The sequence below is a fragment of the Equus asinus genome, chromosome 14, assembly GCF_041296235.1.
Source record: "Equus asinus isolate D_3611 breed Donkey chromosome 14, EquAss-T2T_v2, whole genome shotgun sequence".
NCBI classification, from domain to species: Eukaryota; Metazoa; Chordata; class Mammalia; order Perissodactyla; family Equidae; genus Equus; species Equus asinus.
In genome coordinates, this window is record NC_091803.1 from 29,010,282 (window position 1) to 29,082,370 (window position 72,089).

Below are 72,089 nucleotides of genomic sequence, written 5' to 3' on the forward strand. Positions count from 1 at the left end.
GACTTTGTTAGAAATACAATTAAAAATTTTACAAGCCTGCAGATTGAGAATGTGTATCATGATCTGGGCAAACTTAGTGAAGAAACTGAGCACCAGAGACAAATCCCGGCAGAAACGTTAAGGTGGTGGAGGATGGAGACTCAGCTTAGTTTTGGACTTGTAGGAAACTCTAAGTGCCTGAAAGCAAGAGAACTTTGTTTTATTGGCATTTTTATTACCAGTGACATTTAACTTTTTCAAATGTTAATTGGCCATTTGTATTTCTAATAGTTGAGTTTGTAATTTTTAAAAGTTGTACAGGGAAAAAGAGAGTTCCTATTTTAAAGAACTAACTGCGGCTTCTTCTGCCCTCTAATGGCGTAATTCATCACAGGGGAATTGCTTCTTGGTTCAGAAAAATATCTTAATGACTAATTTCAGTTTAAAAGATGAAGAGCCTACGGTGTAGGACAGAAGAGAAAGGGTGACATTGTGCACAGTAAATGAGAGGGTGTAATGTGTTCTGGGAGAAATGTCATAAAACTTACGAAGATTGAAACTCTAGTGGGATCAGAAGAGAAGAATCAGCACCAGGAACACACTTCAGGAAACCAAAAAGGAGCAAACCAAGATAAACCAAATCTCACAAGCATCATCAGAAATACTGGGGAAGATCCTGATTTTCCAGTTGACTGGCCAATTGGAAAAATAAAGACCTAAACTATTAAAGAGAAGGTGATCCTAGAAGGCTGCAGGAAAACTGATCAACACTTGGATTATTCAATAAAATTTTGGATAAAAAATATTTAATCCATCTAGAATTTAAAGATGTGAAAAAAATTTACTCTAAATGGTTATCCAGTTCTCTCAAAGCTACTTACTGAAAAATCTATCCTTTTCACATTTGCCGAAACTGTTGTTATATACTTTTATATTGGGTCAGTTTCTGGAGTTTTATTCAATTCCACTGATTTGTCCACCTATTCTAGTACAAATACCATAATGACTTGAAAACTGTTAAGCTTTGAGCACTTTTTCCCCCTTACCTGTAACAGCCAAGGGCCTGAGGCCCATGTGGCCTGGTCTCCTTCCTGGCAATGAGAACAGGTATAGCAAATCTATTTTTTTTTTTTTTAAAGATTGGCACCTGAGCTAACAACTGTTGCCAATCCGTTTTTTGTTTTCTGCTTTACCTCCTCAAACCCCGCCGTACATAGCTGTATGTCTTAGTTGCAGGTCCTTCTAGTTGCGGGATGTGGGACACCGCCTCAACGTGGCCTGACGAGCGGCACCATGTCTGCGCCCAGGATCCGAACCCTGGGCCGCTGCAGCGGAGCGCGCGAACTTAACCACTTGGCCATGGAGCCAGCCCCCAAATCTATTTTTGGATAGAATCTCCCCCTATCCCACCAACATTACAGCCTATGCTTCGCGTTTCCTTTGTACTGTTTCTATCATATTGAAAGTGATCTCAAAAGGAATATTCCTCATGTGCTCCATAATCTGCCCTTGTCCTTCCAGATTATGAGGCGTTCATCACGCCCAAGGTGATCTATTCACACTTCCAAAGAGGCCATCTGTTTTCTCAAGGAAGAGAATTCTGGGTGTCTGTCTTTACTTCTCCTCTTTAAAAAAACTTTGAAAATGTGGTATTGTGGCAGAAATTTTTGGCTATGTCTGCCTCTTTCATCCTTTCCCTATTTTTCTAGCACTGATATATAGTTTACCCCTTGTTTATTTTTCATTAATTAGTTTTTCTAGGCCAAGGGAAAGAAGAAGTCTACCAGCTTTATTTAAATATTATTAAGCCCAGGTTAAAACACACTTATAAACAATGATCAAAATTTTAAGGTGCCAATGTCTCTACAAAAGAATATTTTATTTTGAATCCTAAATGTATGTCCACTACTGTATTAGTATCTTTTACCACTAAAGACTTTAAAAACGGAAAACTAAACTGAAAGACTCACATTGGCCAAGGCAACTTCACAGCAAATCACTAAATAGCCACATTTCAAAGTGGAAAAGCAACGTTCATGCTGGGGTTGGCTTTAATATGTGATCACTGTTGGCCCTCCATTGTTTTTAAGTGGGTAATGAAATTATCAACAACTATTTTTTAAAAGTCCTTTTAACATGATCTTAAAAATAATCTCAAAGACGTAAAAAAGAGAAGCCTTGAAAAATTGTTTATATTACTGAAAGAACTCACACGGAATCTTTGAATATTGCTGTTAATCCCATTTATTTCATATTAGTGTGCTGAATTGTTAACCACATATGGCAGCTCCACATCACCCTTTATCAAGGATTTAAGTGGCTTTATTCAATTCTCTTCTTTCATGATCCTTCTCAATTCTTAAAAATGTTTGTGAAAAATGTTAGTGTTAAAAAGACGTGTCTGGGGGCCGGCCCAGTAGCACAGTGGTTAAGTTCGCACATTCTGCTTTGGCGACCTGGGGTTTGCCAGTTCGGATGCCGGGTGCAGACCTATGCACTGCTCATTAAGCCATGCTGTGGCAGGCCTCCTACATATAAAGCAGAGGAAGATGGGCAAGGATGTTAGCCCAGGGCCAGTCTTCCTCAGCAAAAAAGAGGAGGATTGGTGGCATATGTTAGCTCAAGGGCTAACCTTCCTCAAAAAAAAAAAAAAAAAGGTGTTTGTGATATATAGGAAAAAAAAGCAGGGTACATTATATACATATATATGTATTAGTAAGGTTTTTTTTGATGCTAAAATAAGAGACCCGCTGAAGCTAGCTTAAGTAAATGGCAGTAGTGTAGAAGGACTCAGAGAAGATGATGTTCCAAATCAGAGGTTTTGTTCTATATAGTTTTGTACAATAAGAGCAGCTTTCATTAAAGGAGTTAAAGACAGTAAAAAGTAGACAAGATACAGATGGGGACATTTGCACCAACTGGGGTGAATAAACCATTAACTAGCTGCCACCTCCCTGAAATCCCTGGTGTCGACACTTTGGAGGGGATTTAGCTCCTGGCATTCGGCTTGCTGAGACTACAGAGGAGCTATTTTCAGGCTCCTCATTGCAAGGCTTGGGAATATCCTTGGCACAGTGAAGTGGCTAGTTTTTGGAAGAATACTATCCCTCAAACGTATAGTACTCAAAGCTTATTTTCCTCCCTTGAAAAAGTTAACATACTGCTGGTTTCCACGAAGTTTGCAAAACATAACTTCAAAGCTAAAAAAAAACAGTTGCTTCATCTTATCGATTCAAACATTATGTCCAAGGCACGGTTTGGCTTCTGGAATATAAATCAGACACATTCCTTCTGAGGAGCTCACACTCAGTCCAGAAGGGGAGACAAGTAAAAAGAGCCCATAGAAAACAATTTGGCACGTTACATAGCCTGGTCAGTGATGCTACTGCATCTTGGGTGTGTCTGGGGGTGGGCCGGCAGGCACTGTGCGAGAATAATTCCAAAAAAGCAAGCTAAATCTCGAACAATGAGCAGGACAATTGAGACAGGCAAAGGAGGTGGGAAACTCCAGCCAGATGAAACAGCCAAGTGCAAAAGATATGGAGACATAACATGGCCTTTTTGGAGACTAGCAAAAATAGGTGGGTCTTACATGTTGTCCAGCTCCTCCATAGGCGGAGTCCTCAATAGCTGGGTGAGTTGGACTAGTGAGGCACTAGCTTGAGTATCCAAGGTTGGACTGAACCTTCATAGGCAGTGGATTTCTTGCCCAAAGTAGCATTAGACATTATAAAACACTAGAATTTTTAAGGATTAGAAACATACAAGCACCTAGCACAGGGCCTGGCAAACTTATTTTTTAAATTTTCTTTAAGGCCTTTAAATTTTGTTAGTGTTCTGCAGGGCTCAGCACCCTTATCTAGGTGCAGGGGTTAAGCTGTTTAGGTACAGCAAGACGGATAAGGGGAGGAGGCTTTGGGAGTGTTAGCATATGGTTGACATGACGGGGTATAGGCAACTATAGAAAGAACAGCAGAAAGAAGAGTGACTAAGGGCTGAGTTAAAACCTCAGGCCTAAATAAGGCCAATAGGGGATGGAGCTGGAAGACCAGGTTGTGGACGAAATACTGGAGTTTAAATTTAAGAGGGCAATGGTCACAGATGATGATTAACTCCAGAAAATTGTCATCGGAGTGGACTGCTGTTAAACTGAAGGTCAGTTGAGCTTAAAATTAAAGAACAATTAGCCTAGGTAATGAAACCGACCTCACATGATGAAATTTATGATAAAAGGTGAGTTCTGGTTGCCCAAATCCTCAGTAAATGTGGAAGATATAATTGAGATTTTGGGTCTAGATTAGTAAGAATTAAGAGTGTACAGGGCTGGCCATGTGGCGGAGTGGTTAACACACTCCACTTCGGTGGCCCAGGGTTTCACTGGTTTGGATGCTGGGCATGGCCATGGCACCTCTCATCAAGCCATGATGAGGTGGCATCCCACCCACAAACAGAAGGACCCCCAACTAAAATATACAACTATGTACTGGGGGGATTTGAGGAGAAAAAGGAAAAAAAAAAAAAAAAAGAGCAGATTGGCAAGTTGTTAGCCCAGGTGCCAATCTTTAAAGAAAAAAAAAAAAAAGAATTAAGAGTGCAGCCTAGCTGGAGCATCTGAAAGTAGAAGTGGCAGTTGCGTGTTGTGTGGGGGGCAGGACGGGGCCGGGAGTGGGTAGAACAGACATTCCATATTGTGACAGACGTAGGGAATAAACAAATGTGATTAAAAATCACAGCAAAAGCAGAGCCTTTTAAGGGAACGTTGGTTTCTTTTTTTCTTCTTTCTTTAAGGATTGGCACCTAGGCTAACAACTGTTGCCAATCTTTTTTTTTTCCCTGCTTTATATCCCCAACCCCCCCCCCGTACACAGTTGTATATCTTAGTTGCAGGTCCTTCTAGTTGTGGGATGCCGCCTCAACGTGGCCTGACAAGCAGCGCCATGTGCGCGCCCAGGATCCGAACCCTGGGCCGCCGCAGCGGAGAGCGCGAACTTAACCACTCGGCCACGGAGCCAGCCCAAGAAAGTTGGTTTCATCTAAAGGCATTTCCCAAATTTAAGTCAGTCCTGAATAGCCTTCATGATGTCAACAGTATTCACGTCACTTATATATTTTTCTCTAAATTACTTAATATTTTTCTTTAAATGTTAAATGTTGCATTAAAAACACACATATTCAAGAAAGCGTCTTTGTATATCCTCTAAAATTGAGTACCAACAATGGTATACAGTACTATAAACATAGCACACTCTGGAAATACTGAATCAAGGCAGGGAGAGTTAACAGAAGCAAGCTGCTGCCAATATAAACCCTCTTCACTTCTTCCACCAGTCCAATGCCCCCTGCCAAAATACTCCTGGATCACCAGCTCGGACTGGACTGGTCTCTTTTCCTCCTTCTAGCCACTGTCTCTTAATCCTTATTTATACCACCATGTTTCTCAAGTAACATTCTTACCCTAATTCCCCAAACCCTTACAATAGCTTTTCATTGCCGACAATATAGTTCCTTCAGCCTTTAAGGAAAACCCATTACAGTCTTACCCAGTGCTCCTGGACCTATTACTGCTTGCTTCTGTCATCTGAGCACAGACTGGGTAGGCCACAGATGCTCACTGGTATGTGTTCTTCAGCTGCCACTTTATCAAAGAATTTGATATTCATTTGTCAGGGTTTCAAGAAAAACACATGGCCATAAACAAACCATAATTCCTCATCTATGAAATTCAAGTTCAAATTTCTAATTGCTGTATTCAAGACCCTTCTAGATTTATTCAAGCAGATCTCCAATTAATCCTGATTTCTCATTTCTGGCCACCTACTATCAGCCCACTGACAAAGTATATCGTCCATGTTTACTTTAGAATTTGGTATATTGGGTTCAGCTTATATTAAAGGCTCAAAGGATATTATAAATAGGGAAATAGAAAGGGGAAGAAATATGACACTATTTTCTTCAAATAATGCAAATATTCAACATTTGAAAGTTTACTGAAAACTTTTATTGTAATCAAAAAGTGACATAACGGGGTTGTAATGAATTCAGCAAATCATTCTGCTGATATTTTAGAACTGATATCAGCTTTTGCCAGGCAATTAAAAAAATTCAAATGTGAAAATTTCACAGTACAGTAAACTCCACCCCAACTAATTAATGGTGGTTAAAAATAATAGGCCCTAGCAAAACCTCTCATGTTACATGGTCACAACTCACAATTCTGTACAAAAGTTCGTGTTATAAAGCTCTGATGTAAAAATCAAATAATCAAGCAGCAATATTTTAAGTGCAGCACAGGGTCTCCCATATCACTATTTACAAGGCTTCAATCTCTTTACATTATAACAAAATTTAATACAGATGACTTAGTAATTAAGTCAATTTTTTAAAATCTGTCCTTCTACACGGTGACAGATTTCACTTTTTGGTCATCTTTCTCCTTCTCTTTTTCTTTATCTTTGCTCTTCTTTGACTTCTTTTTCTTGTGTTTGTGTTTTTGGCTTTTTTCCAATTCTGCTTCAGTGCCTGCATGCTTCTTATGCTTCTTATGTTTTTTATGTTTCTTGTGTTTTTTCTTTTCCTTCTTCTTCTTCTTCTTCTTGCTGTCCTGACTTTCTGCAGAGCTGGCACTGCTACTGTGGCTTCGGGTTTGGCTTCCAGAAGGGCTATGACTTCTACTTGGGCTAACACTGGGACTACTTTGACTCTGGCTCCTGTTCACGCCTATTTGACTGACTGCTGCAGTATCCAGGCTCTCTTTTGGTTTTTCCATTACTTTATCTTTCAGTTCCTTAGAAATTTTTCCTGAAGTTTCTTCCTCTTTTACAGATACATTGCTTTCACTGTCACTTTCATTATAGTCTGGTTCAAAAGCAGCTTCATCAGTTTCTCTAGTCAAATCAGAAGAAAGTCGAGAGGAGTGACTTAACTGGGGTTTAGGCTTGATAGCATTCTTGTCAATTTGTCCAGCAACTTGCTCTTTTTCAATCTGTGGATCTGGTGGGTTAAGTATATAAAGTAATTTATTGCCACTTGACTCTTTATTGTTCCTTGCTTCTAATATATGTTTCTCACGATCCTTACAAGGATTTTTATCTACAGGTTTTGTCTCTTCACTTGAGCGTTTAGTATCATAAGTAGCTTTGTGATCATGCGGTGGTTTTTTGTCTCTTGAAGGACTAGAATTACTTTTTTTGGAATCTCCTGCTCCTTTTTTAGGCAAATCTCTCTCCTCCCTTGGCTTACTTTTCTGTCCAGATGTAGAATCTTTACTCCGAGGAGGAGAGTCTTTTCTTCTTGTTAATTCATTCCTTTCATCTCTACGTTTGGAACTTGAATACTCTCTGTTGTCATAGTCGGTTTTTTTGTCTCTATTGGGAGTGAAGTCTTTATTTGAGGAACCTCGAGTGGACTCATGCTTATCTGAAGTTCTGGTCTCTTTGGAAGATTGAGACAGACTTTTAAAATTTCCTTGTTCATTCAGACGGTCCAAATTAGTATCTTTCTCTGGCTGAGTGCTGTTCTTCCTCTTTTCAGGGTTTTCCTTTTCCAACACTGAATGATCTCGATCTTTGGTTTTCCCTTTTTCACTAGATGCAGAGTTTTTTGAACTTTTGACCTCATGCTGTATAATTTCATGACTCACTTCCTTGGTGAGTTTCTGAATTTTCTCTGACGGCTCACTTTCTTTTTCAGTATACTTGACAGTATTTGACGGTTTAGTGCTAACATTTTTTATAACACTGGTGGGTTTTCCTACACTTGCTATAGGTTGTGTGGATTTAACATCTTCTTCTTCAGATTCAAAGTCATCTTTATCCCATTTGGATTGAGGAACCTGAATCATAATGATAACATCTTCAGCAGGAGCTGTATTGTCATTATTATATTCTTCCATAGTTTTAATGACAGTACGCTTTGTATCTGTTTTTTCCTCAGATTTCCGCACAGGACTGCCTCCAGTAGAGCTCGTACTAAAAAAGAATTAAAATATTTCTAATTAATGAAAAATTTACTAATATTAAACCAATAAATATAAAAAGGCTACCTTAAACATGATAAACGTCCCTTTAACTTTGAAAAGACAATTATTCTGCTCCAATAGAGATATAAATGATTTAAGTAAATGACTGCATAAAAACAAATGTGGTTCACTCCCAAAATCTACTTTCAACCTTATCTTTAACAATTCCTTTCTTTAAAGATTAAGAGTAAACCAGCCTAACCCCCAACATCAGTACATTCTTAATTAAACATATTCCACTTTAATAAAAAGTGCAAGCATGGATAAAATTAAAGGAAATTCTTTCCCAAAACAAACATCCACATCCACCACCCCCCATAACCAGATACCTGGTATAATCCACAAGAGTTGAGCTGGATCCTTCAGTTCCAGTTACTTTTCGTCTGACCTTTCCTTTGACTTTTTCTTGTTTCACTTTGCTAGATGTTGACTCCAATTTTTCAGAGGGTTCTTTTGTATTAGATATATTTTCTGTACTTCCAATTTTTTTACCAGTTTCTCTGTTGAGCTTGATTTTTTTGGCTGGGGCAGTTGATGACGAAATTTTGTCTTTCTCAGGGGTCCTATCCATCTTTTCAATATCAGGTTCCATTTTGCGCTTTGGTGATGGTTTCACCATTTCAGTTACTTCTAGTTTAGAGATTTTCATTGAAGATGACTCAAAATCTTTATCTACACCTTTTTCTTCAGTTTTTCGTTTTCTTTTTTCTCCTTTGCTATCGAGTGGCTTACTTTTCTCACTAGTCTTCTTGGCCTTTTCTTCCTTACTAGTTGGCTTTTCTGATTTGATGTCTTTGGAATAGTCCTTCTTCACTTTTTCCTCTTTGACTGGTTTTGTCTCTTGGTGTTCTTTTGCTGACTTTGAGTGAGCTTTTCTGGGGGTACCAATGACCTTTTCGTCTTTTTGAGAGGAAGATGATGATTTAGCGTTGTCAGTCTTTGGAGTCTCCTCTTTGGCTTTTTTAAGCGGAGGTTCAGATCGAGGAGATTTTTCACGCTCTCCATCTAGTTTTTCTGGGGGACCTTTAGCAGGTTTTACAACATTTTCTTTTTTGGATACAGCAGATCCATCATTTTTCCGTTTGGTCTTGTCACCTTTTGCTTTTGGTTTATCTTTTTCTCTCTTGTCTTTTTCAGACACTGATTTAAAAGTGATGGATTCTGCATCCATCGGTTCATCTCTAACAGGTGTAGCATCATCTCTACTTGGGAGAACAAACAATGAGTCTGTTTTATTTTCTTCACCACTTGTAGGTTCTCTGGATTTCCTAGAAGTTTCTAATAACTCTGGGTTCAGAAAGCCTTCACTTTCTTCCCCTTTTCTTCTTTTTCTATGTTTCTTATGTTTATTTCCTTTACCATCTCCTGGAGCATTTTCACTCTCCTTCTCTTTTGACTTTGTGTTATCCTTCTGATTGTGACTGTCTCTTGTTGAAAGCTTTTCTGGATAGCTGCTGCCTATGTTTCGACTTCTATGACTTTGTCCACCAGAATAATCTTCTCTGCGGCCTCTTGTGAAGGGAGAATTCCTGATATTAAGTGGTAAAAATCTCTCTGGAGAAAAGTTCTCTCTATTTGCTGATGGTCTAGGCTGTGCTCCAGCAGCAAGACCTTTGTAATATTTTTCATACCACTCTCTGTATTTTCTCTCCCATTCTCGGTAACGCTCTTTTTCAAATGGGTCTCTAAAGTCAACACTCCTCCCATAATAAGCTTTCATGTCATAAGGTGGTGGAACTTCTCTGTATCTATTGAAATATTCACGTTCTGTTTCCCCTTGAGGTACAGTACGTTTACTGGGAGACTGCCCCCTAAATGCTTGAGGAGATCTTGAGCGTGAATGATATCGTCTATATGGGGGTGACCTTGACCTAGATCGATGATATCCATGAGATCTAGACCGTGAACGGTAATTTCGACTCTTGCCTCTGCCTCTTCTGGGGTACGGAGGTGATCGTGAATAGGAGCGAGAGTGTGAGCGGCTAAATGATCGAGAATAAGAACGTGAACGTGTTGAACCAGATCTTGATTTAGAATAGGTATATGAACTTCTTGAATATGATGAACCACTATAGGGAGATTTAGACCTAAAAACAAAAACAAAACAATAGTTGATATTTGAGAAATATATATAAAAGAAAATACAAACTCTCAGATTCTATCTTGCTCTCCTCACGGTTACTTCCTTATATCAAGCTTCATCTTAGATGATTAAAGAGGCACAGTGACCTCTATTGGGATGGAATAAAGTACACAGAGATCAGAGGAATCACTTCTCACAAAACAAAACTGAAATCTTAACAATCAGAGTGAAGTGCATTAATGTACCGTGAGTTATATGAGCTAATTAACTTAACATTAAACGAAATGCCAATTAAATTTAAATTTTACTTCCTATCTGATTATTTAAGTAGGAGTATTTTTTTTTCTTCTATATTGGCCATTATCTAGCTTTAAAAGGAACCACATTTCAAGTGTAAGCTTAAAAAATAAGTCTTTTAAACAAACTTCCAGGGAATTTTTATAATTTAGTTTTTCTATGAATAAAGTAATTTGTATTCTACTACTACTTCATAATTACACAGGTTAATGTTCCAGCAAGAAGCTGTAGCCTTGGGTAAAATGGTCCTCAGAAATGTTCTTTGGCTATTCTCCTACTTCTTTCCTGCCAGAAACATTTCCCAATTATTTCACATTATAAATAACTTGGAGGGACAAGGGCAATTTAATCCCCATAACTGCTAATTCTACAATAGAATTTACATTGAGATATTATTTCAATAAACAGATACTGGGAAATAAGCTACGTCTCCAGTTCTATAAACCTAGACCGAATCAGAAAATTCCGTAAGTGCAATGTTATTTATATCCATAGCTAATCCCTGGATATTCAAAGTCCCGTTTGTAATTCTGTTGTGAAGGCTTGCAAAACACTAACCTGGAAAATGAGCGCCTACGCTCCTTTTGAATCTTTTTGTATTCCATCAATTCCTTAGCAAAATCATTTGTAAACTCATCTAGCTTGGACTTTTTCTTTTCCCTAGTAAAATAAAGTTAAAGAGTGAAAGTTAACAAAAACCATTTAAGAAAACTAACAAGACAAATGTAATTAGATCATGAATGAAATGAATGAAATTGCCATTTAGTTTTCCACTTTAAAACTACAAATAACTAGGAATCCCTCAGGAAGCTGCTTGTATGGCTTTGGTTTAATTTTTAGGTGGTTTTTCTTTTACTAACTGGAAACAGTGAAAAACGTTTCCAAAGACACCTATTTAATGTTACATCAGAAAATGAAAGTGTACAGTAATTTCAAATTAAAACACTTACTCTTCTTTTAGTCGCCGTTGCTCTCTATAGAATTCTTCCCTGGACAAAGGTGGTGCTTGTGTTGTTGGGATGGTATTTGAATGAGCTGTCTGCACTCCTGATGATACCCAAGATGTTGATAAATTGGCCGGAGCTGGAGGAAACCCTGGAGGAGGGACACTATACCCAGCAGGTGGTGGCTGGCCAGGAGGAAACTGGGGAGAAAACTGTGGTGGAGGAACACCTGGAGGGAGAGGAAGTGTATGGGGAGGAGGCGGATACAAAGGAGGGGGTGGGACAGGTACAAAAACTGGAGTTGCTGGTAGTGATGGGCCTTGAGTTCTCTGTGATCTTTCGCTGTGGTGCCGTCCACGGTTTATACTTCTGGAGAAATAAATTCCAAGATATTATTCCTTCAAACTAAAATCATCTGAGACAAGTAAGCTTGGCTTTTCTATCCATAACTATTTTCAAACTTACAAACAGCAGAATAACATCAATTATTCAAATAAGTATAAGAACACATGAAATTTATATGTAAAAGTAACTCCAAAACAAAACTAATTTTTAAGGCCTCTTAGGGACTGGGATGATATGTTTACAGGGCCTTTCAAATATGGAGATGCCATATTTTAAAGTTTTCTTTTGTGAAGTTCAGACTTACTATCATTCCACAGTTATCTACTACTTCCGAATCTGGTGATTAAAGGAACTGACAGGTTAATGCCTCTGTGACTTACTTCTTCCCAAAATGCGTTCTGAGACCAAAAGTTTAGATGAAGAAAAACCACTGCCTGTAATCTCCTTTCTGAGGGAGAAAGTCAGTAAAGATCCTTCAAAGTAGAATAAATACTAGGTTTTTGTTTTTGTTTTTAAAGATTTTATTTTTCCTTCTTTTTCCCCAAAGCCCCCCAGTACATAGTTGTATTTTTAGTTGTGGGTCCTTCTAGTTGTGGCATGTGGGAAACCACCTCAGTGTGGCCTGATGAGCGGTGTTATGTCCGTGCCCAGGATCTGAACCAGTGAAACTCAGGGCTGCTGAAGCAGAGCACGTGAACTTAACCACATGGCCACGGGGCCAGCCCCTATAAATACTAGTTTTAACATTTGTAATTAACGATTGAGAATCTCAATGGTTTCTCTCAAAGCGTTACATAAATATAACAAAACTGGCCAAAGTTTCTGAGTTGTGCCTAATCAAAGAAATAATGGCTTCTTTGAAAGAGTGGGCTTATTTCTTTTAAGCTAAAGGTTCTTTAAATTATAGGTAACTAATAAAAAACAGCAGTAGAGGGGTTTAGATTTTAAGCCTCTTTTCAGAAAGCCTGAATTAGTAAATATTATCTTCTACTAACACATGATCTAATAACAAAGTAGTAACTAACTTTCATAAGCTTAGCAATTCTCAGTGGAGCACTAGAAGATACCCTTAATATTCTCGATATAACAAAAGTTAATTTGCAGGCCGGCCCCTTCATTCTGATGGCAAGGATAACCTACATAGCAAGACCTATGGCTTACTTCTTAGATTAACATGGCTTGTGTCTGTCCAGAGCAAGAGACCCTAACAATCTCGTCTCTTCTTTTGAAAAAGAGAAGGTCAGAGAAAATTGGGAGAATTGAGTCTAGAAGAGAAATAAATGCAATTCTTTACACTTGGGAGCCGAGCTGGTTAACTTTCATTTTAAACCAACACCTTAAATATTGTCTGGGCCTTAATCACTTCCTTCTGCCTTCAAGAGTCAGTGTAAGCCAATATATCCTGCTGTGTACTGACAGGGAGAAAGTAGTCACTGGGAAGGAATATTAAAGATGCAGCCTTAAAAACCATTATTTAAAATACTAAACGTTATCTATCGTTTTCTAGGCCTCTTAAGGGCAACTACCAAGGACCTAAGTGAGATAAGCATAAACTAAATGATCGGCCCCACCACTGCTGTATTTTAATTTTTAATCTGCTGTGTTATATTTTTCAGTGTGTCATCAGATTACTGTTTTGCAAAATTTTTAGCAAGCCTACCTGTAGCAGCTCCTCTCTCCTCTTCTAATTTGCTGTGGTGGAGAAACAAGATATCCAAGCTTGTTGGAACTGTGTGGAAAGAAAGGTAAAACAGGATTGAGTATAATACATGACCTTTTAGTGTGCAGACTTTAAGACACCTATTTTCACCATTCTGAAAACTTCTCCCAACTCCCTGATCCTAATTCTGAAACTTGTTCCAGATAGAGGAGATATGAGAAAGCATTACATTTACTTAAAAGGAGTTATTTTTTCTGATTAACTGTATTGTAACAATAACTAAACCTCAATATAGATTATTTTCTGTAATATGTTTTAATTAGCATTCTGTTAAGTTACTCTGTGAACTGACTGTTCTGGAAAAGGAAAAGAGCCCTTTCATCTGCAGGGCACTATGAAGGCCTTCTACATGTGAGGCAGGTAGCACCATTCCAATTTGACAGATGAGGAAATGGAGGCTGAGAAGGAAAACCACGTGCCTACTCTCAGGTAGCTAGCAAATAGAGGAGCTGGTATTCAAACCCAGGTCTACCTGTTTCCAAATCCTGTGTTCTTTCTGACATATTCTGCTAGTCTTTCATTAACACACTTTTTCAATAAGAAATTTGGTTTATCTTTCAAACAAAAACATCAAAGTTTTAGAATAGAAGCCAGTTTACATAATTATATAAGCCTATTTATATGCATTATATAAACAGTAATGATTATATAAACAGAAAGATAATAAATCAATAAATCTACTGTTTTTAATGCCATGAAACATCCTATAGAGAAGATCAAACTTCTCTGTATTTTGGGGCAGAAAATCATACCCTATAGATTATAATATACAATAAAATTTCATTAATACACTCTTCAAAATGAGAAATTTTGTGTTTGGTAGACTTTAATCTCAATACATGTTTATTTACTCAAATCAAATTTTGAACATCCAAATTAAGGACAGGAAAAAGCTTAATATATTAGGAATAATAAGTAGTTCAGTATTTAAAATAAACTTTCAAGTAATTCTTATCTATTCATTAGCTGAGATCCTGTCAAGATCACCATTTGTTAAGACACAAATGTAAAAAGAATTTACAAAATTTTACATTTTACTATTTTAGAAAAGAATCACTCATTCTTTTAGAAAATGTTCATATAATCTTAAATTTGTGACTTTTACATAAAAACTATGTTAATATGGCATATAAAAGAGGGGTTTACAATAAAAAACATTCAGCAACACACTACCTAGTGTTTGCCTAGTGTTTGTAATTCCCATTATCTAGTTTGAAAGCAAACATCTTAAGATTACTTTGAACATATACTTACTGTTCCCAACCTGGTCGACCACCACCTGGACGAGCCGTATTTATTCTTACTGGACCTTAGAAACAAAAAACAAAAACAGTAAGAAAACATAAAATTCCACATTAAATAAAGTTAAAACTATTTTATAAAAGAAAAAAAGTGCAAACCAAAATGATTTTACTCACCAGTTGTAGGGATCAATTGTCCATGCAATAATGACTGCCCAAGCAAAGAAGGGGTTCCAAGTACAGGCACCTGGTAACCCTTGAGGAAAAAACAAGAACAAAAAGAATAGTTTAAGAAAGTTAAAAGAAATTAAAACGCCAAAAACTCTACTATAAAAGAAATCTCCAAATTTACAAGTCAGCAAAACTTACCTTCTCTTCCATAAGAGCAGTAATTGCAATTGAAGAGGTTCCCTTTGAATGTTCTGATGCAAGGGCTGCAGCTGGCAATAATTTATTATCAGAATCCCTAGAAAACAATGTAATTGACAATGCATTAAAGTCATCAGAAATAGAGGATTAAGAGTAAAAATTACATCTTGTTACTAACTCTGCTTATCCATCACCCGCATTAAGGTGAATTAAATCAATGAGGATGATGAAAACTTTTGAGGAAAGTGAGAGAGGATGGACTTTTAGAGAGTTCTTCATATTTCAGTGAAAAGTAAGAAGAAACCTATCTAAGAAGTACTATCTACCACAAATACGATAGAAATTGGTTCAGTTGTGAGAAGAGTAAAGTTCAAAAAAAGAAGAAAATCAAAGTATGGGACAAAAAAAACACAAGACTAAGAGTAAATTCTACTTCCAGCCCTACCACTAAATCAAAGGGGTAATCTTAGATAAGCTAATGAACTCTCCGAGCATTATTGCCGCCATTAATCAAACAAATTAATCAGTGAGATTACTTAAACATACACGTGAAGGTCCTAATCCTAAAGATTTTGCTTCAGTACATTTGGAACAGACCCCTGGCATCTATCTTTAAAAAGCTGGTTGATTTTTTTAGGAATTTATGAGCCACTGGATTTCACGGTAAAAGGTCTCTTTCATTTCTGAAGTAGTAGGATTTAAGTGAGTTTTCACTACTCTCCTACATAATTATGCTCCCAATTATTATTCCTGTCCTCTCTACCTCTACCCATGTTTTATCCCCTCTTCTCCATCTGTCCAAATTGTTCTTAATTCTGCTCAAATCTGCTCTTTTCCAATATCATCATTATGACCACAAGCAAACTCTTCCTCCTCTGAACTGCAGAGCTGTTATAGTATATAATTCATTAACAGGGGTTTGTCGGCAACTTGTATAGTTTTCGACCTTGGGATGCTTAACCATTTGGCAAATGAATCTCCTTCATTTGCCTGTTCCTCCAGTAAGACTAAGTCATTTTTTTCAAGTCACCTAGCTTACTGAGCACAGCAGTCCACAAGGATGATACATATTGCAGGTCACTAAAATGACTGTTGAACAGACTATAATAAAAAACTACATCAATCACCTTGTTTCCTAACCAAGAGAAATATATACTTACCGGAAAGGTCCATCTGATTTTTCGGAGTGGACTGATATGGAGACTGTTGCAGTTATATCAGGTACAGGAGCTGGGGTAGAAGATGGATTTCCAGGCCCAGGAGGGGCCAAGGCAGACTGAGTAGAAGTTAATGAAGATAAAGGAGGAGCTGGGTGAGTTGAGGAAGATGTCACTGGAATCATCAGAGGATCCTGTTGTCTTGATATTGGAGATCTCATCAGAGGTTGTAGGTTCCGCTGAATGAGTGGTCTTGGAGGTGGTATTGGGGGTGGTGGTGGGGGTAACTGTTTTCGTAGTCTTTTCGTGTAACCAGTTTCATTTTTGAAATTATTAACAGCCTACAGACACCAAACATAAAAAAGCAGAAAATGTAATATAGTATTTTATTTACAGAAGTACAGTTAAATCAATTAAAATATCACAAGGACTTTTTCCATAAAAGGGATACAAAGATAGCTACCTGTCGTAAGAATTTATTGGCGATTAAAGCATCAGGAGAGACATCATTTTGATGACATGTTGGACATGTATGTTCATCTGATTCCAAGAGTGCTGTTCTTATACCTATGTATGAAATTTTAAATATTAATAAAAGCATCGTGAAAACTCAGTGTTTAGGGAATGAATTAAAAAGATAGCTCACATCTGTTCACTTACATTACTGTTTTTCAAACACTTATCACTAATTATTTCTATTCTTAGATTAAGAAACTTAAAAGTAAAATCTCTCGCCGATAACACTCTTCCCTAACGTCTCTACCTTAAGAAGTTATGGATATAATTTAAAACCACCATGTAAATTGGGAGAAAAAATCACTCTTTCCCAGATACTATTTTCTTCACGTAGCTAGCAGTTAGAATATTAAAGGAAAAAAAACAAAACAAAACCAGAAATAAGAGACAGTCTAGAAAGAGAGAGAAACTCTATACAGCTAACAGGGTTTTAAAAAAAAGCATCATAAGAAAAAGGCATGAAAAAAAACGGAAGCATTATTCAGCTAAGGAAATCAGAGACATAACACAGTAGGTAAGAATAACACTCAATTATAGATTCACTGATTATACTTCAGTGCAGTAAAAAATCCAGTAATAAGAAATGGTTTGTTAAACCAAGGTCTTAAGTGATCTCTTCTTGACTCTGGTCTTCACTGAAGAAGCCCCAAAATAAAGACTTATACTCCAAAACTATCTTTAGAAATGAAAAAGGTCAGAGCAGGATTGAGCAGTGAAATTTTCAGATGATTCCACTGTAATCTAGGTAAAAAGGGATAAATTTAGGTAAGTGGCAGAAAAAAACCAAGTGGTAATATAAATAATTAGGAAAAAAAGCCACAAGTAATCACATAGCAAATGTTTACAGAGAACAGTTCTCATTACATTTAGGAATTACAGAATAAGCTATTTTTCACAATCCAGGAAAGGGATTTAGGTACCATTTAAAAATACTTTCAGAATATGTGAGGACCGAAAGGTTTTTAAAATTTTTTGTATCATTTAAAACATACAGGAAACAAAAGTTCTACATTTTATAAAACCTCAGTGCAGTCACCCCAATGAACGTACAGAAGGTGGTCAATTCTAACATTTAAAAGGACAAAGAGGCTGTTGTTTAAAAAAAAGTGTAGCAACAGAAATAGTTATTGCTATTAAATGCTCATTGATAAAGTTATCAATTACCTACATTTCATATTTTATTATAAAACAAACAATGTCACTAAGAGCCTTTCCCAGTAAATACACACATTCTAAAATATACGTGGTCTGGCCAGCCCTGGTGGTCTAGTGGTTAAGTCTGGTGTGCTCTGCTTCAGCAGCCCAGGTTTGGTTCCCAGGCATGGACCTACACCATTTATCTGTTAATGGCCATGCTGTGGTGGAGGCCCACATACAAAAAGGGAGGAAGATTGGCAGTGGATGTTAGCTCAGGACAAATCTTCCTCAGCATTAATAAATACATAAATTAAAATAAAATATATATCTTCAAAAGTTCAATATATTTCTTACATTCATCACAATAACTGTTTCCACAGCAGGGAATGACAACGGCATCAGTCATAATATCTTTGCAGATGAGACACAACAATTCATCTGGGATAGGATCATCTTCTTCTGAAGACGACGATGGTTCCTCTGGTAAGAAAGGTGGTTTTTCTTTCTTCCCAATTGCATATGCTTCTCTGTAAAAGAAAGTTTTAGTATTTTAACATTGTTAAGAAGGCAAAGTATCTCCAAGACATTTGTTTTCTACTATACCGTAATGAGAACTTATAATTCAGTAAAATGCCAAATTAGTTTATATAAGTGTAATACCTTCCAGAACAAGGTAGTTATTATGAACATCCTCCCCCGAAACAGGACATAAAACAAAATCCTCAATAAGTGTAACAAAAGAAACAAAGAAATGCTATAAAAGAGGCTAAAAGGATCTTAGAATCCATAACTCTAAGAACTGAGGGCCAAAGAGGTCAAGTTCAGTGCCACACATTCAGTCCCACAAAGTTACACTTAAGTGGCAGGAATTTGAACTTAGATATCACAACACTCAAATCACAATATTCTCTACCTTACTATGTTTTTTGGGGATGAGGGGGGAATATTTCCCATCCACAGCCTAACAGTTCCCAAAATCTGTGAAGGTACTAGAGTGAATGCCATAACATGGGAAACTAAAATTGGTACTGATACTACACTATTAAGGCAGATAGTTCTAGAGAAATATGTCACCAACCACGCAAATAATTAATAGCCAGAATTAGACTTCAAATCCAGTGATCTACTTATAATTAGTATTTTAAAAGAGAGATTAATCTATTTATAGTCAATTAAGAAATATTAATGGCTTAAATGATTAGAATCTGTGTTACAAAAATATAAAGTAACATCTCATTAGACATTTTGGGTCCATTTTTTGTGGAAATGCACTTTGTAGAAATGTTGGATATTAAATATATTAAAAATCAAAAAGCAAAAATATGCTATTCTCAGACTCATCACCAGTGCCTCCAACACTCCCACCTTCTCTGTAATCAGGCAAATTTGTAAACAGGAATTCCTAGGGAAATCCTTTCTATTTCCTTTAGGAACAGGGTGTGTCTATCTCAAGGCTGAAAATGGAAGACTCTCAGCTGGACAGAGGAGGGTACCTTAGGTGTGTTATTTGTGTTGCAGTTGCTCCATAGACATCACCACGATTCCAGAAATAAGTATCAATTTGCTTATGCCCCATTGTTCCCAATTTGTGAAAGAGGAGTCTCCCACTGCCCAAAAGAGAGAAAAGAAAAAAAAAAAAAAAGAGGAGAACAGAGGATAGAAAAAGAAACAGAAGAAGAGTCTGAGTTGCTTATCAGTGGTGTTAGTGGAGAGGGTGAAAGTTTCATTTAAAATATTTGGGCTCCCATTTTCCCCAGTATTTGCTGAGTGTTTGGCACAAATGCGCTTTTGTATTTCAGCATTCAAAAGCAATGAAGTTAATTATTAGTTAGGGTTCACAGCTGATGTTAACTTTTCCAACACAAATTTCTATTTAAATACTTTTACTTCCATACATTTTTATATTATATGATGATGAAGCGGTCTGCTCTTAAATTGTGTCCGTAAAAATCATTAATTTCAACCTAAAGTTGTTTGGAAGCATGTATGAAATGTCTGAATTAGAAACAGTATAACAAAAGACTATCTAAGATGAACCACAAAAACAGGATGGTGACTGATAAAAAACAGATGGGGGTGAAGTTGAGAAAGTGAACAGGGTTAGGAGTTTAGGAAACATTAATTGTTATCTGAAAATAAAACACTGTATCTACTAAAGTCCACACCCCAAAACACTAGATCTCTTCAATATCATTCCGTAACACAGCCATTTTCATTGTCCTCATCTGCTCACTACGTGACATTTCAACAATATAGCATGAAGCTGAGGAAAACTGTGTTCTTATATATGATTTTTTTGTCATTGAGAATATGGACATCTATTCTCTAAATTGATGTTTCTCAAGGTTATGTCCTGAGGATCCCCTAACCTCATAATCTTCCGGAGGTCTTGTTAAAAATGCAGAATCAGAGTCCTATCACATAAGCTCTAAATCAAAAAATGGGAGCAGGGGACCCAGATCACTGAACATACTCTTGCAAGAGATTCTTATAAACAATAAAGTTAGAGAACCACAGTCCAAAGGAACACAATATCGTGTGGTATATTGTGAGTTCACAACTGTTGATGGTATTCAGAAAGGTAATTAAATATATTAGTAAGAGCAGATAAAATTGCAAGTTATCTAGTTGAACTATGCCACTAGGTTTTCATGTCTATCCACTTAATTAAAAAACAAACTCATAAATTAAAATCTGAAAATACATTATAAATAAGCATTAAGCTATAGCTTGCATAACTATAGCTGATCTGAACTAACGGTTTACAAAATAAACCATACTTTAGATTCTTAAGACTCACACAGTATATCTAAACTTATTCAAGATACCTCAGTATTCATTTATTCTTGGCACTTAAATTTGCCTTGACATCTTGCAGAACTTTTATTCTTAAGCCTCTTGTTTCTCAAAATGATTAAGATATTTGTCTTGTTCACTTAAAAAATGCAAATAGCATATAACATTATGTGAGAGTATGTACGTGAATGAGGAAGAAAGCAGGGAATGACAGAAAAAGAAAAAATTAGAAGACTACAAGGGAAGTGGCACTAGGTGATAACAAAAATCCCCAAATCCATTTTAAATTTGCTTTAAATGGAGCAGACTGCAGCCTCATTCTTAACACAGAAATGCAGCACATGGAGACTAATAGTCTTGGTATACAATGTTCACAAGGAATCCTAGTAGCCAAGATACAAGCCCAAGATTAAATAAAACACTATAACCTGGACTGACTGTAGTCTCCACAGGCGGTACCTAATTTGAATACTTACGCATCTATAGTTGGTATTGCGTATTTTCCAGTGTTGGTAAGCATTGCACCTTTCATGTTAGGATCTTTCACTTCCATCATAAAACTTCTGGGAATTCCAGTGCTCTTTTTAATTCTAGGACCAGATTCAAAATTCTTATCCTATTTGGAAGGGAAAGGAGAGAAGAGGAAGACAGAAAGCAGTTACTTTTATTTAATGTTAGCTAACATGCAGTGCTTACTGCCTATACTACTTGTAGTGCTTTACACATATGATCTCATTTAATCCTCACAACAGCCATGTGAGTTAAGTACTACTATTATCTCTCTTTCACAGAGAACAAGTAACAGGCTTGGAGAAATCAAGTAACTTGCCCAAGTTCACTCTGCTATTAACTGGCAGAGCCAGGCTCTGAAGCCTAGCAATTTGGCTCCAAGGGCTGTGCTCACTTGCCATTCTAATAGAGAAGGCAGTATTTACCAAGAAAAATAAGATGGCTAAGAAGTAACTGTAAGAAAAATAAGGTATACTTTGCGCTTTGCACTTACCCCATTTGTTGGGCAATTCTTAATATAATGGCCAGGTTTACCACAACGAAAACAGGTATAAGATGGAGGCGGTGGACCTAGAGGTTTCTTCATGTAACTGCAAGAGAAAAAAAATTACATGTACACAAAGACTTGAACAAATAATGCTTTTGACTGGGGGGGAGGGAACCCACCCCAAGGTACCTATTAGTGTAAAGTATTTATGGACTTACTTGATTGGGTCGTATTCATGGCCAGATTGCGACATCATTGCTTTAATTTTATCTTCTTCAGAAGCATTGGCTTCAGCCAGATTGGCAGTCTGTTTAACAGGTAATTATTTGACACACACATTAGAAACACATTTAAGACCACACAGCCAAAGACAACACCGCTCATCCTGTAAAGAGCAGTATCTAACCTTACATAAAAACAGTATTTACATGTATAACTTAGAAGAGGCACTGGGAGTTCCTTAGGTCATTACATGATGTTTGAGTGTCTGTGGGGCTGAAGAAAGTGCTTCTGTGGGCACTCAAACCTTAGACCCTGTTTGTACCTTACATTAAGTTTTGCATACTCCTCCTCTAAGAGTTAAAAACTGAGATTAAGGAAAGAAACACTTGATGTTTTTAAACCTTAAAAATAATTCAAGTGTCACAGCATGATGACTATAATTTATACTTACAAATTGGAGGTAGGGTTGGGGATAAAACATTAAACACATTATGCACAGATATTAAAGGCCAGAAGGCTCTTTACGTAGTGGTGTCAGTTTCAAATTAAGTGTAAAGCACATGCATTGAGAGTTGATAATTTTTAATCCAACTCTCCAAAGCTTTATGACCTTCATCTTTAAGGTATTATATACAATAGTCTAGATATAAGCAGGGTCTAAGGGAGTGAATCCTAATAATTTGAATTTTCAAGCATCTAGCACTCATATCAGCCATTCATTGGGTTTTATCTTTACATTCATCCACAAAACAAGCAACCAGTTTTAACAGTTTATTGTAATTTTATATACAGAGAATGCTTAACATTAACAGAGCTTTGAACAATGGCACATTTACAGAAAACTGGTTTACAGATGTTGAACAACTAATTTGTTTGAACCCAAACATTAACTTACAAATAGTTAAAAAAAAAAAATCCCCCAAACCTCCAAAACTCCCCAACTGTTTCCCACAAAGAAACAATGGTAGGAATAGACCAAAACTCATATATGGTCCTTACAGTACATAAGAATTGACATAGTGAACTATAAACCACTAAAGATGTTAACTCTAGGCTAAATCACTTTGCATTAGAAAATTATGAGGATGGTTTTAGCTCATTTTATGTTTTAGAATGATCAATTTTAATGTTTAGTTTTCCCAGAAGAGGAGCTTAAAAAGCTATATTTGTTACTAGGACATTTTCTGAGATACATTCTAGGGGAAAGGGACACAACCTGTAACAAAGCCAAGGACAAGATAGGGACAGCACTAATGGAAAACTTATCTACTCAATCTTGGTTGCTAAATTTGGTTTTACATTTCTGATAGTATGGAAAAAAGGATTTTTGGAAAACTAGAAAACTTCCTTGTTCGCCCTCAAAAATCTGCCTATCCTGGGGGCCAGCCCCGTGGCTGAGTGGTTAAGTTCACATGCTCTGCTTTGGCGGTCCAGGGTTTCAAAGGTTCGGATCCTGGGTGTGGACCTGGCATCGCTCAGCAAGCCATGCTGAGGCAACGTCCCACGTTTCACAACTAGAAGAACTCACAACTAAAATATACAACTGTGAACTGGGGGATTTTGGGGAGAAGGAGGAAAAAGAAAAAAGAAAAAATCTGCCTATTCTGCAATATTTGCCTTTTACTTTTTTAAGACAAGATTTGCAAGCTAAATCTATTGTTTTATAAAGTAATCCATCACTAGTGCTTTCCCAAACAAAAGGTACACATTGTTGAGCAGAAAATGCAAGCAATCTTAGAGCAAACATGGCATATACAATGATTTCAGGAGGTAACAATTTGCCCCTCTGCCAAACATACACACTGGTATATTCCTGCAAACAGCTTTATACATTTACACAATTCATGTAGTCTGTGTTCAAACAAATTAGGTTGTTTAAAACTTCTCCTAATGCAGACAGACTACAAGTCTATAGCATAAAGAAACAATTGTATCACATTTAAAATGTTGACCTTCAAGGGATCAATTCAAATATTCAAGAAATAACCACACAATCGTCCATATAAAGGAAAGCTTCTATTTTGGCTGCTTAAAGTCAGTCCACATAATTTACAGCCAAAACCAGGGAATTCCTCCAGAACTTTGTTAGTTTTCCAATGTATAATTAAACAAAATGTTTGAGGGAAAAAAACGAGTAAGTGTAGCTTCATGTGTTTCTTCTGTCTTGAAGATGAACACTCCAACATTATGGTGAGGCTGACAAAATACGCCCCCTATCTTCTCAAAATGGCAACTACTCTTTACAGGATAGTAAAAAATATGTACATTGTTTCTGCAAAATAGCTCCTCCCCCAACCCCTCTTAAAATAACTGTTGCACATTAAAAAAATGTTAGAAAAAGATTTATATTTTCAAGAATATATATATATACCTTTGTAAGCTGGGCCAGAGAAATAGACGCAGAAGAGTCATCAATCTGTTCACAAAAAATTAAACACACATTCAAGTTCCACACTGAAAACATCTGGAAGTGATCATTTAGTCCCTACTGCCACTTAATGTTCAAATATTGGGCATTTTCTTAGAAATTTTCTAAAGAATGTTATTTTCTATTTTAAAGCTGAAAGTGCAGCTCACCCTACTTTATCCTTCTCTACCTATTTCACATACAGTAATAAAGGCTAACAGTTGAGGAGGACTCAATTACAATGAAAAAATGGGGTAAAGAAAAGTCTATCGAATAGGAAATCTGCTCAGAGTGGTGACTAAATACTACTAAATTAGAGTCCTGCGTCTGTCAATGGTCTCAATTGGATAATGCTCAAAACAACGTACACTAGAACAAAGAATAAGAAATCCTTCTAACTTGCCTGGAACGCCATTATACAACATTGTAAAACCATGCAGCTCTTTAAAGGCTCAGATAATTGCTTTAACAAAACAGCTCCCACATAATTGCTATTTTTCTCTTTTTTTGAGCATGTGCTTCTCAGTCTCAGTATGTTTATTCTCCCGCACATAGAACAACAACAGCTTCTTGCCAAAGAAACCGCAACTGTATCAGGGCAAAGATGTTAAGCCCAAAATGGAGACACAAAAAGTAACCTGGGGAAAGGGCCAACGGCTGTCATGTATGATGATGGACTTTAATATGTAGAGAAAAGAAAGCTAATTTAATCAAATGGAGCAAGTATTATATATGAAGGATACAAGAGGGCCTTAAAAAAATGTATTTTCACGAGACATTTTAAAATTTTTCATTATTTCATCCCGAAATTATTTTACTATCAGTTTTTAAAAAGTGTACATGTATGAGTATATATATATATAAGTATACACACACACATATATCTTTAGCATGTAACTCTAAAGATATAATTTCCCTACAAGTGTACCAAAATGAAAACATTATTAGCTTCCCATGTAGCAGGTGGTTTGCTTTTCAGCGTTATGAATTTCTCATGCATTACTGGTCAGAACTCTTGTTTAAAATGGAAAGACAGATATCTGGATCAAAAAAAAACCCAAAGAAGTGAGTCTTCATCAGGTATTTTTCAAGTATTCCAAAGAACTAATAATATTAAAATAAAAGCAGCACGACTTAAGAGCAACAATAGAAACGTAACTGGCAATGCCCATCACAGTAGGAATTCAATAAACGTAAATACAAATGTTGGCGAAATTTAAAATAAACCCTATAACGATCTTTGGGTTTTAAAAGTTAGTTTGACGGATCTTATTACTGGGAGGCACATTTAAACAAAAGGTTCTTAGCCCCACATTGAGGGACTGTAGAGTAACCCTACGTTCCATATAATCCACCAATGGCTTCTCACTCTTGCCCAGCTTTGAAATATTCTTTCCTTAAAGAACTAATCTCAAGGGGTAATTAAAAAAATAAACCAAAAAACCCCCATAAATATCCTATTTTTATTCAGAATTAATTCTGACCTATTCAATCTACTTTCAAGAGGGTTACATTTTACATCAACCAGGAGTTAAGTACCAAGAACTGAACAAATTGCTCTCAATCATAATCTATGTTTCTAACCAATAGAACAAATTAATAGCCTTCAGAAATAGACCATTACTATCTAGAATATGAATACTGATCACTTCCTTATAAAGAAAGCAATCAGTTATATTAACTTTCTCATCACTGGAACTACAAAACTAGCATTTTTGGTTCTTCCCACTGCTAACACTTAAAATATAATTGTCTTTTTGTTCTTATGCTGGGCTTTCTTGTCCTTTCTTTTTAGCTTTCTGTCAAGTTGTTACTATTATCATATATTTATTGAGTTGAAAGTGGTTTCAGATATGCAACGGCATCTAAATCACTTTTTCAACCAAATAATCACTATAGCACCTAAATACCTTATAATCCACAAGGAGGTCAAATTTATCACAAATTTACAAAGGCATCCAATTGTTTTCTACATATACCAACGTACCAGGTACTAAGAAATAAGCAAAAAATGCTGACAAGGAATGGTTTAAAAATGATGAGGAATTTATACGTACTAAACATCAATAAATATAGTAACTCTCAGATACTAACGATAAAAAAACCCTGCCATGTTAAAAAAAAAAGTAGTCTTCAAAAAAACTGCATCTCTAAGATGCACACCGTAGACATCTTAAAATCAACACAGCTCCACACATCTAATTTGTCGTCTTGGTTCTGGGAGCAAGAATCTGAAATCTTTTATGCCAACTATAGTTGCTTGAAATTCAAGGATCCTACAAAATCTAATTCTGATGTTTAGTTAATAGGAAGAACATCCAGCTTTGGAGTCCCAACATGGAAGGATGACTAAATAAAACAAAGCTGAGGAATACAGACGGAAACAGCCATCCTTGATTGGAGTTGGCTTCAGTTACCAAAAATGTACACACATTTACTTTTACTATTTGGAACTTTAAAAATCTGGTTTAGCAACTCCGTCTTACTTTGGTTTTGTGAATGTGTACAATACAAGTGATTCTGAAGTCTCCTAAGACGGGTACTACTATGCTTGATGAATACTTTCTCTCTCCATCCTAAATGTCAGCAAATGTACCCCAAGCAAATAAATGATGGGGATATTAAATTATCTAATGTCTCGATTTCAGATAATTCTACCTAAAAATTAAAGCCATTTTTAAAGTAGTAAAAAAAAAAGAAAGAAAAGAGAAACCTAATTAAGTGTAAACCAAACTGCTTCTTATAAGTGTAATACAGACATGCCAGGGAACACACAAGGCTAAAAGAATGTTAACTTTATTTATGAACATGTGATTTGTGTTTATACACATGCTAATAAACAAAAAGGAAATAATTGTTTTCAAGAAATAAAACTTCATCTGAATTAGTTTAAATACTATATAAAATGTACTTTACACAAAATGTGTTACATTAACTACTACAGTCACCAGGATAGTCAATCTAATTTGTGCTAGCATTTGGATACATAAAAATCAGTTTTAAACCAATCACCAGCAAAACAGAAACTTGGACAGTTTTTACAGCATTATGCTTAAAAAAACTCCACAGACCCCAAAAGAGGGAAAAAAAACCCCGAAACACTAAGAGTTTTGATCTTTCAATCACTATTTAGTTCCATGAGAACTAAAGGCCGTATACTTTAGAGAACAAGTCCAAAGTTCAGATATTCTATGATTTCATGTTTAAGATCCAATGATCCAAGGTTAGTGAAATGCCTGATACACAATTAAAGATCAGTAGTATTTAAAAAGGATAAAGTGAAACAGCAAGCAATACCCTTGAATTCTAAATGAAGATTTCAGACATCTTGTATTGTGTACAAATCAAGCCTGAGTAGTAAAATGTTTAGAGAACCACCGAGTTTACAGTACCCAATTACTAAAGACCTGTGTTCTAAAACAGATGTTTCACCCCACAACTTAGGAATGCCGCTACCTTTTACTTAAGAGCTCAAAGTCAAAATGGTGTCATAATTAAAGTTAATTTGTGATAATAAAAATTAAGATCTTACCCTGGGTTAAAAGGAGTTACCTTTAATAAACTACAGCTTTCAATGAGCTTATAATTAATGCAGCATTTTAATGTCTTATGAGAAAGAGGGAAATGTTTTAATCTGGACAACTGAGCAGACTAGAAGTCAAAGACTTTGCATTAAAATTTGAAAACAACGTACTCAATTGTATAAAATCAATGAGACATTTATATACTCATGGGGGGCCCAATTTCAGGTTTCACTGTGTAGTACGGATATAAACAAAGAATAGGAGCTCAAAATTGTCAAACAAAGCAAAACTACAATAAAGCTGCATCAATGGTCTCTGGAAACCTCCTTTCTATGATGTGTCTGAACTTGAAGAAAGCATCAAACTTTAATATAAGCTTTGCATGTTGCTAACGCATTTTTGAAAGCCATCAATCAGGCAGAAAAAAAAAACTAACAAAAACTAAGTGATACAACGTGAAAATGGCAAAATATACACTCCAAACATTTTTTTATTGCAAGAAACAAAAAGCACACAACAGCCTGTACATACATACAAAATACTAACTATAGACAGACAGATGTAGAACATGTTATCATGTTCATTAGTGTAAAACCTACACGATCTAAAAAGGATCATACATTAACTGTACAACACAGTGTCATACAGGGAGAATGCTATATTTAATAGGAAACAGGGTTTTGGGGGCACAAATTACCCATTTCTACAAAATAAGTGTGCAAATTATGCTACATATATCCATATTCAACTGAGCTGTCATCAAAATACATTTTATTTACAATATGCACTATGATCAGTTGCATAGTAAGTTCTAAAATGATTTACTTCACTGCTACATTATAAAGGTAAAAGCAATGTGTAGAAAAAGTGTGAGATTGTGTTTTTACATACTGCTTTTGAAGTTCCCATCACTGGTTCAGTTCGACTTCTAAAAAAGAAAAACAAAAATATTATTTACCTATGAGCAATTATTTATGAATTTTTGCACTAAAATATCTTAATACATATCTCCAATCACACATTTTTGGGAACACGATTTTCCTTTGATACAAAGGTTTAAAAACAGCCAATTTCTGAAGCAATGAATACACTGCTTTGATTAATCTTTACCACCTTTGAACAGTTTAAGGTGCATCTGTAGTTTAAAAAAAAAAAAATCCACATTGGGGAATTCTAGAATAGATGTACCTTGCCACTTACAATAAACATTTTCTGAAAGGTAGTATGAGGATTTTGTTATGCTAAGAAATTTTGTGGTTATTTAATAACTTGAACATTTCTATTATTCCCCAGTTTTTTAAATAGGTACAGATGTAAATTTTTACACATCTGATTTTCTTCAAGCAATACTACTATTGTCAACGTTTATAATTTGGATCTTTGAGAAACTGCTGTGCTCCAAAAACTAAATTTCAAATTCAGAAAGGTGGGCTGATAGTTACTTCAAACATTTTTGAAAGTCTCAAATAACAGTAACCAGGCCTAACCCTGTAGTGTAGTGGTTAAGTTCCACATAGTGGTTAAGTTCAGCGTGCTCTGCTTTGGCAGCCCAGGTTCATGGGCTTGGATTCTGGGCGCAGACCTATACCACTCATCAGCCATGCTGTGGTGGCGACCCACATATCAAATAGGGGAAGACTAGCACAAATGTTAGTTCAGGGCTAATCTTCCTCAGAAGGAAAAAAAAAAAAAAGGACCAAAGATTGAACAAAAATTCTAACTTCCAGAAAAATGCAACATAGTCTGACAGAATATTTTAAAGAATGAGTTAAATGATTATGGAGAATTAGACAAATCTATTTTTAAAAGTAAATACAAATAAGCCCAGGCAGAAATTCCTTTAAAAGTTCACACAGGAAAAGGGACAGGAGTTGAGTTGCTAAATATAGCCTTTAAACATTTAGTTTTAAGTTTATGCTATCCTGATTATGGAGAAATGTTAGACACCATCTAAAAGGAGTTTCTAAGTTTGTGCACGATTTGGAAGTCCTCAGACAAAAACGAAATTTTCATTTTCTAGTATTTGCTCAACAAACTCAGAGGCATTTTACATGACCAAGGAAATCATACACACAATGATTTCATATGCAATTCTGTCTAAGAGGCAACTTATTGTGCCGTGTCCTTCAAATAGTTCTCTCCCCAAGAGTTTCTGAACATCACAAAATCTAACGAAACTGAATGTTTGCTATTTTAAAAAAAACACTTGGTTAAGCGTAATTTCACACTAGACTCTAAGAATTAATTCTTTATAACTTAAAATTATATTAAGTTACAAACTCATAGTTCACTAGTATTTACAGAAAAAAAAAAATTCAGCTTTTTAAGTTGTTACTATACAGAAAATAGTACACAAAAGGACCTCCAAACATTAAGATATGGAATATAACTTTAAAGCAAACTAATGAAAATAATCTTAGAATGAATACTTGCCCACATGAGGCAAAGCTCCAAGAAATGACTTTATTTTACCTCAATTCCAAGAACACATTCCATTTCCTAGGACTGGCAAATTCCAGAATTTCTCAATGACCAAACTCAGAATTTGCCAAACTGTTTCAAATAAGGTTACCTAACTTCTAAGTAGAAATCACTACCCTTTTTAAACAGCCCAAGATGTTACTCTTTTCACATATTATAATTCTAAAACCATTAACATTGCAAGAAAGTAGAGAAAGATAAAGATATAAAGTTTTAATCCTGCCTTTTTAGTGATTTTCTTAAGCTCTAGACTAGTCCTAGGATATTGCTCTGTTCTTACCCCAATAACAGGCATTTACCATGTGCCAGGCACTGTTTAATTCTTACAACTCTCTTGAGTTAAGTACTCATATCCCTATTTTATTTCGAGGAATCTGAGGCACAAACTTTAGATAACTTATCCAAAGTCACAGAACTGGTGTGAAGCAGTAAAGAGTCAAACCTAAGCCTGATTCCAGCATTTGTGTCCATAAAGCCTACAAACTTAAGAGCCTCTCAAAAAGAGCCCCTTATTGATGAGGAGCAAATGTCAGCACTACTGAATATTCTTGATGCTGTCAGAATATTTAGGACAGATCTCTTAAGACACACACATTTTTATAGTGAAAAAACAGGAAAAAAAAGAAAGTGTGTAGACAAATAAAACCAAAGAAGAGCACAGATATATCTATTCACTTATTTGAACATCAGTTTCTTTTTTTTTATGGAGGAAGATTAGCCCTGAGCTAACATCTGCTGCCAATCCTCCTCTTTTTGCTGAGGAAGACTGGCCCTGAGCTAACATCCATGCCCATCTTCCTCTACTTTATATGTGGGATGCCTACCACAGCATGCTTGCCAAGCGGTGCCATGTCCGCACCTGGGATCTGAATTGGCGAACCGCGGGCTAGTGAAGCGGAACGTGCGCACTTAACTGCTGTGCCACCGGGCCGGCCCCAAGAACATTATTTTCTTGTCTTTGTAAATACTGCCTATATAGAGCAAAAATTCTTCCTAATAGCTCTTACTCCTAATTACAGGTTAACTTAACTGGGGGAAGAAATCAGGAAAAAACAAACCAACTCATCCTCATAGTTTTAAGGACTGAGAAGATATATTAATTAGGGTAAAGAAATGAGTTCAGTTCTAAAATATACTTGTTCTTTCTCAAAGTATAAAAAAGTCTATTTTGAGAAGTTAAATACATGAGACTTTATACTTACATAACATATGTCTTGCTTGTAGATTTGACACCTCCAATAGGAATTCTTCTAACAATTACAGATGAATTCTTAGGAATGAGAGCATTATCATCAGTATATTCTGTAAATAAAAAGAAAAAGAGTTGAATTTCTATTTGGAGATTTGGGTAAGTCTCAGGCCTCAATTAGAAAACTTCAACCAAACATAAATCTTATGAGAAATGAACTTAAATATAAAAAAGCCTTAATAACTACATGTTCCTGGCATCTAGATTACTGATATTCTCAGAACAAATATCCAAAGCCATAGGAGCCTCTCTTCAAAGGACATCAAAGAGTGTCAGCAGGTTCTTGGCTCTGGCACCTCTACTTTTGTGGAACCCCAAATCTCGGAAAGACTAAGTCATTCTCTAGTTTATTTAGCCAGTAATGCCGAACATCTGAACTATGAGAAAAAGTTATTTAGAATGAAGAAATTCTGTCTCTCCTAGCCCCTAAACATGAATATTACTGGGGAAGACAGACTAAAAAAATTATGACACGTTTTGAATACAGAAGAAAGGGTTTTAGAACAAAAAGTTAAATGGGAGATACAACTTTGACTAGAATGTTGACCCAAGGAAGGCCCCTCTGAGTTTTGAGAATTAAAGGCTGAGAAGTCAGCCAGACGTGCAAAAAAGCTGATACAGAGAAAAGAGGTGAAAAAATAACAAAAAAAGGCCAGACTAGCTGAAGAAAATGAAAAGAATGATTTGAAATACAGGTACAAAGGTACAGATCATACACTGATTTATATTTTGTTTCTAAGTACAACAAGAGGTCATCGAAGGATTTTAAAGAAAAATGATGACAATTTGATTTATGTTAAAAACAAAAAAAGATAACTCTGGTGTCTAAGTGGAGAATGAATTCGTAGGGGAACAAGAGTAGAAACGGTGATTAATAAGGAGGCTGCTGCGGAGCCCAGGTAAGAGATAATGATGGGCTGTGCTGGGCTGTGACAGAGAGAGAAATGGAGAGTCAGTTTTGAGGTAGAAACACTAAGGCTTGGGGATGGACTGAATATGGGGTAAGGGGATGCAGGAGAAAGAGGAATCAGGCATGAATTCCTGGATTCCTGGCTTAAGCAACTGGATGAACACTGAGAGCACTTTCTGAGAAGGCCGGGATCCTATTTTTCTACTCTTTCGACTGTTACTTGCGATACTTCTCTCAGAATGAAATTTAAAAACTGGACCAATGAATTTAACTATGGTAAAAAGATTTATTAAGGAAGGAATTTGTAAAATTACCAAAAAGAAAAACAACCCACCACAGGGAGAGAGAAAAAATGTACCCATCTCCCTTAATCACGCAATCAGATATTAAGGTCCACTCTTAAGGTTACTGAGTTTACCTGCTTTACTTAAGTTATTCAGCACCAAGTGGGTGAATATCTCTGTTCTTCCAATTATTTCAAGTTTATCACATATGTATGCATTTTAAGCTTTCATATATATATATATATATATATATATATCTCAGCTTTATTATTTTAATCATGATACTATTAGGATTCCCTGACATAAACTAAATTGTTCAGGAAAACTTAGTATACTTCAAGTAGTAGGCTCTATCTCACAGTATCCAACTAGAGTGATGCAATTTCCTAGGTTCAGGCATACCAATGTAAGACTATCATCCTTATCTTGGATAGTTCCTAATCCCAAATTCCAAGCAAGCTCTGAGTAAGAACAATTGGGAGCAGGGGGATGGAGGATCTTTAAAAAGTAAATTCTAGAAATAAAACTTGCTGTCAAACACCTGACAGAAAGTTTCTGAATATGTAACAACTCTTAAAAGCGTTCACTGGGGGAAAAAAGAGCAAATGTGTTCACGGTAGCTTTCCAAGACAATGTATTAATTTGATCAGCACAGTACTTGGTCAAACTAAAAGCCAGGTGCCTAACGCTAGCTGCTCTAATTGACCTTTTAAGTATCTGAATTACACTCATGATTTCTTACCCTTAAAAAATCTCCCTAACCTCCTGTTAGCTTCAAAGGACTCTTTCTATAAGCCAGCATAATTTCTGAAGCAAAAACATGAAGATCATGGATGGAATGAAAAACAAGATGAATTTCAGAAAATAGAGAAAGATTATAAGTCTTTCAAAAACACTTCATCCTCAGCTTCCAAATCTTTCACACTAAGTTCAGAATGAAAGCTGTTTTGTTGTTGTTTGTGGGAGGAGGGGAAGATGCAGAAAAGTAGGAAAATAAGTTTATATAGTAAAGTTATATATGGAAAACATAAGGTCATTTGAGATTCATTTTGAAACATGGTCTAGAAATAAAGAAGCAGGATTCTTAAGTCTAAAACATGAAATTCTGAACTAAGCATTTTAGGCTATTCAAGATTTAAGGGTCTTAAACCTTGATGGATCCTGACAGAAATGGACAGATTTCTGAAACTGTAAGGAATGTTTTATAGAAACACAGCAGGTTAGGTAATTTAAACATTAATTCAAACTAAAGTGATCCAGTTCAGCATTCCCTCCTAAGCAATCTCCTAACTATGAAGCTATAAACATTTATTTTTTACTCTTTAATTCACTGGATGGTGCTTAAACCAAGTGGCAGTCTTACTCAGCTGCCTTATGACACTGGATCCTATTTCCCATAAAACTCAGTAGTCCCTTACTCTACTACTATCTCTTACTCTGCTCTTACTTACTCTGCACTATTATCACTGACTATCTTTTCCTCCCCTAATTTGAGGACTGCATAAAATGCACATTTTCTCCCCTGAAGTTCCTTCTCTAAACCAATCTAAGATCAAAGCTTTCTCCAATAAGGACAGTTCACGCAAATATATAAAAGAAAATATGCTGGTGGGCAAAGCATTTCCCTGGCCTTCAGGATTTGTAAAAATAATGTACCACATAATTTCCTCGCTTAGGAAAAAAATAACACAATATCACAAAAATCTTAAATTTGTAGACAAGAATTCCGTCAATCGTATTTATGTCAGTCTTAACAAAGTTGTATTAAATTATTAGGTGGACAAAGTCCAGCCCCAAATGATTAAAGCATGTAACACTCCATTAAAATATGAAACTTGTATAGTATACGATTACAATTGCCTTAATACCTCTAATTTCTTTTATGTTCTCTTTCCTCTCTTTTGTAAGTACCATTAACATACCACGATAGTCTAAATTTCTTATAAATCCATCTGTTCTGTGAAGTGTGACTCTAATACTTAAGGGATGCTTTTGGTGGCTTTAAAGAAAATTTCCTTAAGATGTTTTCTTGAATAAATATTTTAAAAAGCTGTTTCTCAACTGTTCATGACCACCAACAATGCTGCCTCTCCTTAAGTAGAGGGATGCTACACATAATTACAATTACCAAAGCCTCACATGACGTGTCCCTTAGGTATGACATGTTTCAAAAAAGGGGGAAGTGGAGAATATTCTTTTATGTGTTATCATGTGAGTAAATAAAGTTCCTCCTTAATGAACATTTTTGAGTCATGATATACCAGTAGTGCTGTTCCTTAACATAATACAATTATACTTATTTCTGGATGTAAATAAAAAACGGCTCTTTTACACCAGATTTACCCTACCTGTCAAACCATAAGCTAGCAGTGCTCCCTCCATTTCAACTAAAAGAACCAATGGCACACCTTATGCCAAATTTAGTGATCAATAAAATATCCTAATCTAATCAGAATTTCACTTTATTTCTTCTCATCCCATCAATAAAACTCAAAAGACCAACCCACTGAAAACTACACATCAGCATTACAGTTCTGAGAAAAAGAAACCAAAACAAGTTCAGAGTCAGAATTTAAAAAGGGTGTTTGTCATATTTTCTTATCTGCGGTTAAATTCTCAATATTATAAAATGCTTTTAAAAAGAACTTAAAAAGATTTCAATCAGTGGTTTATCTGTACTCATATGGTAGCAGCCTACAATTTTTCAGTATTTTAGTATCAACATAATCATGTAAAGTCTAGCAATTACTACTTCAAAAAAAGAAAAATCTGTACTTTTGATCTTTACTGAATTGCTAAATTTTTTAAGAGTAATGTGATGAACTCGGAGCTCAACTACTTAATTATTGTATTACTAATACTGGAATTTACACACAAAAGTGGTCACCTGAGAACATAGCAAGTTCCAAAAGCAATTCCAACATAAAAGACTAGCTGGATTAAATCTTCAAAAATATTAAAGTGAGGATCCCTTCTCAACAACGCAGACAACTCCAAAATAAAAATAAATAAATAGGGAGAGAGAGAAGAAGGGGAATTTGCCATTAAACCCCAAAACGTAGGTTTAGAAAGTTGGAGAAGTTATCTTTATCGCTGCTTTAAGAAACAGGCAGCCTTGCATGTGCTCTCCTCCCCTCCATCGATGAAAAACAAGTTAGCAACCGGGCACGAGGCAAGCAGGCACCCAAAGAACCTGGATAACACCGCCACCCTCTCCCACGCAAATCCTCATTTTCAAAAACAATTCAGAAGCATAATCAGATTTCCGCGTTTTGGGACTAGCCTGTTACAGATGATCCAAGTACGCACAAAGCAAAACTCCAAAGCAGCCTGCTGTAACCCTCGGCTATCAAAGTTGGATGAAAATTATTAGAACGATCAACCCCACAAGGGACATAATGGCGGTTAGTCCCCTGCCAGGCATCTCACAACCAGGATCCAGCTTCAAGCAGCAAGTATCCGGAGCCCATGTGGCTCTTACCTTCTTTCGTCTGCGCGTTGGTGATCTGCAGGTCGCAGTCGGCAGCTTTCAGCTTCTCTCTCCCCATAATCTGCTTCTTTAAGTCGCAGAGGGAGATGTGGAGCCCATCAAAGGTGACGGTATCATAGTTGAGTTTAGAGGAAAACTTATAATGCACACAGGACATGGTGCCAAAGGATTCCTAAGGTTCAGCGAGGAGACGTGGACACTCTCAATATATGTATATTTATAAACTTAAGAGCAAATATGTACACACACAAAACACTCAAAGACACCGAAGGACCCTAAGGCCTCAGATTAAATACCCACCCCAACTACAAGCAGGGGTTCGTAAAAACAATAATCCAGACCCCCCCCGAGACTCAGAATCACTTCATGTGGGAGAAGGTGGACGAGGACCGGGGAAGGGGAAATCGAGAATCCGCCAACGGGCACAATGTCACCCGGCTGGGTCCCCCTCGCTCATGCTAAAGGCCGGCCGGAGACGGGGGGCAGGCGGTGCAGTCAGTGAGCGGTCAGTCCACACGTTAGAGTCCAAATGACCCCGCGGGGTCAGGGGTCCATAGCGCGGCCGCACCTCCCAGCTGGTCTCTCTTTCCGTGGATCGGAGTGACCCAGGCCCCGGGAGGAGGCTGAGGGGAGAGGGTCAGGCCCGGAGTCCACGAGCGGCCTCTCGCCTCCTCCTGGCTTCCGGACGACGGGCGGCGGCTTCCCCAGGCCCAGGCCCCCACCGCACACAAACCCCTGTCGCCTGCTCCCCGGAGGCCCGCGCGGCCCCGCGGCCTAGGCCGAAAACGCGCGGTCGGCGGAGGAGAGGCCTTCCCGCAGGCCGCCCCCGGCTCCGGCTCCGCCTCCCCCCCGCCGCCGCCGCCGCCGCCGCCGCCTCAGACACAAAGCCGGGGCTAGGCCTCAACTAGGCCTCGAAGCACTTCCTCACCACCCCGGGCCCCAGCCAGCGGCCGGGGGGCTTGGCGGACCCTGGCGACGCCGCTGAGGCTCCCCGACGCTTCCTCTCGCCGTGGGCTCCGCGCTTCTCTCGCCTCTCGCTCCCGTCGCCTTTCGGCCCAGAATCGCGAGAATACGCCCGGAAGGCGCCGGGCGACGGCAAGGGCTTCGCCGGCTCCCTTTTTGTTCTGCCCCCCCGCGCTCTCGGGCCCTCACCAGGCGCAGGCGACAACTCCAAGCCAGGCACTATGGCGGACGCGGCCTGGCTCCGAGCGAGCGCCCGACTCCGGGGTCTCTTAAGCAGCGATTGCACGGGCGACGCGCGCGGGGCGGGGCCGGCGTGTGCGGATAGGCGGGCCGGGAGGCGGGGCCCGCGGCGTCACAAAGCGCACCGGCCCGCCCACGTGACCTCGCGTTCTGGGACTCCGGAGCGCGGAACCTGAACCAGCCGGGGGAAAGGAAGAAACCATCTGCCTCGAAAGGGAGGGGGAGGCTGCCGAGAGGACCGGCTAATAGGGCGGTTCCGGAAGGGGAGCTCAGGTTGCGCTTGCTACCGTGCTAGTTTCCACGGTACAGTGGGGGTGCCGACCGTTGGCCGGCTAACTCCCTGTTCCCCACAATCCCCACCAACTCCTCCAAGCCCCCCCAGTTTCAGTAAACATTATGGTTGCTATGCAGTATACTATGGTTGCTATGCGAGCACCCCGTAGTTTCCCTTTCCGACAAATTGGCTACCCTAAGCTCTTCCTAAGTGGAAATTCTGCTGCAGCCCCTGGCTGGAAGTGATAGCAACAACAACCACTATAAACATTTATGGAGCTCTTACTACGTGCTAGGCACAGGGCTAAGCGCTTTGTAATGCTGCCAGCCTCTGGTTCCAAGTTGTCTAGGTTGGAACCCTAAATGTACTCTAGGTTTAACTCCTCTGTGCCTCAGTTTCCTTGACTGTAAATTTCTGTTAAAAAATAATATTTGATTTACTGGGTTGTTATCGATTAAATGAATGAATACATTTCCATTGTTTAGGACCATGCCTGATGCATGATTCAATGTGGCTCAATAAATGTCAGTTTAACAATGTAAAGAAATAACCCTAAGTGGTCAGCACCACCATTATTTCCAATTTATAGATGAGGGAACTGAAGTTAGCAATCATACACTTTCTGAATTCGCAGAATCAGGGGAGTGCCTACTCCGTAGCTGGTCCCAAATCCCATTCCTAATTATAAATGCCAGGCACTGTGCCAAGAACCCCCTCAGTGGATTGGAATATTCTTACTTTGGGGCCTGGGGAAGTTATTATTACATCCATAAAATTCATAATATAATCAGCTTGCATTCATAAACTGCGATAATCACTATCATTTACAATGCATTTTCCTCATCCTCTCTTAATTTTACAGGGGGGCTCAGAGAAGTTAGTCACTGAGAACAAGATCACACTGTCAAGATGTGGCAAAATTTACCAGGACTTCCCAAATACACACTCCAAATTCTTACTGAACTTGGTTTAAAGCAATCATCATCTTGTCAAAAAAAATCTCCTAAGGCCACTTTATCTAAATAGGACGGCCATCCTTCTCCCTTCCTTTACCCTTTTTTACTTTCTTCCAGGCATTCATTGCTACTTGATCAAGTGTATGCTTATTTTTAATTGTCTGTCTCTCCTGGAGCGGCAAACAGGGATTTTTATCTCTTTTGTTTATGCTGTATCCCCAGCTCCTAGAACACTGCCTGGACATAGTAGGCACTCAATAAATATATGTTGAATAACTAAATACATTTTACACGGTCTATAGAAATACCGTGGCAATAAGATTTTGACAAATCAAGGGCAGCCTCAAAGACACAAATACAATTTAACTCAACCGTATCACAAATAACAGATTTCTCCTGCTTTTGCCTTCTTAGGTAACTCACCGAAATTTTCTTGCTCTTGGGTCCACTTGAGAACTGCTGCTTTTCTTGAAAAACCCCTGTGTGAATGAGAGGGGGAAATTACATCTAACGAAAGAGAAACTGGACAAGAGAATGACAATTATCTCGGTACTCACACCTTCGAAGTGATGAATCTGTATCCTTTCATCATCTTTGGCTAACCCCTGCACACCTAATTTAATCAGCCTGATAGAATTTAAAAGAGCCCACATTCTTAGGGTAGATCAGAACCCTGCCAGAACAGGAGTGTGTGTCCTTGGAAAGAGTATCGTCACTGTTATTATTTGGTCCAACTGTTCTCCTCAGTCAAGAGCCCTTTACAAAGACTTGTTCACCCTGAACACTCTTTTTTTTTTTTAATTTTTTTTTCTTCTTTATCTCCCCCACCCCCTCCCCCACCCCCGTACATAGTTGTATATCTTAGTTGCAGGTCCTTCTAGTTGTGGGACGTGGGACGCCGCCTCAACGTGGCCTGACGAGCGGTGCCATGTCCGCGCCCAGGATCCGAACCCTGGGCCACTGCAGCGGAGTGCACGAACTTAACCACTAGGCCCCGGGGCTGGCCCCTACTAGTCTTAATTTCATAAATTTCTGTTGGTAATATGGAGCTGCTCTCCCTGCCACTCTCCAGGCTCCACCCCCCCCCAATATTTTTGTAAGTCTTCAAAAAGCCCCCTGTGCTGTACCTACAGTGAATGAAGCATCCTTTTCCAAGCTCCTCCCGTGTGGCAATTCTGGAGCTCCCATGTCGTAGGATTTTAAACGTTTGTCATTCTCAAACCCACTGTACCCTCACATCTCCACCAGACACATCCATTTAGCAGATCCCCTACCTTATTTCCTTGTGCCAAAATTTCAGTTTCAGTCAGCCCAAATTCCTAAAAGGTAGATATGTCCCTTATATCACCAATGTGTCTTGCCCAGGTGGTTGGTTCCCTTTATATTTTATTTATTTAATATTGCAGCCTACAAAAAGGTTTGCATCTTTATGCAATAAAATCCATCAATGTTTTTTTTCTTCATGGTTTTTTACCTTTACTTGTATTCTTAAAAAAGTAGTTCCTAGTTGCTCAGCACTCCCCTTAGGTATTTATTTCCTTGTGTTTCCCTCTAGTTTATGTATGGGCTTCATGAATTTCAATTAAACTCTGTAATCTATTCCAACTTTTTTGTGACTAGGATACAATATAGAGCGAAAATCATTTTAGCCCCTTTTAAATTGTGAAATATATTGTTAAAGAAGAAACATAAAATACACATTACAGTTTGATGCAAATCATACGTAAATTTTATAAAGGGACTTTTCTTTTTTTAAAGATTGGTATCTGAGCTAACAACTCTTGCCAATTTTCTTTTTTTTTTCTTCTTCTCCTCCCAAAGCCCCCAGTACATAGTTGTATATTCCAGTTGTAGGTCCTTCCAGTTGTGCTGTGTGGGGTGCCACCTCAGCATGGCCTGACGACTTACCATGTCGGCGCCTGGGATCTGAACTGGCGAAACCCTGGGCCACTGAAGCAGTGTGTGAGTTTAACCACGGGGCTGGCCCCATAAAGGGACTTTCTATCTTTTGCTTTTTAGCTATTTATATTTTTGAGGATTTATAAAAGATGGGATGAACTTAGTTTTCAGAAGATTGTTGCAACATTATAGTTGACTCCTTTTTGTTTTGTCTTAGCAGCGTTTTAAGGCACATTCAATTTGTTGAAAGCTAAACATCATAGATTATTTGTCATCACATGAACTGATTTCTTGAAAATTCATATGAACAACCTGTTGTTTCCCCACTATTCATTCATTTTATCATTTGACACTCATTCAGTTGGTAAAATTAACAGTTTGACAATACCACGTCTGGGAGATGGGCATCAGTGGGATCTCCTACGATCATTGGCGGGATATACACTGAAAGAGTAATTTTGGGAAGCCAAATTTGCATTCCTTGCAAATTTGAGCATTCCTATACTCTATGAATCAGTAATTCCATTCCTGGTTATACCCAAGGCAAAATTTAACTCACGTACTTGCATAAGAATTTCATGGAAGCTCTCTTTTTAATAGCAAAAAGCTGAAACAACTCAAATGCCCATGACTGGAGAATGAAAAATACATTGTAGCTTATCCAGACAGTGTAATATTATACAGCAGTGAAAATAAATAAAATACAGTTATGTGCAGCAACATGTCGATGGGATCCTTTTAGCTGCTCTTGAGTCAAAAAAGCAAGTCTTAGAAGGTGACATATTACATAATACCCTTTCTATGAATTTCAGAAACAAGTAAAACTAAACAATGTATTATTTAGCTGGGCATACAAATTTAACACATCTGAAAAAAGACGACCAGGAAACACAAAATTCAGAACAGTGATTACCTCCGAGATGGAAGGATGAGCTAGATGGGGAGCCCAGGGGAGATATGAGTTTTTGGTAATGATCTTGTTGTTGGGTGGGTTCACAGGTATGTATTCATTACTTTCCTGAAAATAAAGACAGAAGGAATAATTAAACTAGAAGGAGCCATGCACAGAACAATGATGACAAGCGGTCGTGAGATCAGGATTATGATTAAGCTATTCATGTGCCCCTAAGATTCCATCTCCCCTTTCTTCCCACTGCCAGCAAAGAATCTCACAAACATTCAGACAGAAGAAGGGAGTTTCTTTCAAAGAAACAAACATTAGGACAGCTCCCTAAACTCTTTGCAGCACTTCATGCCACAGCTGTACATAAAACTCACGTTTTGGTCATACTTTAGTAATTCGATTCTAGTTTTCCTCTGTTGACATCCGAGAGGGGACTTAGCCATCAGACTCTGGGTGACCTGGGGACCTGGAACCAAGGCATGTCACTAGTGACCTCACTTTGTCCAGTGTCTTCTAGCTTCACTCCACTCCATAAAAGTGGGACTCAAAACCAGGAATGTACTGCAGGGGTGGGGCCTCATAAAAGTGCTAGGGGACATTATATATAGACAGACACACGCCGCTCTGCCTTCTCCTAGGAATTAGAGGGCACTAGGTAAACACAAAGGAGGAGTAGGGACGGGAATGTTACTGTGCCAGAGCTGGGGCAAAGCACAGAAACTTGGAGAAGCCTCTTTTTTCTCGAGTGAATGGGACTTGTTCATCCATTCCCCCAGCTATGAAATCTGTAATGAGTGCCACTGTGTGCCAGGCACTGTGCTGGACACTGGGCAATCAAAGCCCCTGTCTGCAGAGAGTTTACAATAAGTAAAGGAGGTAATGTAATTTTAGAGTCTCCAAAATTTGCTGTGTGACCTTGGGACAGTAACAACTTCTCTGGTCCTTGGTTTCCTCCAGGGCCTGTTTCATGGGCCCCATGTGACTGCATTCAGAACGGCGCTGTGCTTGGTTTAATGCTCTGCTGTTGCCATCTTGACATTCCTCATAATTTTAATTTTGCACAGAGCCCCGCAAATTATGTAGCTGCTGTTGGTTTCTTGACTTGTGAAACAGGGTTAAAATAGTACCTTCCTAGAAACAGAAAGTAGGGGTTGGGGGAGGGGGAAATGGGAGATGAGTTTCAGTTTTGCAAGATGACAAGGTTCTAGAGAGCTGTTGCACAACAATGTGCACAACAACATGAACGTAAATGTGAATTTTGCAAGAAAGTGAACATGCTTAACACTACTGAACACAAAAATGGTTATGATGGCAAATATCGTTTTATGTGAAAAAAGAAAAGAAGACAAAAAAATGTACCTTTCTCATAGGTTTGTTAAGACAATTCCATCACAGTGGCTGGCGCAGAAGCTCCGTGTAAATGTGGTTTGGGAAATAAATTAAAGTGGCAAATGCTAGAGATGTTTCTTTGAAGTGCTTGCAACTAGGATAAATATAACAACAACACAACAACTATGGCTGGCATTTGCCGCCTGTTTCCTATTTGCACGCCTTGTGCCACGTACTTTTAATGTAATCTGCCCTAAATCCCCCCAAGAACCCCGTGAATATGTCCCAATATTATCCCTACTTTATAAACGAGGCAATGAGGTTCAGAGAGGTGAGGTCAGGTACTTGAGGTGACAAAGGAGTTATGATTTAAAACAGGGTGTGCCTGGCTGGGAAGAGCAGTCTTTTAACCACTGACTCTATTTTACGCCCAAGGCATCCTATGGAGGGGCCCGTGGGAAGGGGTGCCCTCTCTCCGGGTACCAGGAGCAAAGTTGGTCCAGTGGCAGCACACTGTCCCCTGGCGTTCCTCCGTCTCCCGCCTCTCCTCTGTTATCTTTGGTCTTGTGTTTTTATCTTGTCTCTACTCCTAAATTAAGCTCCCAGAGGGCAGTCTTCTCTAAGGCACCTGGCAGGTGCTGGGCAATTATTTGTGGAGCCCCAAAATGACTCTTGATAAGTGGTTCTGTCTGGCTTCGCCAACAGTAACAAGCTTGATGGGTTAAAGCAGGGCAGTGGCCTTCATTCTCCCCTCATCCTCCCAAAGCTCCCTTGAGGAAGTGCAAATGGGGACGCCTTTTTGTACGTAGGCCATCCCTCGGGTTTTGTGCTTGCCCCTCCCCAACTCTGCATCCAGGACTGCTGATCCAATGGTTCTGGCACTGTGTAGCTGCTTGGTGTGTCCTATCTCATTTATCCTTACCGTGATCCTGTGCGGTAGGTGCGATTCTTCTCCAAGTTTTACACAGGAGGAAAACTGAGGCATAGAGAGAGGAGCCCAAGGTCACACACCCTGGAAGTGAGTCCAAGGTCACAGCCAGCAGTGATGGAGCCAGAATTCAAATGCAGTGGTGAGCTTACTCCTCCTGTCAGGGGTCCTTGGTGGTGTCTGTCAGACCCGTGCCATCTTAGGCACGAACCTTGCCTTTGGTATGCTGGCTTTGCTCCTGGAGAACACTGGACGAAAGGGGTGGGGCAAAGGAGAAAGGCACTCCTTCATCTCATAGATCCTTTTTGATTGACAGCTTGTTCCTGGTTTCGTTCTAGGTACTTGGGATACAGCAGTGAACACGATGGGCAAGGATTTTGCTCCCCTGGAGTTTCCATTCTAGTGTGGGAGAGGCACAATAAGCAGCTAGACAAGCAAAGAGAAAATAAGTGTGGAATGTGATAAGTGCTATGAAGAAAATAAAACAAGGTAGTGAGATGGAGAGTGGGCAAGGGTGACAACACTGGATGGTCAAGATAAGCATCTGTAAGGAGGTGACCTTGAGTTGGCATCTGAATGACAAGAATTAGCCATGTGAAGTTCTGGGGAAAGAAATTTCTAGGTAGGGTGAACGGCAAGTGAAAGAGCCCCGAGGTGTGATCCAGGGACAGTCAAAAGGCTGGAGTAGGGGCCGGCCCGGTGGCGCAGCGGTTAAGTTTGCACGTTCTGCTTTGGTGGCCAGGGGTTCACCCGTTTGGATCCCGGGTGCGGACATGGCACTGCTTGGCAAGCCATGCTGTGGTAGTCGTCCCACATATAAAGTAGAGGAAGATGGGCACAGATGTTAGCTGAGGGCCAGTCTTCCTCAGCAAAAAGAGGAAGATTGGCAACAGATGTTAGCTCAGGGCTAATCTTCCTCAAAAAAAACAAAAAAGGCTGGAGTGGCTGAAGTGTAGATAATGATGGGGAGTGACAGGCCTTAAGCCACAGAGGTAAGCTGGAGCCAGATCATGGAGGACCATAAAAGCCATTTAAACAAATTTTGATTTGAGAGAGGAATGTCCTAGAGGAGAACTCAGGACCACATACGTTAACGTTCAGGGCCGTTTGAGTGTGGCTGGTACCATGTGTTCCTAAGACCCAAGTTACAGCTGAACTATAACTACCTTCAGGAGCATCCTGGGAGGTTCCAGGAACTTGAAGGGGCCCGGGATGGCATGGCGTTGTCAGGTGTGGTTTATTTAAAAGGCAGAGGCTGGGTGACACATACACCATGGCTCATAGCATCTTTCCCAATAGTCATATGACCAGGTTACAGCTTCAGACAGGTAGGGAAGGATGATCCCGAGGACAGCTGTTTCTTCCTGCAGCTCCTGGAGCCTGTTCCACCTGTCGTGCAGGCTAGTGACATAGATCTATCAGGAATGGGTCAAATGTAACTGTAATAATATAGGCCTGTGACTTGGTCGAGGGCCCAGAAGGCACTAGCAGTAGAAATCCTCCCCAGTGAAGCAGGAAAAGGGAGACAGGGAGGGAATTATTGCCCGTATTGCAGCACTCTGTGCCACAGAGCTTGTTCCAAAGGCAGAGGCTGGAGAGTCGGCATCAGCAGGGCTTTGCGGGATGTGCAGGTGATTCTGATGCACAGCCAGGGTTAAGAACCACCGAATTTGAGGTTGCGCATGGTTAAGTGCACAGGTGTAGGCACCCACAGCCTGGGTTCAAATCCCAGCTCTGCCACATACTACGTGAGGGGCACTGAGCAAGTCATGTAAACGCACCATGCCACAGTTTCCTCACTGTCAAGTGGAGCTAATAATAATTTTATAGGCTGTTTATAGGCTGTTGCAAGGAATAAAGCAGCTGAGAGCAGTACCCACACAGAGTAAGTGCCATGGAAACATTGGCCATCATTGTGCTATTTCATTGACCTTCAGGACCATCCTGTCAAGAAAGTCTCATTATTATTCAGATTTATGAATCAGAACTGAAGTTAAGTGACCTTTCCAAGGTCATACTGAAAGTATTTTATTTGCCAAAACAAAAAGACAAAAAACCCAAATTCCATCCCACAATGCTCGAATCATCTGGAGTCCAATGAATGCGCGTTACCCATTGCTCTGAAGGCAGGAGGCAATACTAACACCTTTCCTGCAGGGTTGTTGCCCTGAAGGTGAAATGTGGCAGTTAAAAAGGGGGGGCAAAATTCCGCTCGCAGTCACTGCGAGTAACTCCTCCCAGATGGATGCTGTGCGGACAGCAATTGTAAACCCTGGACCAAAGGTGAGAAACTGACTACCTGAGGAGGGGCTGGAGGGGTGTCATCACTTGGAGGAAGGGGACAGTACTGGGTGAGTGTCTGTATTCCCAGGGCAAGTTCGTCCCAAGGGTGGATGGCTGAAACTCCGCTAGAATGCACCCGGTTTTACTGGCCTGAAGAACCAGAAGTCAGAGTATGCACAAACACAGCCTCTGGAGATGGAGGGGCGTGTCCCGGAAAGGGAGATCCAGAGAACGGAGTCCCAAAGCCTACACATGAACTCAGCCCAAATCTCTAGCGGAACCTGTGTATCCAGGGCCACTCTATCAAAGGCGAACGAAAGCCAACTGACGCTTCAGCCACTGCTGACCCCAGGGGAGGCAGGCCCCAGTTTGAGTTCAGCCAAGCTAACTGCCTGCCTTAAAAAAAAAAAAAAAAGGAATGAGATAGCCTGCTATGTACTGATTTGGAAGGGTGTTCAAAACATACAGTTAGGTGCAAAGCACAGTAAAAACCAGTGTATAATATGCTACCGAAATTACACACATATATATAAAGCTATTTGTACACATATGTATACACACATGTATACATGCACACTTTATATATCTAGGATGTACAAACTGGCAACAGTGATTGCCTTCTGGGAAGAGAAAATGCAATTGGATGATTGGTCAAAAAATATGAGAGGAAGAACCACTTTTTTCCCTTTGGTTTTTTTCTTTTTAAATTCATTGAGGCATAATTTTCGTACAGAAAAACTCACCCTTTTTAATTTACAGTTTTCTGAGTTTTGGCAAACACATGCAATCAGGTAACAACCACTAAGTCAACATATAGAGGAGCCAGACTGGTGGCAGGTAGCGGTTAAGTTCTTGCGCTCCACTTCAGTAGCCTGGGATTTCCCAGCCTGGGTCCTGAGCACAGACTTAGCGCCACTTATCAAGCCATGCTGTGGCAGGCATCCCACATATAAAGTGGAGGACGACGAACACAGATATTAGCTCAGGGCCAGTCTTCCTTAAAAACAAACAAACCAAAAACAAAAAAAAAGATAGAGAATGTATTTTTTTTTTGGTGAGGAAGATTGACCCTGAACTAACATCTATTGCCAATCTTCCTCTTTTTGCCTGAGGAAGATTGTCACTGAGCTAACATCTGTGCCCATCTTCCTCTATTTCGTATGCAGGACGCTGCCACAGCATGGCTTGATGAGCAATGTGTAGGTCCACACCCGGGTCTGAATCTGCAAACCCTAGGCTACCAAACCAGAGCACACAAATTTAACCACTACGCCACCAGGCCAGCCCCAGAATATCTCTGGGAAAGGCAAAATTGTAGGAACAGAAAACAGGTCAATGGTTGTCAGGGGCTGGAAGCAGAGTGAGGGGTTGACTATAAAGGAGCACGTGGGAATCTTGAGGGTGACAGAGATATTCTTCCATTGATGGATGCACCACGTTTGGTGTATACACCAGTTGAATATTTGATTTGTTTCCTGTTGGGGCAATTATGAATAACACTTCTATAAAATTCATGTATAGGTTTTTTTATGGGGAAACAATAGTCTTTTCAACAAATATTCCTGGGGAAACTGGATATCCCACATGCAAAAGAGTAAAGTCAAACTCCTACCTCACACCATGCGCAGACTTACCTGGAAATAAGTCATAGACCTAAATATAAAAGCTAAAACTATAAAACTCCTAGAAGAAAACATAGGAATAAATCTTTGTGACTATAGATCAGGCAATGATTTCCTAGATATAACACCAAAGAAAAAAATAGCTACCTTGCACTTCATTGAAATTAAAAATTTCTGTGCGTCAAAGGACATCATCAAGAAAGTGAAAAGACAAACCACATAATGGGAGAAAATATCTGCAAATTATATGTCTGATAAGGGACCTGTATTCAGACTATATAAAGAACTCATAACTCAACAACAAAGAGACAAATAACCCAATTTTTAAATGTTCAAAGGATCTGAATACATATTTCTCTAAAGAACATATATAAATGGCCAATAAGCACATGAAAAGATGTTCAACATCATTAGTCATTAAGGAAATGCAAAGAAAGCAATAAGATACCACTTTATACCCACTAGATGGCTGTGATCAAAAAGGACAGTAACAAGTGTTGACGAAGGTGTGGGGAAACAGGAACCCTCATATGTTGCTGAAGGGAATAGAATCTGGTATAGCTGCCATGGAAAACATTTTGGAAGTTCCTCAAGAAGTTAAATATAGAATTATCATAAGACCTTGAAATTTTATGCCTGGATATGTACCCGAGAAGTGAAACTCATGTCCGTACAAACACTTGTACATGATTGTTCATAGCAGCATTATTCATAATAGCCAAAAAGTGGAAACAATCCAAACATCCACCACTGGATAAATGCAGAAAAAAACTCTATACAATGGAATATTATTCAGCCATTAAAAAGCTAGACTATTATTCAGTGTCAAGTACGAATACATGCTAGAACCTGGATCTGGGCTGGCCCAGATCACCGTATAAATGGAATCATAGAGTATGTTGCCTTTTGAGGCTGCCTTCTTTCACTTAGCATATTGCATTTGGGAAATTCATCCATGTTGTTACAGCAGCAGTTCATTCCTTTTAGTTGTTGACTAATCTTCCATTGGCACCCTTGTTGAAATTCAATTAGCCATAAATATAAGAGTTTATTTCTGAACTCTCAAATCTATTCTGTTGATCTGTCTATCCTTAAGCCAGTACCACACTGTCTTGATTACTGGAGCTTTATAGTAAGTTTGAAATCAGCAAGTGTGAGTCCTTCAATGTTGTTCTTTTTTTAAGATTGTTTTGGATATTCAGGGCCCCTTTTATTTCAACATGAATTTTAGCATCAGCTTATCAATTTATGGAAAAAATCTGGCTAGAATTTTGAAACAAATTGCATTGAATTTGTCAATGAGTTTGAGGAGTCTTGCCATCTTAACAGTGTTAAGTCTTCTGATCCATGAATATGGGATGTCTTTCCATTTATTTAAGATTCTTTAGCTACTTTCAGCAATGTTTTGTAGCAGTCACCGTATAAGCCTTTCTCTTCCATTGTTAAATTTATTCCTAAATATTTTATTCTTTTTGATGATATTGTATCTGGAATTCTTTTCTTAATTTCATTTTCAGATTGTGCATTGATAGTTTATATATCTTTTTTGGTGAAATATCTGTTAAAATATTTTGCCCATTTTTTAACTGGGTTTTTCATTTTCTTCTTTTGTTTCAAGAGTTCCTTGGATTTTTATTGTATAGCAGAACATGTTTTGTAAATATTCTCTCCTTGTCTGTAGCTTGTTTTTCCATTTCTTTAACAGTGTCTTTCAAGCAGCAGAAGTTTAACATTTTGATGAAGTTCAATATGTCAAACTTTTCTCTTGTGGATCATGCATTTTCTGTCTTATCTAAGAAATTTTTGCTTCACTCAAGGTAACAAATATTTTCTCCTATGTTTTCTTCTAGACGTTTTATAATTTTAGGTTTTACATTTTGAGTTAATTTTTGATTATGGGTTGAGGCTTATTTTTGTTTTCATATGGATTTGCAATTTTTACAGTACTATTTACTCAATAGGCTGTCCTTTCTCTCTTGAACCTTTTCACGTCTTTTGAGAGTAATCCATTTCATACATGTGTTTTGCTTTGCTTTTATTTTGAAATGTATATATTGAAAAGTGCATAAAATACATGTCTTCAATTTACAGAATAATTATGTGGAGTACCATCCAGGTCAATCTCCAATTACAACCCCATTCTTCTCTCCAAGAGCACTGACCATTTCGATTTTGCAGTAATGATTCTCTTGCTCTCATTTAAAGACTTACTATGTATGTATGTATCCTTAAACAATGTAGTTTAGTTTTGACTGTTTTTGAACATTATTATATGAATGGAATCACAGAGTGTGTTCTTTTTTATTTTCAATTGGTAAAATACACATTACATACAATTTACCATCTTAGCCATCTCTGAGCACACATTTCAGTGGTATTAAGCACATTCACAGTGTTGTGCAACTATCACCACCATCCATCTCCAGAACTTTTTTTCACCTTGCAAAACTGAAACTCTGTATGCATTAAACAATAACTCCCCGTTAACCCTGAATGTTATCTTTTTCATCTTGCTTCTTTTTTTCAACATGATGTTTGTGAGAGATCTCCATGACATCTTATATAACAAGGTAGCTTATTCATTTTTAGTGTTACATAATGGTGTTTCTCAAAATTGGAGCATCGAAGAGGTCAAAACTATTTTTTTGGTACTAATTATACATACCTTGTAGGTAATACTAAGAAGTTATTTGCCTTTTTTATCTTTATTCTCTCATGAATGTACTGTGGAACTTTCCAGAAACTACATGATGTGTGATATTGCAACAGACTCAATGTGGAATCAGATATGAGAATGCGGCTGTCTCCTATTAAGGCAGACATTAAAGAGATTTGCAAAAATCTAAAGTAATGCTGCCATTCTTGCTAGGTTTTAATTTTTTTTAGAAAATAGGTTATTTTTCATAACTGTTATTTATGTATTTATTATTTTTAAATGTATTTATTATTTTATTTATTATTTATTTTTATTATTTATTTATTTATTATTTTAAAAATGAATAAATAAATATTTTTAAAGTTTTTCAGTTTAAATTTCCTATATAGTAAATACGTATAGATAGAACCCATATAAACAAAAGCTCTTTGAGGTGGTCAATGGTTCTTAAGAAAGTAAAGAATACTGAGGTTAAAAAGCTTGAGAAGTACTGCTGTATAATATCCATTGTGTATTGAATATATCACAATTTTATTTATGCAGTGTGCTGTAACTGGACATATGGGATGCTTCCAACAGCATTACGAACAACGCTCCTATGAACAATCTTGACTGTATCTCCTGCTGCAGGTCTTCAGCTTTAATAATGTCACACTGTTTTCCACGGTGCTTGCGCCCCTTCGTATTCCCACCAGCAGTAAACGAGTGCCGATAGCTCTACATTTCAACCAACACGTGGAATTACAATGCTTTTTAATTTCTGTTGCCAATTTTGTGCATGTATGATAGAGATCTACTTTCCATCGTGTATTCTGGATTTTGTTTCATGTCCATGTTCAATTGTAAAAATTACACTATATGTTTTTAAAAAGCAAATTTGTCTTTACAAGACCATTTTAAAATCTTTGCATACAAATATGTTAGGTGCTTACAGATTTTTTTCTTCTGAAAAATTTCCTTATAAAAATAGAATGTGCTATTCATCAGCATGTCCTATTTTGGGGGCAAATATGGATGGATGGCAGAGCTAGAATTTTAACCTGTGTGTCTCTCTTACTCCAGGCTCTTTCTCTTGTCTTTAGGAGAGCATGGTGGCAGGCAGCTGGTCTTTTCTTGTTTTATTTTGATATAATTTTAAGCAACTTGCTCTAGTGGGAGCTGCTGATGGCTGCCCCCTAGTGGACTCCAGCGAGACTGCACTCACCGGATTGTAAGATGCTCCCCCTGCCTCACTCTGCTCATTCCCGCTGAAGGGCAAGGCCTCTGCTCTGTGTTAGCACACTGCTTCCAGCAGAGTGTAAACAAATCGATAATCCCGTGTGGCCACGGGGTAAAGAAGTGACATTCTTACCCCTGCAGAATGAGTACACTCTTGGGGACTGAGACCAAGGTGGGCCTATAGCGTCACCGCTTTGGTTTCAAATTTGGTTGGGTATCAGACTGAAGAGGAACAGCAGGCTTTAACCTAACACGGTTTCTCAACCTCAGCACTATTGACATTTTGAGTTAGATAACCTTTTGTTGTGGGGGTTGTCCTGTGCATCGTACGATGTTTAACAGCATCCTTGGCCTCCACTCACTAGATGCCAATAGCATCCTTCCTCTAGTTGTGACAGCCCAAAATGTCTCCAGACATTGCCAAATGTCCCTTGGTGGACAAAATAGGCCCAAGTGAGAAACACTTTTATAGGTGGATAGAAAGCAGGAGATTCAGCTCGCACAGTTCTCCATCCCGTCAGGAGGGCCAGCAGTACCAGGTACCGCACAGCGTCTGTTGCCGCCTCACCACACAGCGCGTGAGCTGCCCTGACCAGAGCCAAGGTGTGCGTGAGTCACCTTCATACGGAGAAGCCTTGGCCTTGATTTAGCACCAATCTTTTATGTCATATTAGTCACGTGGGCCTGAGACGAGCGTGCAGATTCAGAGAGCCTCCGATACAGGTGCATTTCCACAGGGCAGAAGAAACTGTCACAACATTCCACACTTCTCCTGCACTGGGAGAACTCAGAGACCTGAGGTCGCTGCCGGGTAGGCCTGCCCCAGCCCAGGCCTGAAACAAATTAACCCTTTCCTCACACTGCCACAAAACCCCACCGAGCACGGTAGAGTTGGTTTGTTAAGTGCTTCCCCACCTTGCAGAGATGCTGTCTCGCCACCACCCCACCAAAAAAAGACCAAACCTCAGGCTTCTGTGTTACCAGGACCTGCATAACCTTGGCAGCCTCCATCTAAGTCTACTTTCAGCTCCTCCAATCCCTACATCCCGATGAACTTCGTGGGGCCATCCAAAATCTAGGCTTCTGGAGTGGCTTGCGGTGGCTTACTTTGCTCCTCCATTTAAACTCCTTTATATCACATACATTGGCTGAGTTAAGGTACATTGCCTATATCTGGAAACATTTGTCAGCCTGTAGAGACATCTTGAAACGTTCCCTTGAAAGAAAAGTTTGGGGAAATTCACAGGCCATGATTCCACGCCGGTGGGACACCACGATGCTTTCAAACTCTGGTGGCTTCTTACATGGCAAAGTAGTCTAGGGAACATTGGCAGCTGTTGGAAATGTGCTGGGGGCCAAGGAAAATCAAAGAGTTGCCCCTCCTTCTTGTTAAATGCCTCAGACCCTCAGAGATCCTTACTTTACTCCTCTCCCAGGGCCATAGAGGAATTCAGGGGAAACAATCTTTTACCCCCAGTTTAGGTTGCTGGAAGGATAACTTGTAAACTTGGATTTACTGAGGCCATTGGGCAGACCCAACTTGGAACGGAGTTTGTCCAGTGGAGTTCCCCTAGAAGCAGATCCTGCGACAAGGATGTGAGTGCAAGTGGCTTATTTGGCAGTTGATCCCAGGAAGCACCAGGAGGGGATTAGAGTCATGAGACAGGGATGGGAAGGAAGTTAGTTAAGAGTGTTTTAGGGAACAGGTTACTGCCATGGGCAACTGGGAGGCAGACTCCGCTGGGGAAGTCTGGGAAATAGTAGAGAACACGCATCATAGAGTCATCCCGAGCAACAGAGAGAAATGGGGTATTGATCCATCAATTCTTATGGGCATTTCTTAAGGGCACTCCCAGCCTCCCTTGCAGGTGGACCACGAGGGCTCCAGTGGCCAGAGAGAGCCCTCAGGTAAAGAGTTGCAGCTGCTTTCAGATGGGAGCTATTGTGAAAACAGGGCACTTAGATTCCCTCATGCTTCACATTAGGTTCTTCACTCTGTCGGGTCACTGGTCCTTACAGGTGGTGGCCCATTATTACAATTTCTTAAAAAAAAAAGGGTTAGTGGGGTAGGCTACATCTCTGCTGTTTCAGTTGGTCCTGAATCCGTAATTTATCTTTAATCACCATTCTCAAGTCTCCTCAACTTTTGGCCAACAATTATTTTTCTCATAAATTTCTTTTTTATTGAGATATAATTCACAGACCATAAAATTCACTCCTTTAAAATGTATAATGCGATGGCTTTTAGTATACTCACAAAGCTGTGCAATCATCACCCCACACCCATTGGCAGTCACTCTCCACTCCCTTGCCCCACCCCACCACCCAAACCCTGGCAACTACTTTCTGTCTCTGTAGCCTTGCCTATTCTAGAGATTTCATATAAGTGGAATCATACAATTTGTGGTCCTTTGCATCTGGCCTCTTTCACTCAGCATACTATTTTTAAGGTTCATCCATATTGTAGCATGTATCAATATTTTATTCCTTTTCTGGCTGAAAAATATTCTTTTGCACAAATATACTACTTTGTTTATCCATTCGAGATGGACATTTGGGTTGTTTCTACTTTTTGGCCATGATGAATGATGCTGCAATGAACATTTGTGTACAAGTTTGCATGTGGACATGTGTTTTCATTTCTCTCTCTTTTTTTTTTTTTTTTTGAGGGAGATTAGCCCTGAGCTAACTACTGCCAATCCTCCTCTCCCTGCTGAGGAAGACCGGCCCCAAGCCAACATCCTCCGTGCCCATCTTCCTCCACCCCATACATGGGACGCCCACCACAGCATGACACGAAGCGGTGCCATGTCTGCACCCGGGATCCAAACTGGTGAACCCCAGGCCGCCGAGAAGCGGAACGTGAGAATGCAACCGCTGCGCCACTGGGCCGGCCCCTCACTTCTCTTGAGTATGTATCTAGGAGTGAAATTGCTTGGTCATATGATAACTCATAGTTTAACTTTTTGAGGAACTGCCAAACTGTTTTCCAAAGCAGCTGCACTATTTTGCATTCCCACCAGCAGTGTAGGAAGGTTCCGATTTTTTCCCATCCTCACCAACACTTCTTCTTCTTTTTGATTCTGGCCATCCTGGTGGGCGTGAAGTGATATCTCGTGGTTTTGATTTACATTTCCCTAATGACTGATGATGCTAAGCATCTTTTCCTGTGCTTATTTTGGCCAGGAATTCTGCTTGTCTGGTGGGTTAGCCTAGATCTTCATTCCTGAGGGCTCTGAGCCCCTGGTTTGCATGCTGAAGGAGGCTGGGGTTGCTGTAATTGCCTCTTTACTGTTAAAATTGGGCGTTACAGCACCAAGGGGCACCCCAGTAAATCCTCTGAGTTTCAGAATCCTCTTCTCTGTCCTCATTACGTAGCAGCAATCCTGTCTTTGTGATAATGAGAGTCAACTGGCTCTGCTAATATTTTAGCTGTTTTTTTTTTTGGCCTGCTGGGCTACCGGCATAGGAGCCCCAAATGACCAGGTAGCAGCTTAGCTTTAGGTTAGTGGAACGGTTACTGTTTCACCTGGTAGGAGCATCCTTCCCCTGGGAACCAGGGCCTTTAGTTCAGCAAGACTTAACCTTGCAGGGAAAGGAAACACAGACTCCCTAAGAGGGTCACTGGAAGTGATGGTGGAGGGGCAGTGACGCTGCCCCTTGGCTCTCAGATCCACGCATTGTAACTTTTAGGGACACACGCCATATAATGCTGTTGGTTCAAAGCATATATTGCATCTTGAGGGACAGCACCCTAACCTCCAAGGTGTCATCTCCAAGCTGGTATCTTACCTGTGCAAAAAAGAGGCCATTTCAGTGTTCCATCAGACAGGCAGCTTCTGAATGATGTGGAATATCATGGCCATGGTCATCTTTCCTTCATCATAAAATGAGTCCCATGGCCTATGACGTCGTTACCCAGGATCCCATGATGAGAAATCAGACACTTTGTGAGTCTTCAGATAGCGGTGCTAGTTGAGGAAACAAATCCATTCTTGGAATCCACACGAATCCCAGTAGAGACAAATCACTTCCCCCTCCAGGGTACAAATGATCTAATGCAATCAACTTGCCACCCGTGGGCTGTTTGGGTTTTTCCAGGGACGGCATCATACTGAGGGTTCAGTGTCAACAGAGGATGCCGACAGGCCAAATGTCCAGCAGCAGCAGTGGCTAGATGAGCCTTGGTGGGAGGGAGCCCATGCTGTCAGGCCCTTGCCAAGTCTCCATCTCTGCTACCTGGTTATTCGGTTCAGGAGCTCACAGTTATAGCTAAATACAGAAGCTGGCTGACTTCCACTGTCCAGTCACCACCCTGTCCATCCAGTTGTTCACTTGCCTTCTTCTGCTGGATGCTCACTGATGGGCACTGACATGAGGCACAAGCATCCACACACTTTGTTCTCCCGCAGATCCATCCACGTACTTCTGCCTCAAGATCTCTGATCTTCTAATACTGCTCCTTCAAGGCTCCTGACCAATCATTTAAGCCATTTTAGCGCCACCAAGAAGTCAGCATACATCCTTAACTCAGGCCACTTATCTTTTCTCACAAAGTTGACGACCAAGTATACTGCCCAAAGCTCTGTCTAGTCTTCAAAAGCTGCCGCGAGGGGGGACGTAGTGCAGGAGCCATACACTTTCAGCTCACACGAGTGGATTGAGCCAACCCATCCGTGAACTTGGCTTGGATTTTCTCCTTCTCCATCAGGCAGGTAGGACACAGGTAGGAGCTGAGGATGAGAGTCAGAATCAGGGAGGTAGATAACAGGGAGGTCTGGGCCACAGGTTGGTGTGACCTAATTGAACACTCTGCACCTGCTCAGGACTGATCCCACATGTGCCATTTCCACTGTACTATGAATTTCTGCTCACTTGCCCAATCTTATGATTTGAGGGGTCTAACAACAGCCAGCTCCTGATTGGTGGGTATCCTATGGTAAGGTACTCAGTCTTTGCTAGAGCCCGGTAGCATGCCAGGAACTGCTTTTTCAAATATTGAAGAGTTCTCTGCTGCAGATGGCATGGCCTTTGTCCAGAACCCTAGGGGTCTGTGTTGCAACTCTCCTATTGAGGCTTGCCAGAAATTCCACACGTTGTTGTTTTCTACCATGGGTACTTCTATGCCATGGGATCTCATGTTATACTACTCAAGCGGCAGGACCACTTGTACCGTGCAAACTCTGCTGCAAAGCCCTCTTTTTCTCTGGGCCTAATTAAAAACCAATAGCTCTCTGAGTTAGAAACAGCATCCCCAATTACGTATGAGTTGTCTCTAAAACCCCAAGAGGCGTACCTTGTGCTATATCTTCTTAGTGATATGAAGTGCAAGATGCAGCGTCGTCTCCTTCATGTGGATAGGATGTCTTGCTATGCCCTAGACCATTAGGCTGGAAGGAAAGCCTCACCAATGGGCAGGCTCCTTAATCTTCGCAGAGTTTATGCAGAATGTGCAGACACTTTCCACTTCCTGCTTACCAGGTCCGGTTAGCATGGTCTGATCAGTACAGTGGACCTGAGTGATATTCTGTGGCATGTCCAGAAGATCAAGGTCCCTTGGGACTACATTGTGACAGAGAGCAGGAGCATTGATAGAGCTTGGGACAAGACCATGCGTGTGTACAAGTGAACTGAACTGCTCCGGATCCTCCTTTCTGATGGGGATTGAAAAGAACTCATCCGACAGGCCCACGGATGACTCAGTGCAGAGGCTGCATTCATTTGTGCTGGTGGAGATTTCCGAAGAGCAAGAGGCAGCCATTGAAGGGTTTTGATTAGGGGAATGACATAATTATATTGGCATTGTAAAGGGCCTCATGGGATTCTGTGTGGGCAATGATTTGGGGGAGAGGGCAAGAATGCATGCAGTAAGAGCTCATATTTTGTGTCCTCCACATATTTGGACTTGCTGCCTGTGAGTTTGGCTGTATTCACTGAATGGCTAAGTGAGAAGATAGGAGCTGGGATGAGACCGAGGTGTTGCTTAAGGTAAATAACACTAGCTGCTGTAACAAATGACCCGCAAATCCCAGTGTCCTAATACAATAAAAAATTATTTCTTACATGACAGTCCAACGCAGGTCTCATATTTTGTGCCCTTCACATATTTGGAGTTGTCTGGTGGGCTTGGCTCCATTCACTAAATAGCCGAGTGAAATAGCAAAGTCCAGCCTCACTCTGGATCCTGGCTGCTGTCCTTACCATTGAGCCAGTTTTCCTGTTACTAGTAGCCAAAAGCATCTGAACTGGTATAAGTACTGCTATGATGTTCACCACAGCACTGAGCTGCTCGCGCTCTCCTGTGCCACTACACAGAGAGAGTCTGCCTTCAAAAGAGGCCAACACAGAAAAACTGAGCCAAGAGGTTTAGAAAGACAAATTCCCAGGGCTATTTTTTGAAGGCCTGATCCAGCAGTGCTGGCATAATCAGTTACACAAGCCTGTAAACCAACTCTCTCCCCCTTTATTTTTAAGACAGTCTGAACTGAGGTTCTGCCATTTGCAATTAAAGAGTCCTAACTCTTACAAAGTTGCACCAGAAGGTGTGAAAATGAAATTGCTCCTGCTACGGGATGGGAAGAGCAGCAAAAACTGGAAACGGAGCCAGCTCTGATGGAAGTGCTCTGACTTGACTTTGTCATTTGTTAAAACATGTGATTGGGAGAAAGATCATTATAAGATCAGCTGTTGAAACCAACGAGAGTTGAGCTGGAGCCTGGTACCACAAAGTAAGGATTCGACGGACTTAGGAGTAGATGGGGGGTGGTCCAGCAGACATTCAGTGCCCACCCTATGCCCTTGGTGCTCCTATTCCATTCCATGTTGACTGCCTCCTACTGTAAGCAGCTGCATCTCAGCCTGAGCACTTCCTGTTGGACTAGGAGCACTGAGGAGTTAACGCCTGGGAGTGGCCAATAGCAATAACAAACCGGATAACTCTGAGAGCGTTTCGCACAGTCTCCCACATGCCCCCAGTGGGGTCAGAGCTCCAGATACCCACAGCTGTAACCTGCTCAGTAAAAAGCACCCTTCATTTGCTTCTTTCCTTTTCCCCTGTCATACTTCCTGTTACGGATTGACTTGTGCCTCCGCCACCCAAATTCCTATGTTGAAACCCTAACCCCAGTACTTCAGAATGTGAAGGACACACAGAGAGACACCAGGGGTGCACGCACAGAGGGACAACCATGTGAAGGGGCAGCAAGAGGAGGGCCATCTGCAAGCCAAGAGGAAACCAACCCTGCCAGTACCTTGACGTAGTCTTCTAGCCTCCAGAGATGTGAGAGAATAAATTTCTAAGTGCCGGAGTAGACTAATGCCCTTCCCCAATCCTCTCCTGGTGGCTCCTGAAATCACCTCCAAACAAACTACTTAGACTCAGATCCTTTTCTCAGGAACCCAACTCTCAGACCAATAACAAGGAGGGAATGGGGTACATGGAATTTTATAGCTCGAGCTGCGTGCCCGGAAGTCAAGGCCGACGCGATACAGCGCACTGCTGAAAGGTCTGGGGTTTGGAGTCAGAAGTGGACCCAAGTCCTGGCTCCACCATCTCTTGGACAAGTTGCTTAACTTCTTTTTTTTTTTTTAAAGATTGGCACCTGAGCTAACAGCTGTTGCCAATCTTCTTCTTCTTCGTTTTTTTTTTTTGCTTTTTCTCCCCAAATCCCCCCAGTACATAGTTGTATATTCTAGTTGTGGGTCCTTCTAGTTGTGCTATGTGGGACGCCACCTCAGCATGGCCTGATGAGCGGTGCCTTGTCCGCGCCCAGGATCCAAACCGGGGAAACCCTGGTCTGATGAAGCGGAATCTGCGAATTTAACCACTCAGCTACAGGGCCCGCCCCAGATGCTTAACTTCTTTAAGTCTCAGCTTCCTCTTCTGTAAAATGATAATGCCACAGACCCTGCCTCAGCCGGGTGCTGTGAGGGTGAACCGAGAGAATGTTGGTAAAATGCTTAGCGCATGCCCAGCAGGTCGGCATTAAAGGAGCCTTAGCTAATCCAGGTGGTAGTGTGTTCGTGAAAGGTGAGTCCCCTCCCACTGCATGGTCCCAGACGAGGCCCCATGGGTGGAATAAAAGGAAAGAAAATGGTGGCCTCTGTCTTTGCTGTTTCTAGTCCAGGTGGGCAGACCATGGCAGCGTTTCTTGCGTCCTAGAGAAAAGAGCACTTGAGTGGGACCAGGGGCCTCCGTTCTGGTACTAACTCTTTAGTCTTTCAGTTCTTGAGGGCAGGGATCTTGTGTGCTTTGCTATCTACTTATTGCCAGAGTCTAGCATAGTGCCCGACGCGGATGGATAAATATGCGTTGAATGACGGGCTGAGTATGACTTTGGGGAGGCCCTTGAGAAGTGCAGCTTCTAGGAGTGAAAAACGGGTGTAAAAACCTTTCTCACAGGGGCTGGCCCCGTGGCCGAGTGGTTAAGTTCGCGCGCTCCGCTGCAGGCGGCCCAGTGTTTCGTTGGTTCGAATCCTGGGTGCAGACATGGCACTGCTCATCAAGCCACGCTGAGGCGGCGTCCCACATGCCACAACTAGAAGGACCCACAACGAAGAATATACAACTATGTACTGGGGGGTTTTGGGGAGAAAAAGGAAAAAATAAAAAAATCTTAAAAAAAAAAAAAAACCTTTCTCACAGAATGCGTGTGTTGGTCCAGTGATGTAGTGAGGGGCCTCATAAACGGGATTATCTCTCTGACTACGAGACGGTGGTTCTCTCCAGCCAGGCACTGCGCCTCGCGGATGAAGAAGGGTGTTCTGAAGCCAGCTGAGATTGAGTTACAACTCCACCCATGCCATTTATGAGCTGTGTGGACCTCATCGCAGAACCTAACCTCTCTGTGGATTACCACAATTCAGCGATTAGTGAACTCCGTGCTGGGGCCCACCCTTAGCTTTTCCACATTTGAGCCCTTCCGGCCAGCTTTCTGCTCAGGTTTCTGTGTGACCACTAGAGGTCAGCCTAACCCCAACGTTCAAAGCTCCCGGCCCAGGCCAAGAAACCGTGGCTACTGCGTCCAGAGGCAGAAGCAGAGATGTCCTGTGAAACTGGACACACGCGCCTTCCAAGTGTGTGTCTGACCTTCCCCACCAGCACTGGGAGTTTATCACCAGACTAAAAGGACGGAGACTCCCGTTGAGTTATTTCCGGGAAATCAGCAGGGGAGAAAAGGAGACAAAAGAAAGAGAGCTGGAAGTAATATACCTTTAAGTATTAGGTACGCTTTGGGAACTCGTAAAAATAATTTTGCACTTATTAACCGGTTTAACGCTGATAAACGGGATAGGTTCATAAGCGACTGAGATTAGCTTGGGCCCAGGCCTGACTGCCAGTAAGAACCAGCCGATTGATTTCACTCCTGGGGTCTGAGAATCCTAAGCTCTGAGCACTTCCCAGGCGCTGACATCTTTTGGGTGTGTTGGAGGAGGGAGGGCACTCGATCCCTCCCTCCTTCTTTCCTGTCTGTGGCTCTTTGGGGGTCTCACAGACATGGGTTCAAATCCTGGTACTGCTGCTTGCCAGCCTTGTGGCCTCGCTGTGCCTCAGTTTCCCTCTCCGTAAAATGTAGAACCTTTCTAGCAGGTCACCCTCCGACCTCTCTGACTCCTCTTCTGTGTCCTCCGGAGTGCGAGCTCCTGGAGGGGAGGTTCTTTCTTGTTTAGTACGATCTTTCTAATGCCTAGAACGGTACCTGGCCCGTAGCAGGTGCTCAAGAAATATTTGCTGATGGTTGCCTGACTCTTCCCACTGAATGTCCCTTAACGTGTAAGTGTCCTCTCCCCCTTTCTATATTCCTAGTGAGAGCACATGACTTCAATAATTTCCTAGTGACTGTTAAGCCATTCATTCATTCATTCATTCATTCATTCCCGAACACTGTGCTTCTGATAAGTTCTGGGACTAGGAAGAGGCATGAGGTGCCCCCTCTTGCGAGTTTCCAGTCCAGGCTGAGACAAGCTGGCAAATATGAGTCCCGGTCTCAGCAGTCCCATCCCATCTGGCTCCACCATCCATGGATGTTTCCTGTGTACTGACCTTTGCCCACTTAGAAGCAGAACTCATTTTGGCCTCTTTGGCTAAGGGAAGAGTAGCACTGGGCTAGGCAGTCTCATCAGGTGTTACAGAAGAGGCAAGAACTGGGAGCATCTCTGAGGCTGCCCTAGAGAGATGGCCATGGGCAGGCCAGGTCGAGTCTGGGCTCTTTTGTTTTTTTTAAAGATTTTATTTTTTTCCTTTTTCTCCCCAAAGTCCGCTGGTACATAATTGCATATTTTAGTTGTGGGTCCTTCTAGTTGTGGCATGTGGGATGCCACCTCAGCATGGCTTGATGAGCTGTGCCATGTCCACGCCCAGGATCCGAGCCAGTGAAACCCTGGGCCTCCTCAGTGGAGTGCACGACCTTAACCACTCGACCACGGGGCAGCCCCTGGGCTCTCTTTTGAATGGACAGGCAAGGAGGAACCAGGCTTCCCTGGTCGGAGGAACCTGCTAATCTTCCTAAAACCCATTGCTAAAAAGCCAACCACACTCAAACAGTTCATGTGTAGGTTTCGATCCTAAATGCAAATAGATGCATTATAAGCCAGTCACACCTGCTCCTTTCAAGGCCTGTAGGCTTCAGGTAATTAGGGAGAGTCTCTTAGCCAAAGAGAGAAAGCCTCATTACAAAGGGGCACTTCCCAGACCCTGGAGAGATCCGCCCTCCCCCCCCCACCCCTGCCAGGAATCCAGAGCCCTACCATCCTTTGAGACTGTTCTGCATCTTCTGACTCATTGAGCGGTGGGCAGGTCTGACATCGTGGGGTAGACCAGATGGACCTTGAGCAGTGTTTGGGGCACACATGGGCATTGTTCCTCATGATAATCAATCAGCAACGTGGCAGCTACTGCAGTTCTTACTGGACCAGGTAGGTGGCCTTTCAGCCCTGATGCTGTGCGGGGCTCACTGACAGTCAACAGCAACGTTTCAGCCGTACTTGCTAGGGGTCCGTCATTGTTCCAAGTCCTGGTATACATTAACCCCGACAGCAGCCTAGCGAGGTGGGTACTGTTATCATCAGCCCCATTTTACAGAAGAGGAAACTGAGGCACACAAATCCCAGTCGTGGGACGAGGGTCACGCAGTTGACAGATGGCAGAGCTTCGATTTGAACCTCCGTAGTTTGACTCCAAGTCAGGGCCCTGAGCTTCCACACTGTATTACCTCCCAGGGGAGTCAGGGGGACTCCGTTTTTGCCAGGCACTGACTGGTTCCCAGTCCAGCTCTGTCCCTTCTGGATGTTGTAAATAGATAAAGGCTGTGGTGGCTCTATCTAGTCTGGAGTACAACTTTTTCTTTGGCTTTTGATCTTAAAAACTGAGAATTTGCTTCCCTTGTTCTCTGGTTTTACGTGACAACCTTCTCCCTAAGGCGATGGGTAGGTGACTCATGTTGCGTTGCCTGGGGGATCGGGGTGGGGAAGAGCCTCAGAGAACTCGAGATGAAATATATCACACCTGCTTCTATCTTGCTCCCCGTCTCCTCTAGCTCCCCTTTGTTCTACTTCCCGTCAGCCTCAGTCTTGGGGGTGGGGTTTAAGATTCTGTGGCCGGCCCAGGCCTAGCCCTCTGGGCAGTGCTGGCCAGTAGAAATATAATGCAAGCCACATGTGTAATTTTAAGCTTTCTAGTAGCCACCTTAAAAAGGTAAAAAGACGCCAAGCAAATTAATTTTATTTTATTTCTTTTCTTTTTTTTTAAAGATTGGCACCTGAGCTAACAACTGTTGCCAATCTTTTTTTTTTTTCTGTTTTTTCTCCCCAAATCCCCCAAGTACACAGCTGTATATTTTAGTTGTGGGTCCCTCTAGCTGTGGCATGTGGGACACTGCCCCATGATGGCCTGATGAGTGGCGCCATGTCAACACCCAGGATCCAAACCAGTGAAACCGTGGGCCACCAAAGCAGAGTGCACGAACTTAACCACTCGGCCAGGGGGCCACCCCACTTCTTTTTTTCTTTTGAGGACGATTAGCCCTGAGCTAACATCTGCTGCCAATCCTCCTCTTTTTTGCTGAGGAAGACTGGCCCTGAGCTAACATCCGTGCCCATCTTCCTCTACTTTATATGTGGGACGCCTGCCACAGCATGGCTTGCCAAGCGGTGCCATGTCTGCATCCAGGATCCGAACCTCGAACCCCGGGCCACCGAAGCAGAACGTGCGAACTTAACCCCTGCGCCACCGGGCCAGACCCGGAAATTAATTTTAGTAATGTTTTATTTAACTCAGCATGTCTAAACTATTATTATTTCAATATGTTAGCAGTATAAAAATTCATTACGTTCCTTTTTTCACACTAAATCTTTGAAAATACTGGTGTGTTTAGGCCCAGTGGCTGCTGCGTTGGACAGCACAGCTCTGGAGCCCTGGACTTCTACGTTCTGGAGTGATCTCACTTCAGCCACTAATGTCAGAAGATGGCTTACGTCCCAGGGTTATGCTTGTCCCCAACTTAATTTCTCCTGGAGAAGTGAACTTTGTTCTCTTTTAGCGGAGAATTGTGCTGGGTTTGGCAATTGTGGGATGTTTTCCAGAAGGCAAATGCTAAACCCTGACCCAGGTTGGCTTAACACGTGGAGAACAGGACAATATTTATTCCTACAACAACTACTTATTGAAGACTTTAGAAATTCAAGATCCTGTTCAAGGTTCTGGGGAAATGGGAGCAAATTCTCTCTACAGAGGTAAGATTCTGGTGATCTGCAGAAGGTTCTGCTCAAATCTTCAGCTGAGTGCAGATCAGAGGAAACTACCTGAGGCCAAGGAAAGGGCACCGAGAAGAATCAGGCTGAGCTTACACGGGGTCGGGAATTATTTGTATTCTCACCAATCACATGTGGGATATGGGCAGAATCCTGGGAAAGATATTGCTCAGTAGTGCCCAAATTAACCCTAGGTTAAAGACTGTTCTGGACCTGCCTAGCAATCTTAAAAGCAGGCTTCGAAACATTCAAGTTGTTTCTAGTAACTTAACTGCATTCTAAAACAAAATGCAAATGTATTTAAAGGAAGACAGAAAATTTCAGCACTTGACAATGTAAAATTCACAATGTCTGGCATCCAAGAAAAAATTACCAGGCATGCAAAGAAGCAGGAAATAGGAGCTATAATGAAGGGAAGAAAATCAATCAATAGAAACAGCTCCAGAAATGTCACAGATGACAGAGTTAGTAGACAAGGACATGAAAACAGCCATTAGAAACACGCTCCATATGCTCAAAAAGGGAGAGGAAAGCACAAGCATGTTAATGAGAGACACGAGAGATATAAAAAAAGACCCAAGTCAAACTTCAAGATCCGGGAATCTCAAGGAAACCCAAGCAAATCTTGGCTTCAACACTTGTTGTGCAACCATGGGCAAATTAGTACCTCTGTCTGAGCCTGGGTTTCCTCGTCTGTTGCATACTAGCTAACACACCCTGAGCGTTCGTTCTGTGCCAGGCACTGTTCTAAGAGCTTTCCAGAACAAAATGACGTAGGTGTTGTTATGATCACCTCCATTTGACAGATGAGGAGACGAAGGATGAGGCGCAGAAAGCTGAGGTAACACTGCAGCTTACATGGCGCAGAGGCCTGGTGGATCCAGAATTCAAACCAGAGCCCAGGCTCTCAGCCTCTATGTGCTTCTACCTCTCTCAGCTTGGAAAGACTGGAAAAATAATAGTATTTGCCACATAGGCTTTTTTTTTAAAAAATTTATTTTTTCATTTCGGCTTTATTGACGTATAATTGACAAATGAAATTGTAAGATATTTAAAGCGTACATTGTGATGATCTGATATACATACATATTGTGAAAGGATTCTTCCCAGTTAGTTAATTAACTCATCCATCACTCCATCACCTCACATATTTATCTTTTTTTTGGGGGGTGAGAACATTTAAGTTCTACTCTCTTAGCAAATTTCAATTATACAATACAATCTTACCAACTACAGTCACCATGTTTTCCGTTGAATCCTCAGACCTTGTTCATCTTGTAGCTGAAAGTTCACAGGCTTTCTGTGATGGTTAAACCCGATACTCCACGTGAATGTGTTCACTTAGCGCAGAGTGTTTGTTCAAAGCAAAAAATAAATGAAAACTTCAAGTGGGTTCAGAATGGCTGGTGTGGGGAGAGGTAAGGTCTGTGAGGTCACGAAGGAGCACTGACACCACTATTTACCAACCACGGGATGGAAGGTTCTGGAGGCCACAGCCCACTCTGGGCTGTCGTGTAGAAACCTTGCTTCCCTTGGGTGCCCACCCCTTCCCACATCCCCACTTGCTCTTTCCCTGGAAAGGAGGAAGTGGGTGAAGCGTTGTGGCTTCTTCCTTCCTTCCCCTCTCCTGGGAGTGAGCCAGGTATGGTCAGGGAAGCTGAGCGAAGAGAAGTTGACTGAAGGCTCTTTATGTCTTTGTTCTTTTTTGAGTCACCAAAATGGCATACTTCTTGTTTTATTTAAAGATGTTGTCAGATCTCGAAAGAAGTACACAGGCATATTGGGTAAACGATCCAGTGTAATCTGGCTTCTAAAATGATCTTTGTTGCATTCTGAAAGATTTTCTTGGTTCTAGATTAGATCGATGGAACCTGAGTTCGAGCCCTGGTCAACTCTGCCATTTTCTGTCCAGACTGATCCCTGGGACCAAGTATTGGAGAAAAAGGCAAGTCTGCAGTTTACTAAAGCTGTGGACATCACTTAACATGTTGGAATTACCCTCTTTTATGTATCTATTTCTTTGCATAGATATTTCCAAAACTTTCGTCAAAGTTAGGTTAGTATCATTGTTACATTTATTCCTTAAAATTTCCTTTTATTGTTTCTTATTACAAAAATAACACATGTTCCTTGAACATTTAGAAAAGGTAGGTAAATAAAAAGAAGGAAACAAAGATTACCGGTTGTCCAGCACACTTTAAATTTTGAGGTATATTTTTCCAGCATTTAAAAAATGTCTTATCTGATGAAAATGGGAGTCACACTTTTAAAAATTGATGTATCATGGGTATCTTCCTCGGCCATTGTTTATTCTTCTGTAACGTAAATTTTTGTGTGGCCCCATGATAAAGATACAATCAGGTTACATTAAATGCAAATTTGAATTACACAGTTTGAAATAGTAGGGTATAAAATATTAATTAAATCTTGTTTTATGGGCAAAATTTGAAATAATGTGAATCCGGCTTTCCATTGATTTTTCGTAGGAAATTTAATCTTGCTAATGTAAGTTCTGCATTCTGCAAGATCTTCAGCAATACCATCCCTTGCGTAAAATATGACTATCCTCCACTGCCGTTTATTTAGCCAGCCCCCTACTGATGGTCACTTATTACCGAAATGAGCTTCTTGGAGGATAAATCTTCACACACGTCCGTGATGATCTCTTTAGAAAAAATTCTTAGACATGGAATTGCTGGGTTCAGGCTTTGGATGCACATTATCAAAATCCCGTCCTGAAAGGTGGTGTTAACATTTGTTTAACAAATTTTTATATAGTGCTGACCATGTGCCAGGCTCTGCTCTAAGAACTGTGCATTGCATCCTCATCATGGCCATACACAGTAGGTACTATTATCATCATCCCCATTTGACAGATGAGGAAGCTAAGTCAGCTGCAGGCGCCTGGGTCACAGATCTAAGTGTAGAGCTGGCTTCTGAGTCCTAGCTCCAACCCGCTCTGCTATGCTGCTTCTCCATCATTCTGAGCAGCAAACTACCAGGTCATTTCCCTGTACCCTTGCCCCCAAGGGGTGGTATCTAGCAGCTCAAAGAGATTCTGAAAATACTACTTACACTAAGGAAATCAATCCACCAAAATGTGATTTCTGAGCGCTGGTAACATCAGAGACAAAAAGAAGTTCTAGTCCTTGGCTATCAGTGAATTGCTGGCCTGTTTGATTTCTTTTTTAAGAAACCCCATCAAAGTAATATTTTTGGAAGCTTCCCTCAGGCAGAAGAGACCTCTCATCTTTGGTCTTCATGTAACAGATGTTTGTGGGGTCCATCAGTTCTCTCCAAGGCTCTGCTCACAGCACCAGGATTTTAGGAAACTCTCCTAAGCTGCGGCCCTCTGCCTCTGCTGTCGCTACAGATGCTGGCTCCGTGCTTTGAGGTCTCCACAGCCTGCCACAGTCCCTGACCCAGTGCTTGCTTTATTCGCACACTGCCGTGAACCGTCACGCTGAGAGACTAACAAAGAGGCATGGCACTCTGTAGCTTTTAACCTGAGGTAGAGAGCTGAGTTTGTGTACTCTCCCTGAGCTCACCTGCGGGATGACTAATTCTTTTCCAAGACCTCTAGACCCTTGCCTTAGTTAGGGTACAAAATGCTAAGTTGCTATATCATAAATATCCAGCAATATGTGGCTTACAGACTAGCTGGTTCTCTCTCATGTAACAGTTCCGAGGTAGCAGTTCTGATCAGCAGGATGGCTCTAATCTGCATGGTTTTCTTGGGTCCCAAGTTCCTTCCATCATGATGCTTTGCCATGTTAGGCCACTAACCCTGTATGCACAGTCAAGGATTCCAGCCAGTGAGAAAGGGAAAGGACACAGAGGAGCCACACCCAGGCTCAAGGTCTGGGCACAGATCACTTCCACTTGAGTCCATTGGCAAGAACTGAAATGTCATAACACCTAACCGCAAGGGAGGCAGGGGACGTGTAGCTCAGCCACGCACCCGGAAAGAAGGAGAGAACGGGTCTGCAGGAGAGCTCGTGGCGTCCAGGGACCCTCCAAGCAAGAGGCAAACCCACCTGGGCATCTGTCTGCGCGCAGTGAGGTAATCTTGATAATTATTTCTTGTCCCTCTTCCTATATCATGTCAATGGGAGAATTTAAGAATGGGATATGTACACATCTGGAATTCATTTAGTCTCGGTACACCAGCCTCATGGGCTCTGCAAACTTATCCTAAAAACATGTATTCATCTTCTTGTTTGCTCTATTTGACTCAAAAATTAGCTCGTAATTTAAAGTTAGAGCAGAGTACACAGGCTTTGGGGACAAAAATTCCTGAATGAGAAGCCCAGCTCCACCATTTACCGACCTTCTGTGCGGCTTTGGCCATGTTACTTAAACCCTCAACATATCCAGAGGAAGAGCGAAGGCTGCTTCTCCCCTGACACCCTTGGGGTCTCATTGGCCCTGCTAGCTTGTGTGCCTGTCCCGGAACTGCGGTTTGGGGAACGAGCTTAGCTGAATGGTTTAAGCCACTTGGGACCCACTCCTGGAGCCAGGGATGTGGTCCCTCCCAAACAACTCTACGGCTGTCATAGAGTTCCTCCAAAGGGAAATTGGGTTGTAATTACCAGAAAGGCAGCCCAAACAACAGATGTCCACTACAGAGAAAGTGTTTGAAGAATGAGTTAATTGGGCCTAATTATGGCCCAATTTTTATTTGTTTTTTGAAATTACAAGCTGACTTCTTTGATGACGATGGATGAACTAATGGTCTCTGGCAGTTTTCGTTCATATCCGTCTTAGCTGACTTTTAGAATTTCCTTTCACTGCTTTGTCCACACCAATGAATGCTTTCTTTCCCCCATGGTGTCTTCAGTGTCTTTCTGACCTACAGGTTCATCAGACACCCGTAGACCAATGGATTGAAGAGGAACCCAGCAGGAATCTGTATATTTCTGAACTTCCAGTATTTGCCTTAGAAAGGGCAATGAACTTTTGAATATATATATCATAGGCTTTGGAGACAAAAGTTTTGTATATATATAAAATTATATATACATATAAAATATATGTATATAAATATATGTCCATATATTTAATATAGATAAGTAAACTTTTGGAATCTGTTTCTCCTTTGTAAAATTTTACAATAGAAATTGATGCTCTCTAAAGTTCTTTTCAGGGCTGGCCTGGTGGCATAGTGGTTAAGTTTGCGCATTCTATTTTGGTGGCCCAGGGCTCGCGGGCTGGGATCTTGAGCACAGACCTACAAACCACACATCAAGCCATGCTGTGGGGGCATCCCACATACAAAATAGAAGGTGGCCACAGATGTCAGCTCAGCGAAAATCTTCCTCGAGCAAAAAGAGGAAGATTGGCAACAGATGTTAGCTCAGGGCCAATCTTCCTCACCAAAAAAAATAAATAAATGAAATTCTTTTTAGCATGAAGACCCTTTGGAGAGGCTGCTCTATAGTATAACAACAATAATAGTTGCGTACTCACTGGACGCTGCCCTAGGCTCTAATACATATAGTATTTGACCTCATTTAATTTTCACAACCACCACACAAGGTGTGAACTATTATTACTTCCTTTTAGAGATGAGAAAATTGAGGATTAAGGAAGTTGTGTGATTTGTTCAAGGTCACATTAGAAGTGGTCACTCGGAGCTGGAATCAAGGTTGGTCAGATTCCACAGTCTTGTGCTCTTAATTGTGCTCTGCTGCCCTGCAGCTCCTACTTGGGAGGAAAGGACTCAGATGTGGGAGACAGAAAGACTTGGACTTGAATTCTAGATTTAGCACTGTGTGACTTTGGGAAAGTTATTTAACCTCTCTGAGCTTCAGGAAGATGTACGATGGAAATAATAATTACTATCTTATGGGTAAGTGGTTAAATTGAAGTAGTTAAATTAACAGATGTAAAATTTTGGGCACATAGTAGGTACTCAATAAGGGACATCTATCTTAATGATCCGATAAACCAGCTAGATGCACGAGAACTCTATGAGTGAGTCACTGCTTTGAATGCCCATCATAAATAAGTATGTCTGTGAAAGATGTTGTCTTTAATGAAACTTTGCCTGTTTCAAACTGAAAGACATGTGTTTGACATATACAACTGACATGTGATGGAGCAGGGATAAAATTTTTAAAATACCCATACCAGTGAATGCTGTTTTGCAAACAGAAGTGTTTTTCCTCTTTCAGTAATCTGGGTCATTTTCCCTGTTAAGGGAAACCGTTTTCTCTAGCCCATGAGATTTATTTTCCTAGGAAAGAGAAGAGGTAAAAACACTTGCTAACACACAGAAGGCCATAGGATAGGGAAGAAGAAGGATATGATGCAGGGGAGTTCCACACAGGGAGGGAGGGGAAGTGGCACACGTGCCTCCCTTTTGGTCTGGGGGGTTGGACGTCAGAGTAGAGGAAAAGAGGAAGCACAAGGGGCCAGATAAGTGTGTCCTCTGGATCACAGCTCCTGCTGGGTGGAGTGGCAGGTGTAGATGAAAATCAACCAGAGGCATTTGGCTTGCCCGTAATCCCTATTAGGGATTCTGGGATGAAATGAGTCACAGGGAGCCTGCCCCAACATGAGAAGGCTGCAGTATCACTGATGGTGTACTGTGCTCATGCAGAGATGGCCTGGGCTGGTGTCTTGAGTCTCTGTCAATTCCCAAGGGCCTGGGAACACCCCAGCAACTCCCTCCACCATTCTCCACCATCACCAAGAGGGACAAAGAAGCAACTGAATGTGCTAGCTGTCCTTTTCTTGTAAGGTCAAAATGACCCTGCAGCTAAGAACTGCAGGATGGATTACTTGGGCCAGGGAGATTGAATTGAAGTCACAACCAAGTCTCAGAAGGATCCACAGAGCCAGTGAAAGCTAAGGTGGGACCTACTCAGCACAGGGTGCTGGCCCAGCCACCCAGGAGTATAAGCAAGTAGGAGCACAGACCATGAGTTCTACCAGCTGTGGTACTCAGCAGCAGAGGCCAGAAGGAGCATCAGTGATGGGGCAGGACAAGGAACATCTCTGTGGAGGGCAGTGAAGATCCCGGAGACAGCACAATGAGGAGTCTGTGGACCTCATCCTTTGCCCACCTCCATCATCAGAAGGAAGTGTAAGATTTACTATGCCCCTAGATGCCATCTTGAGAAGGAGAATGAGGAACCAGCCCTTGAGAGGACATAGATATCCGTGGTAGTGAATGTGAACCTTAAATTGGATTAAATATTTATCCAAAAGAAATTGAGCCAACTTGGGAGAGACTGTTCTGAACTAGAAGTGACCAAGTTTCCTTAATTGGAAGTTAAGATTTTTCACCTCTGCCATCAGTGGGATAGGAGCTCATGGGCAAGATATTTACAAATGAGAAAGCTCATTTTTTGCACACTGAGTTGTACTATGTAGCAGATACTGTTGGTTGCTCTGATTTTAGGGGTCCTCCTTCTTTCTTTGCAGCCATTTGTTCTGGGAAACTGGCCCTTTCCCCCATGACCCAGAATGAGATATTGATTAGTCCAAACTGGTCACTGTGCCCCTCTTCCCTTGTCAGCAATTGGTTTAGGCATGGGCTTGTGCAACAATTCTGGCCATGAGACATTGGGACACTACTGGGGGGCATCTGGGAAGATTTCCCTCACTGAAAAGGAGAGATACACAGGGAAGAAAGTCTCCATTCTGATGCAGTTAATGACTGGAACTGTGGCAGACAGCTTAGGACCAAGAGGCCAGTTAGCTGAGGACTAGCAGACACACTGTGAGGGCAGGGTAGGAAGCTAGAGGGAAGCTCGGTCCATGATGATGCTGTCACACTGCTGAATGGACCACACTACACCCACCCTTCTTGTTATGTGAGAAAATAAATTCCATAAGTTAAAGATATTTGAGGTGAATATCTGTTACTTGCAGCCAAAAGCACCCTAAATGAGGCAG

The 72,089-nt window shown here is 40.6% G+C and overlaps 1 protein-coding gene across 4 annotated transcripts; it reads right to left on the reverse strand.

Annotated features, from left to right (window-relative positions):
* Positions 1 to 5,954: 5,954 nt before the first annotated feature.
* Positions 5,955 to 37,442, reverse strand: RBBP6 (RB binding protein 6, ubiquitin ligase). 4 transcript variants are annotated; one of them, XM_014829747.3, is made up of 19 exons: positions 37,318 to 37,442; positions 36,157 to 36,337; positions 31,435 to 31,534; positions 28,643 to 28,679; positions 24,192 to 24,236; positions 21,817 to 21,905; positions 21,605 to 21,701; positions 21,078 to 21,217; positions 18,160 to 18,332; positions 16,616 to 16,719; positions 16,156 to 16,493; positions 14,996 to 15,092; positions 14,804 to 14,882; positions 14,640 to 14,694; positions 13,326 to 13,394; positions 11,327 to 11,689; positions 10,935 to 11,036; positions 8,326 to 10,083; positions 5,955 to 7,946 (listed from the first exon to the last, which is right to left on the reverse strand). In XM_014829747.3, exons 2-19 carry the CDS (start codon positions 36,320 to 36,322, stop codon positions 6,374 to 6,376), a joined length of 5,385 nt encoding a protein of 1,794 aa, XP_014685233.3. In that variant the 5' UTR covers positions 36,323 to 36,337; positions 37,318 to 37,442; the 3' UTR covers positions 5,955 to 6,373. The 4 variants fall into 4 exon arrangements, with proteins under 4 accessions (XP_014685233.3, XP_070340777.1, XP_070340776.1 ...); XM_070484676.1 differs by lacking the exon at positions 10,935 to 11,036; XM_070484675.1 differs by lacking the exons at positions 10,935 to 11,036; positions 37,318 to 37,442 and having other exon boundaries at positions 36,157 to 37,002.
* Between the last annotated feature and the right edge of the window lie 34,647 nt (positions 37,443 to 72,089).

Coding starts and splice junctions, on each gene's coding strand:
- RBBP6 (XM_014829747.3), bottom strand. CDS start 36,322: ATGTCCTGTGTGCATTATAAGTTTTCCTCTAAACTCAACTATGATACC. Junction 28,680..31,434: donor ACAAGCAAGACATATGTTAT/GTAAGTATAAAG, acceptor TTTCTTTTTTAG/AAGTCGAACTGAACCAGTGA. Junction 11,037..11,326: donor CAACGGCGACTAAAAGAAGA/GTAAGTGTTTTA, acceptor TTATTTTACTAG/GGAAAAGAAAAAGTCCAAGC.